Raw genomic sequence first — 72,089 nt, 5'->3', positions numbered from 1 at the left:
ACACAACATAGATGAGCTAATTTTCTATCTCCAAGTCCCAGACCCCATCATCCCATGAAAACCCATCAATGATTTCTTGCAAATTCGCAATCATCTTCAACATTCAGACAAACAGATTCAAAAATCAAACAAGACGGAAATAAAGAATGAAATATGTAAGAGGCCGGAATTTTCATTGACCCAAAGCTAAGGGTCGTCGGAGACGGAGTTCGTACTGCTATAGCTACTAGCTCGATCGACACCAGTGGAGTCGTCATGTGTGAGCAACCTCAAGAAGTGAGTATGGTGGATCTGACCCTGTGGAGAGCGAATGTGAACGGAGCTCCAACGCCTTAAAACCAATTTCCAATTCACCAGATTTATTTTTCTAAAGCCGGCACCGTGTCGTCTAACATAGTTGTGAATAGGGACGGGGAAGAGAGAGCCAGTGGCAGCGTGTTATTTTATAATTATTCAGAGCCCACAACGAACATTTCGCAGTTAAATGGGTGAGTGAGAAGCTTAATCTGTTGGTGGGGTGAGTGAGAGTGTTTTTTATGAAAATTGAGCTATGGGTCAAGGCCCCTATATTAAATGTGTGATATGTCATAATTTGATAAAAATCTGTTTTAAATATTTCATAGTGAGAGCTAAATTTAAACCTTTTGTTTTTTTTAAAGCAAACTGACAAGTCTTTATTAAATAAAAAAAATACAACCAATAGATGTAGAAACTACATCAAATTGAGAAATACTACAAGCAGTACGAAAAGCAATAAAAAGTGATGCAATTAAGCATTTGATAAGGCTACTAATACTGACGATATGGCTCACCATCCCTCCACGCAGAGATATGCGTCGAGTAGCGGGTTACCTTCAGTCACCAACCTTATTCAAGAAGCTAAAAAAGGTACCAACGATAGGGTGCACCATACCTCCACACACCGAAATGCATTGGGTAACCTTCTGTCACTAACCTTACCTAAAGAATAAAAAAAAAAAAAACTGAAAGCAAAAGGAGCCCAAAATGACCACAGACCCAACTAACCATCTAGGCTAAAGTCCAGCCCAACAACCATATCCTAATCCAAGCCCAAACCAGGATCTGACCCAGATCCCAGATCCAAATCCTAAGCCAGATTGGACCCGGATCCCAGATTCAGATCCCTACCAAAGGAGCCCTCACCACTCCGACTCACAGAGTTGCAGACGCAAACTGATTTCCACTTATCGCCGTCATCCCGCCAAACGTCCAACCCTGCAAGCCCACCGGCGCCGGGCCCAACGACCTCAGCCCAACCCGAATAGAATGATCTAGCAGCCAAAGCAAGGACGTTGACGTCTGACCAAGCTAGACAATGAGCCACCACCCAAGCCGGATGCACTCACAAAATCCCATGGTAGAAAAGGTTGGAAAACCTCAGCCGCGGATCTCCCTTGGACGGGCACCAGACCCCAGTGCACGACCTCCATCCACGAAAGCACGCCCTCAGTAGATCCACACCCCCTCATGACGCCAAGAGAAGCCTACACCGCCACCAATCACATCACATTGATCAATAGAGAAAAAACAATCCCTCCGACTAGAATTGCTAGAGCGCCGCCAAAAAACCCTAGCGAGGCTCTCCACCTCTCTCTCTCGAGTTTTTCATATTCTATTATTCAATTTAAACCATATAAACGGATTCATCACTTATCGCATTAAAGAAATAACTGAAGAAAAAAAATGCTTGCATTTTGAGATAATAGTAAATAACTTTCACTTGACTCATAAGACGGTTAATTAATCCTAATTATACATCATAAAGTTTAACTTTTAGAACTTTGTTGTTCATAGGGTGATCTATGTGCCTAAATCATAAGAGCAACCCCAAATGTTAGAGAAAAAAACAGAAAAAAGTTTAGTGCGCCTAGGGTTTGTAAGGGTCCTCGTTTGATGATGTCCATGTGCCTACATGGGCCTCCGGCCTTGGTGCGATAGGCTGCCAAAAACAGGTATAGCCGTATAGGCTGATCCCCAGCGAGATTCGATGGCTTGAGGGAAGGAGATGGTGATATGTTTTTTTCTCCTTTCTAAATGATAATGATGGTAAACTCGTCTGGGACGCAATCCATGATAGTGTTCATCCAGGTCAGGGTTCTTTACAACGGTTTTGTAGACAGTTTATGGTACCCTCTAGGCAGGGAATGATGAGTGTTTGGTGGCGGTTTGCGTATAGGTGGGTTAGTACAGAGGTGGTTTAGGGTTAACCTGGTATGGTGGCTAAAGCCTCGAGGGTAGCGATGGCTCTTGGGTGGTTGTTACAGCTGAGACTGGTGGGTGTGTGGCCAGTTAATGATATGAATCAAAACTGGAGAAGGGGAGGCTGTAGGTGCTTCTATAAGTCTAGCACCAGAACCTTTGAGTGTCCTTTGGTGGCTCCACAGGGAAGAAGGAAGGCGGAACATGATGGTGAATTTTTCTTATAGTGGTCCAATGGTTTTTGAACATCGTGTATAGAGGGTGGAGCGGTTCGTCTTGATGTTGGTGGTAAAGTTATGTCGTGAAACTTGAGATTGGTTATTTTTCATTGTACCCCTCGATTATGGTGTAAAACTTGGTAAGGGGTTGGATTCTCATGGATGTCACTCAAAATGACGAACCTGTAGCTAGTGATCATGGTAGGAATATGTGTCGTGGTATTGAAACCACAACTGGTTATTCAATGCATTGAAGAAATATTAAACTCTATGCAATACACAACCCAACCTCACATTTTTAATCAACGACTTTCATGATTCTATATTTGTTCGATAGTTGTTGACATTGCAAATGACTTGTTTATTAAATGAGTGTTGACGGATTAACATGCAAATGACCTACTTCTTAATCCTGTTGGTTTAATTGACTTTATTTTGTGCAGATTTTGAGTCGTGTCATATTATCCTGTCAAAATTAACAACCCTAAACTAGTATAAGCTTCTCTTTTTGTTTTTAAACAGAAGCGTTGCAGCCTCCTAATACCGCTCAATTCTATGTAAAAATTTATGTAATTCTTTTCTTTTTTTTAATTCATGCTCTTTTTTGTTTTTCTTGATCACGGCCTTATAGTATTAGTACGGCAATTCATTGTCTAATTTTTTTTTCTTTTACAAATTATGAGTAACAGAAGATAAGAAAAATAAGGGGTCTTGATCCAATGCACAAAATTAAATCTTTTGTAACTTTGAATTTAGCGTGTCACATATTCACAGATTTAGTTTAACGTCCTCTAAAACTTCCTTTCAAAAAGTGAACCAAAAAAAAAATCTCAACTTTTTAGTTTATTTGCCCCCCAATAAAATGTTTTGAATTTATGTAATCTCCTCATTTTTTTTCTTCAATCAAAGTTTTATTTGTCTAATTTTAGGGATATTTGTCTTCATTCCTCCAAATAAATTTTTATTGCCCCAGTAAGAACATATAAACTTTTATTACCCCAATAAAAACCTGTAAACTTTTATTGCCTCCAAATAAAAGATTTTGAATTGATGTAATCTCCTCATCTTCTTCCTCAATCAAAGTGTTATTTTTCTAATTTTGTGGAGATAAGTCCCTCTTCTCTCTAAAATTTTTTTTATTGCCCCAATAAAACCGTATAAATTTTTATTGCCTCCCAATATAAGATTTCGAATTGATGTAATCTCCTCATCTTCTTCCTTAATTAAAGTTTTATTTGCCTAATTTTAAGGAGGTTAGTCCTCCTTACCCCAGATAAATTTTTATTGCCTTCTAATAACTTTTTATTGAGGGACAATAATAGTCTCCGACGACCTCTTCAGTGACCTATGAGATCTCCGACGACTTCTTTGGTGGTTTCTGGCAAAATTCGGTGAAATCTCCGATGACTTTTCTCTCTCTCTATGTGACAAATGAAGAGAGAGAGTAAAATGGTCCCAAAAAAAAAAATTAGTTATTAGGGAATAAAATCACTTATCTTACGAGTAATTGAGAAATTCATAAGTTGGGTTGGGTAAGTGGAAACTTTTCAATATTAAAGTATTTGGACATTTTCCCAAAAAATAAAACAAATTAGCTTATCTCATGCATAAAAATCGTTTTCTAATTTATTTAGAAAGTGAAAATCACTACCGTAGAAAATTTGATTGAAAACTATAATGATCCAAAAATCCAGGTAGATTTTAAGTGAAATCTACACACATAATACAAAAAATCTGAGTAGATGTAGACCCATCAGAAAGTTTCACATGGTCGAGTTTGGAAGCAAATTGTGTGTCATGACTTGGGTCCCGTATATTATACAACACTAATAATTTATCAATTTTCATCTCGTGTATGCAGTCAAAATGACCACCTTCACGTATGCATGTGAAGTATAACGCGAGAACTGACGACGCCACTTCTAAATTCTAAGGACCTGCTTTAGGACCAACCAATTTGGTTCTTTTTGTTGTGGGGTTTAAACTCATTATGCATTTTTGCTTCTCAACTTGTGTGCCATATGTATCATGAACAGGTTTTCCTCATATGAGAAATGTTCGTATATTTTTAAATGCATAAGAACAACTTGTATGTACAGTGAAATTGTTTATTCCATTATTTTTTATTTCTCTAAATTATCATCGAACTTTATTTAAATCAATCAAATGAATCGAAATTGAAAAACGTTAGGTCACCGTTTACTAGAATTTTTAAATATCTAACTTTTAAAAATTGAGGGACGCCTTCTTTAAATGAATTTGGTTCATTGGAAGGAAAACCAATTGATTGGCACTTCTTATGAGCATGAGGATTAAAATTTCCATGAAAATATATATTTTTGTATCTAATAATTTTGGGAAAATATTTTAAAAATTGTAAGTGGCAAGGAAAATTAGAGAAAATGAATCTTGGGTTTGGAAGAATTCATCACTTTCTCCTTTTTTTTTTGAGAAGAAAATTCCTTTATTTAGATAAATAAATCAAACTACAAACTCCGGGAATGACCGGTGGTGGACAAGAACTCCCCACTCTCTTCCCTACGAACCGAACTAGTTATGGGTCCGTCATTATCAATGACATCCATGAGCCAACTGGGCCCAACCCCTAACCAACTATACCGCCCATTACCTCGAGCTACAAAACCCGCCACTTCATGAGCAGCCATATTAGCCACCCGTACCACATGATGGATCCCTTGAATCTCCAATGCACCCAGCAGCATACGGATCCTTTCCACTATCAATCCCTCATCAGCAAGACATTCTTCACAGCCATTAACCAATCTGACGGCCTCCAGACAATCCGTTTCCACCCGTAGGTCGCTCCACCCACGCATTACTGCCCATTCCAAACCTTTCAAAACACACAAGAGCTCCGCAGCTCTTGGTTTTAATCTCCCCAATATCCTCTCACCCATAGCTTCCACAAGCCTTCCCTCACTATTTCTACAAATCCAACCAATACCAACTTGGCCCCCATTTGCCATCACAGAAGCATCACAATTAAGCTTCAGAGAGCCATGCATGGGTGGAACCCATCTTCCTCTATCTTCTACGTCATTTGCATGCATGCCTAGCTGACCATAATTATGGTTAGACTCTTGTATAATGCCACCCCATATAGAAGCTCCAATGTCATATATAACCTGTGCAGGTCGTGCCACCTCACCAAATTGAACAGCATTTCTCTCTTTCCAATTACACCATAATAACACGACAAGAAGCTTGATCTCATCCACAGTTAATTGCCTCATTGCATCCTCCAGGAAGCTAGAAAAATTATCCCACGTACCTTGGCTCAACTTTGTGTAGAAGCTCGCCTTTTCCAACACCGCAACGCTCACTGGACAGAGCCCGGTTGCGTGTAAAGGCGTTTCAGAAGATTGTTGACACCGCGAGCACGTAGGATCAGTTATAATTCTCCTCAAGAACAAAGCACTCTTACAAGGCATGTAGCCCGTAGAACATCGCCACAGAAAATGTGACATCTTTGGAGGTATTTTGAGTTTCCAAAGATGCCGCCAGTAATCCGTAGGAGCTGGGATGGCACCTTGAACACCTCTTCTCTCCCTTCGCTCCTTCAACGCTAACCAATAACCACTTTTAACTGAATATGTTCCATGTTTGTTCTGGTTCCAAATCAACTTATCACACCCACCATTGTGAACAATTGGTAGACCAAGTATGGCTTCTACCTCTTGCACACTTCCCACTTGTTCAAGTCGGTTCATATTCCATTCCCCATTTGCCGTAATTAGCTCAGAAACCAACATAGACATATTCATACCATCCTTATAGGACACACGGAACCCCTCTACATCAGGAACCCACGGGTCAATAAAAACTCTAATATCACTTCCATTACCAACCCTCCACCTTAGCCCTTGCTTCAATAGCTCCATACCCCAAACAAAGGATCTCCAAATTGACGAAGGGTTTCGTCCCTCATCAGCCTCCAGTAACGTGCGCCTTGGAAAATAACGTGCTTTCAACATTTTGCTCACTAGAGAGTTAGGATTTCGGAGTAACCGCCAACCTTGTTTTGCCACAAGCGCCTTATTAAACATTTGAAGCTCTCTAAAACCCAGACCCCCTTCATTTTTAGGCCAACACATACGGTCCCAACTTCGCCAATGAATTCCCTTTCCACCAGATTTTCCCCACCAGAATCGAGCAATATGTTTATTAATCTCCTCACACGTCCCTACCGGCAACTGAAAGACACTCATGGTGTAGGTAGGGATCGATTGAGCAACCGCTTTTATAAGAACCTCCTTCCCTCCTTTAGATAGAATCCTCCCTTCCCACCCTTTCACTCTATTCCAAACTCTGTCTGCCAAACCACGAAAAGTTCTCTTCTTATCCCTTCCAGTAAAAGTAGGAAGACCCAAATAGCGCTCGTGGCAGGGGACAACTTTCATATCCAGGACCTCACAACACTCCTCCTTTACCGCTCTGCTTGATCGAGGACTAAAGCACACTGCAGATTTATCATTATTAATTTTCTGCCCAGATGCCACTTCATAAACACCAAAAATCTCTTTCAACTTGGCACAATCCGGCACTGTAGCATCACAAAACAGTAAACTATCATCTGCAAAAAACAAGTGAGAAATTGAAGGTGCACCACGTGCAATAGCCACCCCATGTAACTGCCCCTCCAACTCAGCTTTCCTTATAAGAGAAGAAAAGCCTTCCGCCACTATAATAAATAAATATGGGGAAATGGGATCCCCTTGTCTAAGTCCTCGTGATGGCTTCACCTTCCCAAAGGGTCGACCCTGGAGCAAGACTGAATATGTAACTGTCTGAACACACTCCATAATAAGCTTCACAAAACGTTCCGGAAACCCCATTACACTCATCATCCTCCTTAAAAACTGCCACTCAACCCGGTCATAAGCCTTTGCCATGTCCAACTTCACTGCCGCTTTCTGCCTGCTTTTCTTTCCTCTGCTCTTTAGATTATGAATTACTTCAAAAGCAGCAATCACATTATCATGAATAGATCTATTAGGAACAAAAGCACTCTGGTAACTAGAGATCACCTCCGGTAAAACCTTTTTCAGCCTATTAGCCAGAACCTTTGACACCAGCTTATATAACACATTACAGAGACTGATTGGCCTGTACTCCGTCACCTTTTTTGGACTATCCACCTTTGGGATCAAAGCAATTAAAGTATGGTTGATTCCACCTATAGTTCCCTGACCATTCAGAAAATCCAAACATAATTTCACAACATCAGTGCCCACCACAGACCAATATTGCTGATAAAACAAAGCCGGCATCCCATCAGGGCCCGGGGCCTTTGTCGCACCCATCTCCTTCAAAGCCTTCTCAATCTCCGCTCGAGTGAACGTCCTCGATAAAAAATCTGAGTGGGACTGCGTAATTCTAGAGTCTACTGCCTCAAAGATATTGACCTCAATATTTCCCCCATTGGACGAGAAAAGCTGACGAAAATAGCTAACAAACTCACAACCAATATCAGCCATACCTGTTCTCCATCTATTATCTTCACCCAAGATCCCAGTAATTCTATTCCTGCGCTCTCGCTGCTTAGCATAGTTATGGAAAAACTTCGAATTGCGATCACCATACCGCAGCCAATTAACCCTAGATCGCTGGCACCACATAATTTCTTCTCTCTCCAGCACCTTGTCAAGCTTCACTTCCATGTCTCTTCGTTGTTGGATAATCTCACTTGAAGGATACTGTCTCTGTATGTCATCGAGCCCTTTCCTCAACTCAACAATATCACGTCGTACCTGGCCAAACTTTTCCCGCTCCCATACTTTTAAACGTTCAGCCACATTTTTAATTTTACCCACCACCCCTCTATTCCTCCCTTCAGTCCACACCGAATCCACCACTTGTCCACACTCTTCTTCCTTTGTCCACATTTCCTCAAAAAGGAATCTTCGTCTCCTCCTTTGAGAAAAATTAGTATCACATGTAGGGGGCTCACATTCAATTAGTAATGGACAATGATCAGAGGCCATGGTCACAAGATGATGGGATAAAAAACCTCCCCATTTTTGAATTAGAGACAAGTTACCGAAACCGCGATCAATTCTTTCCTTTACATTTGCATCTCCTTCGCGTCGATTATCCCACGTAAATTCATAACCCGTAAAGGCAAAATCATACAAACCACACTCCTCCACCGCCTGCCGAAACTCGTCAATCTGCCTCTGGGATCTAAGAGCAGCTCCCGTCTTCTCTTCGATATTTAAGATCTCGTTAAAATCACCAAACACTATCCACGGTCCATCCCAACCCTGAGCCAACCTGCGTAATAGATTCCATGACTGCATTCTCTGATGAGCCTGGGATTCCCCATAAAAGCCCGTCACTCTACACACGGAACCATCCTCCCAAGTAACCATTGTATCTATATAATAAAAATTCGACGAAAGAAAAGAAACTGAAATATTATTCTTCCAAAGTAAACAAAGACCCCCTGAATATCCACCATTTGACTCATCCCTTGGCACACAAAGAACTTCATCACTTGATCGGGTAAATTCATCACTTTCTCCTACTTTTTACTTTTCTCAAGAAAACTTGATCGTGTTCTTGTAACAAATTTTCTTTTTCAAATCTTCGAATCGGCTAATGAAAAAAGGCCTAAATTTTTAGCCCTTAATCCTTTTGCACCAATGTAACGATCTCCTTGTATTCTTGTACAACAAGCAAATAAGATCTGTAATCTAAATCAAACCAACCAGATATAGAAAGATCTCGTTCTAATTAGGTTATTAAGTAGGGCCACCCCAGGACCAAAAATAAACAAACATAAAAGCACAATCCCAGGAACCTGTGTTTTGAGTCTAACTAAGAACCTAATTAAATAAGTGATGAATTCTTGTATAAACTAATAAGATCGATCATATGATATGATCAACTACAGAGGAATGTTCCATCATTCATACGTCAAAACTATGTTTTTTTTTTTTTAAAGAAAAATTAGGTTTAATAAAGCACTATTTGGTTAAACAAATCACGGACTCACGAATATGAACTTGATTATAGTGTAGTGGTTAAGAAAAGATAAAAACTAAACTATATGTTAATCAAAATAATTGGCAGTTAATTAATCAAAAGCAGTGGATGGACGCGTTATTAGGATTCGGAATATGTGCCCTCGTGTTCGTACTTATATATTTGTCATTAAAAATGATCATGCTCACTGCTTTTACGCGTTATAAGGAGCAAGATAATCCCAAGACCTTTACATTAGTCAAAAAAAAAGATTAGAAAATTGTGCTATCATTTCATGGCTAATCAAAGTCCAAATCATATATAATTAGAGGGTGAGTTGTAAGCATAAATGTGATTAGCTAATTAATTAATAAACTAGTCACATATGTATCAAATTAGTTAAGTTTGAGGCCCACATGGGACTATGCAACTAAAACATTTTTGGATTGGGAGGACCTACTGTTCTCAGTCCTGCTAATTTGTTTTAGATGATAATTGTATTTTGAAATTTTAGATCGTACTGTTCTTCCCTTTTTGTTGTTGATTAGATTTTTTTAATACGTCTTTAACTTTCTAGCAGCGGTTATGTTTGGTGTACTCACTTGACGTTTTCAATCTGCGATGTACACCCCTAACTTTTCAAATTAGAGGGTTTTATTTTTTAGCAAACTACATATATAACACAAAAAACTCCACAATATTTGGTTTTGAATATTTAAGGACAAGAGTTTATATAAGCCTTAAGGACAATATGCTCTCCACTTGCCACATGTCATGAGTTAATTTACTTTTTTGCCCTTAACTACTTATTTTAACTTGTAATCCCTTTATAAATATTAAATCTTACAAATAAGGACAATCTGCTCTCGACTTGCCACATGTCATGAGTTAATTTATTTTTTTACCTTTAACTACTCATTTTGACTTCTAATCCCTTTATATTACTCTTTTTTTTTCCCGAGAATAATCCATTTATGTTACTTTTTTTTTCCCTGAGAATAATCCGTTTATGTTACTTTTTTTTCCCCCTTAACTACTCATTTTGACTTCTAATCCCTTTATATTACTTTTTTTTTCTTTTTCTGAGAATAATCCCTTTATGGTTAATTTTTTTTTTCTGAGAATAATCTGTTTATATTACTTTTTTTTGTCATCGCTTAATCCTACTGCTACACTCGTCCAATCCTACTACTGCACTCATACTCGTCCAGTTCTGTTGCTGCACTTTTTCCTATGTGTCGGAGCTTTTCTTCTCACTAGTTTTGTTCGATTATTTCTTGTGTCATCACCCTTTTGCACCTCCACACAGTAGCCAATTTGAACCATAAACAATGAATATCATATCATTAACATAAACCATAAACTATAAAATAGCAGATCAATTCAATTTGAACATTAGCAGATCATATCATTGACAGTAGACGATCATATCAAAGTAAACCACAGAACCTTAGTGATACTAAATTCATGAATATTCTCCTCATGTATATCAAAGTAAACTACAGAACCTTTGTTACGCCCCAAATCAAATTTTTCATGTTTAGTTGTTATTAAACGAGGAATGACGATTTTCTATACAATTTATTTAAGTTTTGATATTTTAGGGGGCTCTAAAAGTTGATTTTTTGACCGGCTTAAAATTTGAAAAGTTTTTCTTCATCAAAGTCATAGGGAACGTTAAACTGAGCGCGTGAATATTTGGTTCATAAAAATCAGACTTCGAATGCAAAAGTTATAAACGAAATACGAAAGCTACTGTTTATGGTAATTAGGAAAGTTGCTGTGGGTAGGTCATAAACCTACCTAGCCACTTTTCTCTCTCTTCTTCCCCGATCTCTCTCTCTTCCTATCTCTCCCCCGCGTCGGCCCTCTCCCATTTTTCCTTGATTTCTCTGGCATCCGGCAACCAAACTATGCGCCACCACCCATAAAAGAACCATCTATTTCTCCTCTACACGTTGGTACCCGTTGGTCATGGCGATTTGGCCAGAAAACCATCAATTTTGGCCAAAACCGTCACTGTAGTAGTTGTGTTCTCCGGTGAAATTCTCCATTTTCTAGGCACTTACGGAAGTGAAACCGGTCCTATTAGGAGCGCCTCGACTCACTGATCATCTTCACTCAAAGCTTCTAGCTGAAATTCTCACTGTGGAAGGAAAATTTGAAGGATTTCCAAATCGGTGAGTTTGGAAATTGATGAAATTTGGTTTAGGTTTGGGTATTGGACAGTGGCAGTGCCGTAAATTATGATGAAACTCGAGTATTTTAGTCATTTGCCATTAAAATTGGGAATCAGGCTTTATTCATTTGGCTTTTGGGCCTGAGCTCATGTCCTTATTTGTATAAATCTTTTTGCAAGTAGGTTTTCTGTGTTTACATCTTTGGTCATGTGTTACTATGTAATTTTCTATTTTTTTTTTTTTTTTGGATTTAGATCTGAATTTAGAATCTAGATAAGATCCAAATTAGAATTGGGGATGCAAGTCTAATTAATTAATGAGATTTTGTCCATTTACCCTAATTCTAGAATCATTTATTCCACATACTTTTTTTTTTTTTTAATTCTCCTTTACCTATAAAGACTCTAATAAGATCTTCCTTAATACCCAATTGCGTTTTTTTTTTTTAGACTATTTTATCATCACCCCTTTGTTACATAGAGAGAGAGAGAGAGAGTGGAAGATAGAGAAACCATAGGAGACTTCGCCGAAGTCCCGTCACCGACCGCCGAATTCCGGTCACCAGTCGCTGGAATCCGGTCATTGGCCGCCACCTACCGGATTTCTCTAAAAACCTCACCGGAGGTCCCCAAAAAGTTAGTCGGAGATCTCATAGGTCGCCAAAAAGGTTTATTGTTGCCCCCAAATAGACATTTATTGCCCCTCAATAAACCTCTATTGCCCCCCAATAAACTTCTCTAAAATTAGACAAATAAAACTTTAATTAAAGAAGAAAAAAAAAGAGGAGATTACATCAATTGAAAAATTCTATTGGGGGATGTCTATTAACCCCAATAGACCTTTAAGAGATCTGTATTGTCCCCCAATAAAACTTTTTTTTTTCTTTTTTCTTTCCTTAAGGTACTAGTCAAGAGAAGAAAAAATTGTAGGAGCATATACATGAAGTGTATGAGACTTGCAAGCCAGCCGGATGTGTATTAGATTGGGAGGAGGGTGTGACGGTCTTTGGAAAAAGATTAGACTGCGATGCCAAAGATTGCATCAAGCTCTTAACAAAGCGGTACTTCTTCACAAAAGTGGTCATAACGCCACTGACGAGGTAATCATCCTTATTCTTGAAGTTTAATTATTATTTTTAAAATTAATTTTGTTGTTGTTTTAACATGTTATTTATATTGACTTTCATATAAATATCTATATAGTAAATTTTAATATCCTTATTTATAGGAAGGACAAGCTAAGTCAATTTATCATCAATTATCTAAATGAGATGAGTTTGCGTTTGCACATTGTTAGCAAATATTAAAGGATACAAAAAAATTTAGCAATCCTCCGTTCATGAATGTTGGTATTGCACGTTGTCCTACCACTATTAACTTGGATGACGACAGCACACCTACGGATGACTCCCCAAACCCTTCAAATGTGCATGCTTGCCCCTAGGTCAAAATGCTTAGAAGGCTTCTAAGAAAAAAGCCAGGCAAGAAGAAATAGGTCAACTCTTATTGCAAATGCACAGAACTGCAGACCAAGGAGACCGCGATCTCGAATATAGGTTACGCCTCAGTGAGGAGGCTAGAATAGCTGAGCAGCATGGGGATGATGCTTACACAATAACGATGGATCCATCAATGTCCACACACACAAATAAGGGTTATTGGAAGAGAAAGTAAGCACAGATTATTGAGAAGGAGAACAAGGCTCTTATGATGAGGCATACCCTCAACCCTCTTCTTCGCCTCAATCACCTACACCACATAGTAAAGATGACTCTAACATGGACCTCTACGTGCAGGTTCATAAGACTTAGTGAATGGGTAGAAATTAGAAATGTTGTTGTATTGGTTGTACTTTTTCACTTCTATTTTCAATTATGAAATAAATTTGTTGCTTTCTTTTAACGGCGAAAATAAAAACAAAAACATGTTTAATCTCACTTTTATTCATGACAATAAATCACACTACATTACAAAATTATAAACACACAAACAATAAAATAAAACCACACAACATTACAAAGCATAAACACACAAACAATCAAAACCACACCATGGCCATATTGCCAATTATTAAAAGCATGAAAATACAATATCTTCATCTGCGGTTCCGCTTTGCTTGCAGCTTCATTCCAGAGGTGATTAACCAAATCGCCTTGGAGGCTTCTATGCACAACTGGGCATTTAACCTCCTAGTAACGACGCATGAATTCCTCAAGTTCAGAAGGGTTGCGCTCAATCTCATGATCATCGTCATACGTCTCATATATTTTTGCTTTGCTTAGTTTTGTGGGGATATGATTGGGGTCAAAAGGCGACTCTTCGTCTTCTTGACGCTCATCATCGACAAGCTGTTATGCAAAATAATGCAAGTCATCATGATGTATTGGAGATCTTCTCTATCCAATCCACGAGCGGCTCCTCTTACAATTGCAAAACGAGCTTAGAGAATTCCAAATGCCTTCTCCACGTCTTTTTAGTATGCTTCCTGCATCTTTGTAAAATGAGCTTGCTCTGGCTTATTAGATTTCTAATTGCTTCCATAAAAGTTCTCTATTTAGGGTAGAACCCATTTTCTAGGTAGTAGCATTTGTCTATCACTGTTATGCCCCGTATTGAAACTTAATTGTTATGCTCTCTCTCTCTCTAAGTAAAAGTAAATTAAAAAAAATGAAGGGTATAATAGACATTTTGGACCTATTAGGTGAAAAATTGAGAGAACAAAGAGTATTATGTGTATTATGTTTGATTTAGAATGTGAGAGACTGAATTGTTTTAGGGAGCAAAGTAATGTGAGAGACTGAACTAGTATTTGGTCTTTTTTTTTTTAAATTTCAAGTTTACTTAATTCACTTTGCAGTATCTAAAATACCATTTTCCAATGTATGGTTTAACTCCAATTCTTTTTCTATTTGGCTTCCTATGTGTCTCTCTAAGTTCTTTTTAAGGCATAAAATTGTTAGCATAACATGAAAACGATTGAAGATGAAGAATGCTAAGAAAGAAAGTGTTAGGGTTTAACGATGAATGAAGTGATTAAGAAGAAAGTTTAAGTACATGTTCTATAGGGTGTAATAAGAAAAACAATTGTAATTTTTAATAAGATATTATCCTTTATTGTAATTTTATATTAAGGTATTTTAATCTTTCAATAAATCAAAAACTTATAGGGTGACAAAAATAGTTAGTAAGGTGGCAATAACCGCACCCTATTTGTAATTTCATAATTAGTTGGTTTAGTCACAGAAGCAATGTAATCAATGCTAAATCAGTGTAATTAATTTTGAACACAACAAAGGAACACTTGCCAGTTTATTTTCCTCACAAAAGAAATCATTTTCTCGAATGAAGTTTAGTTTCGATTGGTGTAATCTTCGATTTTTAGTTCAAGTGCACGATTCAAACTTTAAATGTTTTCATTCTTCATATGTACTAAGTTAAGACATTTATTTCTTTAGGTGCTTGATGGAGTGTGTTTTGTACTTATCTCGTTCTGTGTATGAAGACGCAGCGGGGATATTGAGGTGAGGAAATCTCACGATGTTGTTTATGTGAAAAGAGTTACTTTATTGTTTTTGTAATTAATTGTTAAACTGTGAATTTAGTTATCAAAATAAATATTTATTTTGGAGAAGAGCGGCGCTAGGGCTCTTGCTGAAAGTTTCTCGATTCCATCCGACAACGCGTTCATTGACGCTGTCATCGGACGGGCGTTCATTGATTGTTGATGGGTGAGAGTGGTTCTCTAGATAGGGGCAGATTCGCTCTAGATCGAGGGGAGGTGGCAAGCGTGATTACATTCGTTGGGAGGATTCGAGACAGTTCGTGCAAGCGGCATTTGCGGGACGGAAGGGCGATAGGCTGGAGGTCTAAAGGCGTTGGTTTGGGGACGAAGAGGGTGGAGGAAGCGGGCATCAGGGCGACGGTTTGAAATCTGGTTGGCCGGAGATGGGAGGTGCTGGCTATTCGTTTATGGGTTGGAGGTTTGCACCATTCCAGATCCAATCTGTTGGCTGGTTGTAGTTTGTCTTGGGCCAACCATGTTGATGGAGCGCTGGCGGTGGCCCGATGCTGGTGGTGGTGCGACAGGAAGAGGGGAATGTCAATGGTTGCTTTGCTTGAACTGGGCTGGGCTTTATACATGGGCTGTGATCCAATTACTACTGGACTGTTGCTTGGGTTTGGGCTATGTCTTGGTTGTTTGTTTCTTTAATGTTTTTATTCATTTCTATTTAGTTGTTTTGCGCTTTTTACGAGCAATAAGTCCCTACATGTGTTGTGTAGGGCTAGTCGGGCTTTTTGCCCGTGTGTGCACTCAAAGTGCTTTGTCTGCTCTAGGTAGGTGGCGAGTTCCTTACTTCGTCAAATTATCGCTTCCGCCTAGTGGTAGGGTGAAGCTAAGTGTCGTCGGATTTATTCTCCGGCGGCAACATAGTGAGAAAGTTGTGTTTTTGGTAACTATGTTATGCTGTAATCGAGTTGCAGATCGAGTTATCTTTCCTCTATGTCAAAGCAAATAGAGTAGCCAGTAGAGCACTCTTTCAAAGCAAATAGAATAGCCAGTTGAGCACTCTTTGCTAGTTGGTGCCTGGTTGAATACATTTTTTTAGTAGAGACTTCTGATATTATTTTAGGATATTCTCTAGATGCTTATTGTAATAAGGGGTTTAGGCTCAATGTCCCCCTTTGTATTCGACGGTTTCATTAATCAAGACTTGAGGGCAGCCGCACCAACCCTTTATTCAAAAAAAAAATATATATATATATATATATATAAATATATATATATTAAAATATATGAAATTGATCAAACACAGTTCATAGGTAAGTGCAAATTGGGTTTTGACTTAAAATGCTTTTCAGTTTATATAAATTATGAACTATAGTTGGTATTAGTGGCATTTATGAGAGAATGACTACGTGTGTGTGTGTGTTTACGTGAAATATATATATATATATATATATATATATCTTTGTGGAATTGTATTGTGGTAAAACCGATTTTTGTGATATGAATCATATTATTGTTTTGAGACTTGACTTTTTGAGGAAAACAATATATTGTGAGAAAGATGATTTATATTGTTTTGAAAGTGTTTTAAGGTGTGGAAACAAAAGTTATGAAGAATATAATTGTGATATCGTTTTAAAGAGTTTTGCGAAATATTTTTGGGTCTAGTGTGGCCTCCTTAAATGTTTTGGTCTAATGTGACCTTGGCGAGTAAATTGGGAACCAAGCCCCTGGGTAAAAAGCCTGATCTAGTTAGAACTCTAGTCTGTTTGACAATGTATTCATGGGGGTAACTGTGCGGTTATTATGACTCATGAATACTGTTTTTAAAAGAAGTCTCAAGAGTCTCAAGCATATTCTTTCTTTTATGGACAATTCTTAGGTTCACCCATCGTCGATTTATATACTTTTACTTAATATATTTATAATACAATAGTTCATATCTTAAATTAGCCTTTAAAGATGATCTCTGTAAAAAAATCAATCGAATCGAAAATCGTTTAATTATTTAATTGAATCAATCAAATGGATGGTTCTAACAACACTTACTACTATTATGATGAACCGTCCATGTATTTCATCTTACTACTATTATGATGAACCGTCCATGTATTTCATAGAAATGAAAAATTAAAAGGTCTTTAATTTGATTGATTTTTTACAGAGCTAATCTTTGTATTACCTTATACAACATGAATGGTTGGATAAGAAAATTATAAAGTTATTATGCGTTAATCGCAAGAAATGGTGAATATGCTTATTCACCCAAGGGGTGAACCTAAGAATTTTCCTTCTTTTATTGTCCAAGAAGGACATTGTTTTCCGATTTAAATTGTTGAGTTAACAAATGATTTGAAATGTCACTATGGTGACTAGTGCTTTCCTTAAAAGAAAATGATATCGTGTTTTGAAAATTATCATTGTGTTGATTTGTTTCTCTTAAGTTGAAATAGTTTACTCATACAGGCATAGAAAGCTTACCAAGTTTGTTGTTGCAACCCTATGCACTATTGGATGGTGTAAGGGTTAATACTGCAGGTCAGGGCAACCAGGATTGAGGCTGAGGGTTTGTTGCTGTAGCAGTCCTAAGTTTAGAAAATTATTTTGTTGTTCAGTGCTTGTTAGACTTTAGTTATATATTATGCTCTTTGTAAGCGTTTACTTATTATTTTAAAATTTCAATTTAATGTGTAAACTCTTATGTGAATCTAAAGAAAGAGTTGGTATTGACATTAGTGAGCTCGGTGTATTGTGATTGCTTAGATTAAAAGAAAAAAAATTTCATAGTGTTTTGGGCGAGTTGTTTGAGCCTCCACGTTATGAATTCTTTTTATTAATAATTTGTTGGTTATTTTATAATCAAAATTCAGGGCGCGACATAATTAGACTTCTACTCATGTGTATTGATTTTATTTTAGGTGATTGGGGCGGGTTTCCTCCCCAAGTTGTTGTTCAAGTTCAAACTTTTTGACAAATCTACGATTCTTAATTGTCTACTCATTTTGCTTTTGCTCCAAAGAAAGAAGATGTGGATGTGTCTTCTTTAAAGTAAAACTACTTTTAGGTTCTTGGTTACTGATTTTTTTATTATTATTTTTTTTTTAGAGATAAACGACGAATAGATATTTTATGGTATCATAATTTTATTTTGATTTAATTTTCTTATTAGAGTGGAGCTGAATTTATTTAGATGATAAATCTTGTATTTTCTAAACAAATGTGATAAATATTTTACTTTAATACACCATCATCTTCCTCTTAAAGAAAAAAAATCAAGCAATTATGCAAAGCAGCAAGTGTCTTGCAAGTTTCAACCCAACATTTATTTGCTTGACTTTCTTAATGGGAAGGGTTGCAATCCAGAGAAGGTTTCTCACTTTGAAACTACAGTGGAGAAGTTATTGCGTTGGATGAAAACGGGAATGTAAACCGTCCGATCCATAGACTCTTGGAATCCAACGATCGAGATCCTGAATTATTGTGCATCATATTCGCAAACATTGGTCCTTGTCGCAAAACAAAGAGTGAAGAGAGAGGTTTGTTGAATCTCGCAACTACAGAGTGGCAAATTACGTAAATAAAACCACAATGCCGATGTCAGTCTAGGTGTCAATTTTTGTACTACTTGGCTTTCTCACTCTCTGACCTCATTGAAGCCAAAGACAGCTCTATCCTTCACGCGCCCATTTGCAAACCGTGCAAGTCACGTCGACCCGCGTAACACGTTTTCCATACCAAGACAAGTAGACTTTTTAATGGGAGAGGATCCTCTCCTTAGCTAAGTTCTCTGCTAAGCTACCTGAGCTTCAAAGGAGATGATGACATGTGTATATTATTAGATTCAATGGTCTACAACAAGCCTGGCTTTACTTTTTCTATTTTTTTTCTCTCCCTCTCTCTCTCTCCACTATTCCTCTTCTTTCGCTCTTGGTCTACTCTCTATTTTTTTTTTATCGTCTCCGACTTAGATGAAGACGTTTCTAGCCTCCTCGCCTCGCCCTCAGCTACATCCTCTGCTCACCCAAACCCATCAGGACCTGCGTCATCCTCTGGGAAAATTGAGTTTGGTGAAAATTGAAGAGAACAGGCTGATGGCAAAATGAAATTCAGATATTAGTCTAGAACCCATCAATGGAACACCTAGCCCCAAATTGAACCTGTCAATTGAATCCCAACCTCAAGTTCAACCAACCAACAGAATTCAATCCCAAATTGCATACTAAATATCGTTGAAACTTCAAATTTCAGACCATTGAGACAAAATTAAAATGTGGCAATGGGCTGGGTGGAGTGGGTGATGATGAACAGATGAATCTCTAGTCTTTAGAGAGAAGATGGAGAGAAGAGGGAGGGAGTGAGAGAGTCCTCCGTTTTTGAGTTTTGATGAAAAAAAGATACATCAAAATTAAGTTCAAGCAATAGGGGCCATTAGATGTGGTTTTATACACGTGTCATCTTGTGATGAAAATCTTAGGAAGCTCAGCTCCAAAAAGTGCTCAAGAGAGGATCTGCTCCCCTTTTTAATACATTTTCTTCAGTAACAACGAAATGAAATGATAAAGATAACAAAGCATTAATCCACGTCTAATGATAGTAGAATAGTAGAACAGTAGATATCTCAAGTTCGAATTTTATTTCTGTGTGCCCAACCTATTAATCATTCTCATCTTAGAATTTGGTTTTACTGTCTACCTCTTTCTGTGTGTCCAACGTTCCATTTGGATAAGCTAAGAATGAGTGTTAGTGATGATTTTTCTTTCTCGTTGTAACTTTTTCTGTCATAAAAAAAAAATTTATTTTGAAAAAGAAAATTGAAAAGTCAGAGTAAAGCGAGAGCATTCAAGAAACCTTGAACTATGGTTACCTATGCTATCATCGATCAATACGAAATTTTGGGACATGTTTTGTGTAGTTGAGGAGTGGAGATCCCTTTCAAATCTCCATCATCTATGGGTACTGGATTCAAAACCCGAGGTTACTTTCTATCGAGATGTTGGAAGCTTTCAGTAGGGTAGCACCCCAACCCAACGATATCCGATGGCGGCGACCTCGATGGAAGATGGTTATCACTTATCAATCTAATCCGCTTGTTGGTGTGTTTATTAAGCTTCCCAGTTCGTACCCAAATGTTAGCTAGCTTTATCCTGGTATAATTAGGAGTGATTATGGGTCATGTATTTATTCTTAATACAACTTACTTTCTTCGATTTAAAAAATAAAATTATTAATCGCGTATTGACAAGTTGAGCCGCAAATGATCTGTTTATAAAAGTAAGAACACCTGAATTGGACTTAGTGACGACCAAATGTTTAAAAAATAAAAAATAAAAAATAAAAATTACAAATTGCATGTTAAAAGGTTTAAGTCTGTTACCCATATACCTTTATCCACCTGGCACACATGCATGTTGATCTAGATGTTGAAACTCGTAGTCGGCTAACTAGTTGGAGCTTGTCAGACTAGTTGGTTGTTACTCAAATATGTTGATTAGTAGGGTAGGAAGTCTGTTTAGTGATTATCAAGCAAAATCCGGCAGAATTGTAAAATGTTGGTTGACTGATGGAATAATTAAGAATATTATGTGAGCATAAAATTGAAGCTGTCCGTGATTTGGACTTTCAACTGGATCAGTACTATTCACTGGGTACTATAGTTTCAACTTTCAACAAGAAACTACCCAAAAAAAAAAAAAAAAACTTTCAACAAGAAACTGAATTGATATTTTAGGCACCGTCTTATTGGCATTTTAAGGGTTTCAAACTCTCAATACTAAATCATCGAAAGCAATCTCTCAATATGAAATTTGATATTTCTCGGGATTATATGAATATCTAGTTCTGCATTTGATGGACGGCATCAAAATTTATATTTATAAAATTAAGTTTATTTTGACGAATAATAAAAATATTTGGGTGGCCCAAATCTTGCAGCCGAGAAAGGTGAGAATTAGAACGAACAAGCGGGAAATAAAGAAATAAAAAAGAGACCTGTAGGTGGGCTGGTAGGGTTAGTTGATTATGGTCCATATGGATTAAGAATTAAGAAGGTTTGGTAGGGTTATTTCCTTGGATTTATTAGCTATAGTGCTAGATTTTTTGTTTTTAGAATAGATGGCTCCTTTATTCGAAGAAAATCAAATTACAAAATATGGAAATGACCGGTGATGATCAATAATTCTCCACTCTCCTCCCTACTAACAGAATTAGTTATGGGTTCGTCACTAACAATGACATCCATGAGCCAAGAATGCCCAACTACTAACCAAACATATCGCCTATTATCACGAGTTATGATTCGAAACCTTGACATCCATGACGCCCGTTATCATTCTCTGACATCTATAAGATCTAAGGTTTCGTTGGTGAAACCTTAAACTGTGTGGCCAATCTCACAGGATCCTAAAGATATAGCTCCACCCAAACTCGTACCTGACCATCACGCGGTCCTTCACAATCCACATCAAGCTTCCTTCTTATTGTCTCTCCAATTAGAGTGATAGTGAGAAGAGTGATATATGCACGAGGCAGCCCATGCGGCAAATCAATATCGGTAACATTCTTTTAATTTACAAGAAACCCTCATAGTCATTTAACAAATCATGCGTGCGATTAAAGCTACATGACCCTCCACATTACTATATATATATTTTTAAATACAAACAAATATTTTATCTTTTTTATTTTTTAGATAAAATACTATCATTGATTAATGAAAATTTATTACTATGAAATGGGTTTGTTTTGACCAAAATTATGAATTTCATTGAGTTCGGAAGAACAAGATGGATAAACAAATATCATTCCTGATAAAAGAAAAAATGCAGTGGCAATTTAAACCTTTCCGCAATGATTCGAAATTTCGAATGACAATTTTGGGCATTAAAGTGCATTGAATTTATGAGGACCTACTGTATCATCTGCATGAGACTGCCACCAAACCCAATTGTCATTGAACTTTAAAGTTGGTAGCTAAAATGAGCTATGTACTGCGAGGCAGCCTTCGTTACCGTTAGTCCCCAGTTTCCTTAATTTAGTAACGGTACGGAAGACGAAGTCGGACGGAAAATTGCAAAATGGGGAAAATTTTATGTCGTCGATTGGGGCAGTTGAATTAATGGTCGTTGTTCAAGTTTAAAATTGAAGGGTAAAAATTGCGGAAGCTTTTTACTGTGTTATTCATCATGGTAGGAGTCGAGGGATAAAAGAAAGTCTTGGTCTTGGTCGTTTTTCAAGTTTAAGGCAGGTTGCGGAGTGAAAAATGCAGATATTTTCTATTATATTGTAGAATATCATTTACAAATGTGAAATTAGGAAATACTAATTCAAATGAAACGGCTCAAATGCGTTCGGCACTATTTATGAAAAAAAATAAAAAAACATTTAAAAAAAATATTCTTACCCTACCATGTCCTTACATATATTAGTGAGAATCGAATTCATGACATTTATAATGTTGGAATTATAATTTACCAACAAGTTAAAAAAGGTCACCAACAAATAGTAAAAAAATATTTACTATTAGCATTATCGTGCGTTGGTGATCATTTTAACTCTAAAATTAGAGACGTATCTAGTAATTTCTGGTAATGAGCAACTAATTGCACAAAGTTTCAGTAGACATTTTCTAACCAGTATTACTATGTGATGATCATTTTAACCCCAGAATTTAGAGACGTATTTGATATAATAGCAAGCATCCAACATAATAAAATTTCGATAAATGTAACATAAATATTTGCCATCCAACCTTATCAGACGACCAACTCGTTTTATTTGAGAGTTTAAGAACGAGTCTAATACTAAAATGAATAATTAAAGAAAATTATCCGATATCCATATATGCTTAGATACATAGGATGCGTGGACGCTTGATTGAACTCCTATGATTTTGGATTTTGATTCTAGGATAAAAAGAGAATAATGGAAAGTTTTTCACCGGTGTCGTGGCGCGTGTTTCACACAGTGAATGAGAAGTGTGAAGAGTAAGAGTGGGGTGTATGAAACGCGGGCCCCACCTCCCATGTGCCCCTCCTCTGTCTCCACCAGCTCCTGTCTGGACCTCAATGATTAGAGAGAGCTGTGTTTCCCTCAGACCCCTCACTCCTCCTCCTCCTCCTCCTCAGACCCCCACTTCCCTCTCTCTCTCTCTCTCTCTCTCTCCCCCACAACCCCCAAAACCCCTCCCCTTTCTTTCTTCAATTTCGGAGTAGTGAACTCCCACGCTCGCCGCACGAACGCACAGCGCAGTTTCAATGTCTAATTCCGAGGCCCCGAATAACGAGCTCTCCAATGGAGCAGCAGCTATGATGATGGAAAGACAGCAGCAGCAGCAACCGACCCAGCAACAGACGGCGGCATCTAACGGCGTCTTGGCCGTCAAGAAGCCGCCGTCAAAGGACCGACACAGCAAGGTCGACGGCCGGGGCCGACGCATCCGCATGCCCATCATCTGCGCCGCACGTGTCTTCCAGCTCACACGTGAGCTCGGCCACAAGTCCGATGGCCAGACCATCGAGTGGCTCCTCCGCCAGGCCGAGCCCTCCATCATCGCCGCCACCGGCACCGGCACCACTCCCGCTAGCTTCTCCACCGTCTCCGTCTCCCTCCGCGGCGGAGCCTCCTCCGGCGCCGCCTCCCTCTCCAACTCCTCCACTACTTCCTCCAACGACCACAAGCCCCTCCTCGGCGGCCCCACCCCCTTCATCCTCGGCAAGCGCATGCGCGCCGACGACGACGCCAAGGACGCCGACGCCCACCACGGCGCCACCGACGGAGCAGGACCAGGAGCAGTCTCGGTCGTCGGTCACCACTCCATGAGCTCCATGCTGGGCTCCGCCGCCCAGGGAGGGTTCTGGGCGCCTCACTACGGACAAGTCTGGAGCTTCGCCACCACGCCTCCGCCGGAAATGATGACTCAGCAGCAGTCGGTCTCCCAACAGCATTCTTTGTTCTTGCCGCAGCAGCCGATGGGGGAAGCCTCGGCGGCAAGAGTGGGAAATTACCTTCCGGGACATCTCAATTTGTTGGCTTCTTTGTCGGGCGGGCACGGCAATTCGGGTCGGAGAGAAGACGACCAGCGTTAATTTGACCCGATTGCTACCGCTGGTGGTGCTTTGCTGGTATATATAAATATGTGTTCGTTTTGTTCCTGCTCTTGTTTTTGTGTGTTTTAGGGAGAAGTGAGTGAGTAATTTTTTTTTTTTTTTTCTTCTCTTTGTTTTAGTGGATTTTTAAGGGTTAGGATTTAACTAAGCTTTGGCTGGAAGAAGAATAATGGATGGTTTGTGCAGTGCAAATTTGTGAATTTTAAGCATGGATTCAAATTAGAGGAGTCTTTTAGAGTTCATATTGCTTTAGGATTTGGGGGGTTTTGTTGGAGGTGGCAGAAAAAATCAAGAAGAATTAGGGTTTTAGAAGATGGGGCTTTTGCTGCTGTAATTGTAAGGGCTTTCCAGACTTTTAATTTTATCAAACTATTTATTTCAATGTACCTTCTGAGTTGCTCAGTTATGGTATCTCACTACAGCACACTTGGAATCAGTCATCACCTCAACCTTCCGTGTTAGGTGATTGGTCTCTATATAATCAACAACTTCTGCATTACGTTTTTGAAAGTCATTCCATCTATGTCAGCTATTTCTAGTCCTGAACAGGGATTCAACTTATCTGTCCCCTCATAACAGTTGAACTCTGGAGAGCAGCACAGTCCGTACGTGATGCTTACTGTAATGCCGTTCTCCACTGATTCCAAAATTGTGAATTACATGCATGTAGCTGTTAGAATGAAGTAGATGATTTATTGAATAATTGGGTTTTGGGAAATCTAGAAACACTAATGCTGTGTTATAGCAGGGCAGAACTAGTTGATATTTACTATTTGCTTGTTTTCAGTTTTCTGATGTTAGGTTGTAGCTTAGGAATGGATAATGCTATGATGCATCCTTTCTGGGTGGCAGTCTTGAATTGGGATGTTCAAAATTCACAACTCAACTTTCAATGATAATTGAATTTGCTCAAGTATTTTGTTGAATTGAGTTTGTACCGACTACCGAGAAATCCACGGTGAATTAGGTTTTCTGTGGTGAATCAACAACGTAAATCTCAAATTCAGGTGAGATTCAGTGTATATTATATGAGTTAGAAGTTACGTTTAAGGGCAAAGACGTCTCTTCCAATCAATCATCGAATAAAAGCATACCAAATTCAAGAAGGTGATCAATTCTTGCTGCAGATATCAATCCAGTCATTTTCTTTAAGAAGAAAAGGTGAACCGGAGGATAAGTTACCTCAGCCTCATTAATTGTTTCACAGGAACGGTCAAATTAACACGAACTACACATTGAAAGCCACTGACAGACTATTATAGCCTATATATGTGTTGTCCAAGCTCAAGTCCTGTTACCGGTCCCCAATTGTGAGATGAACATGGGACTGAGGCTTCTATTTGGCTTGCATTTCAAAAGGCTTTCAAAATATGAAACCTTCATTCCCTTTTCCCTTGCAATGTTGGCGTGAACCCAACGTGAATGTATGTCCGGGTTTACCAGTAACTATAACAGTAGTTCTTTCGTCCACAAAATTAGTCAGGATCACCATTGTTTCCGGCTCAGTAGCGGATGAAGCATCCACCAGAAAAATATGGCTAAAGTGTCCACAAGTAATGCCTTGATCATGTAGCCGATAGCTACTCATGAAAGTTGATGAAATCACCCTGAATTTCCGGAGCAAGGACAAGAGAAATAGGGGTCTTTGTGAAGGCATGATGGCACGGTGTGCTGGCATGACGGCAGAATTATGTCCTCAAGTACCTCTTCTATCTCACGGAATGCAGCGTTGGCTCAGAACATATCCGACCCTGGAATCACTTCCATCAAGCTTCTCAGAAGCACATCACAACACCTGTTATTAGGCGAACATATAAGGATATACGATTTTCTAGTGACATTTGATATACCTGGAGTATTGCTTCACAAATAGCCAGTCCAGTCCTCGATGGTTCGGAAAGGTTTTTCAATTCAACACAGAGTTCGCCGGCTACTAGGTAAGGTGGTGAGCCCTGACTGTGAAAAATTTGATGAATTGCAGATAGTTACACCTTCATCAAGTTTATGAAAGGTAGAGACCAGTGCTGGTGCAGTGGGAATGCTTGGACGGGAGACACAATCAGAAAAGCGGAAGTTCCGAAAAAAAAAGCTTCTGATGCAGCTTTAACTGCTTGGTGAGCTCTTTTTAATCAGACTCTATTGAATGAGAAGCTGACATCATATTTTTGTGTTGAAGAATGATACTCATAGGAGTCATCTTCAAGTTCAACAAATAGAAGACTGCTCCTAGCAATGCGATAAATCAAACCCTCTATAACAAATTAACAGGCTAGGGAAGGTCATTATAATGTGGAATTGTGGATAGCTTGAAAAAATATACACTACCTTATCAGCCGGTCTCTCAAGCTGCTTAAGGGACATCCACATAGTTATCCCTGTCTTCATCTGGAAGCAAAACTAAGTGACAGAAAACAGCAAATGTTAATAGTTGTTCAGAGTTTACCTGGAAGTGCTCAGTATCCCTATCTGATGGTCGTACATACACCAAGTCCCTCGATAAGAGGAAAGGTCGTCTCTCAGGAACAGAATCAATCACAAATGCAACAAAAGTTTTTCTTTCCTTTTCTTGAGTTTTATATTATAAATTTCTTCTTCTCGTAACTCCAATACCATGTTCTCCAAATGGTAATCACTCCATTTCTGATTCAAATAAAATCAAAGGTTTTCTATCATGCAATGCAAGAAACACACAAGATTGAGAATGACAATGTTCTGCTTATTGCAACATATACAGTCGATCACACTTACCTCCACCCACAAGGCAAAAAGCTCATAAGTAATGGAAAAGCATAATGCTGAGCACATAGAACATTATCATACCCCAGTATCCGGAAATTTAGATTCTAAAATACTTCCACAATTAACTCATTTTGTCTTTAATATTGATTTTGCATGATTACTTGGACCTATTCCACAATCCTGAAATCAGAGGCCTATCAAATTATAACTCATGGAATTTATGTAGAGAAAAGTGCTTAGTTACACAATTTAAAGGATTTGATTGAAATAAGGTATATGTTTTGTTAACCATATAGTATGATATTTCAAACAAGCTGATTAAATTAATTTTGGCATCAAGCAAGCTAAATCTTGGACAACATAAATCCTGGATATATTTCACCTGTTTCACATAAATGCTTTGCTACGTGTCCGGTAAGTTTCACAAACTAGTTAAAATAAAGGCCGATCAATATGGCCATTGGTATCCATGCATATCTCCAAGTAGAACTCTTCAGCATATAACGGAGCAGCAAAGTAATCCCTATATGTCAGGGGGAGACAAAGGCTGGTGTAGAACCTTGGGCACAATGTCGTTCTTGATCAAATCTTTGACATCCTCAGGAATTGTGAATATAGGTAATGAATCTTTCTCAACCCATACATAATTCTTCTTCCCCAAGGTGGAGGATAGAATCGGCTTAAAGACTGGAGGGGGTTTAAAGGAAGATGGAGATGGCTTTGATTTAGATTTTGGAGGTTTTTGGGATGATCCATGTGATTTAGATGAAGCCTGAGGTGGCTTAGAGGAGGATGTAGATACTTTAGGCTGGTTCAGAGCCTTACACACAATGTACTTCTTAATCAAATCTTTGATATCCTCGGTTATAGGTGGTGAATCTTTTTCTGCCCATTCATATTTTGTCTTTCTCGTTTGATTTATTCCATTTTTGGCAGCAGTGGGCAGTATTGGCTTCAAGATTGGAGGGAAGTTAGGAGAAGGTGAAGGAAATGAGTTCTTTTGAACCCATATAGCACCCTTCTTCCCAGTTCGGTTTACTACATTTGAGGAGTTTGAGGATGTAGATGAAGGGATCAGGGGCCAAGGGGATGGACTAGAAGAAGATTGGGTTGGGTTGGATGGAGATGTTGGGGGTTTAAGGGATGGTGAAGAAGTGGAATGGATTAGCTTAGTTGAAGATGTTGGAGGTTTACCAGATGTTGAAGATGGATTAACAAATGTAGATTGGAGTGGCTTAGAGAAGATGAATGGTGATCAACATAAGAAGATTGTTGTAGTTTAGATAAAGATGTTGGAATTTTAAGGGTGGGAATTGGATTAGAAGGAAATGGTTTAGGTTGAGTTGATGAGGATTTCATCAGTAAAATATATGCATGGTGTTGAAGGATGTCGACATAGTGTGCCTCTACAAACTAGGGTTTAGGATTGTAATAGGAAAGTGTTATAGGTATTCAATTGTATTCGGATTCTCTTACCTTTTATATACCTTGTAACTTCCTATATAAGGGCTCCTATTATCAATAATAAACACACAATTCCATTCTCCTACAACACGTTATCAGCACGAGTTCTAACCCTAGCTTCAGAAAAAGAAAAAAAAAAACCTTTTTCTTCTCTGCCGCCAACCCAAAACAAAAAAAAATATATATCTCCATTCTGGCCTCAGCCTCACCTTACCTCACCTCACCTCACCGGCCGGACCTCTCCAGCAGTACCTGCAAACCCAGCAGCCCAGTCAGGCCGGCCTCCTCCCCAGCGCCACGTCGCCCAGACGCCGCCACCCACTGCTGCCTTTGCACACCCGCACACCAACCTGCAAGCCTGCAGCCCCCCTGCTGCCAGCACTGTTTCCTGCCGGCCTACCGCAAGCTTGCAGCCCTCCTGCCGCTCCCTGCGTCCTGCCGCCAGCAGCCCAGGCCGCGATCAGCAGCAGCAGCAGCCCAGGCCTCCGATCTGCCTCCCTCCGCATAGCCCGCGCACCAGCCCCCTCTGCACACCGCAGCACCTCCGATCAGCCTCCCTCCGCATAGCCCGCGCACCAGCCCTCTCTGCACACCGCAACACCGTCGAACTGCAGGGAGAAGAACCAGAGGAAGAAAGAAGTCGCGAAAAAAAAAGAAAAAAAAAAAGGAGGAAGACCGAAAAAAAAAAACAGAAAAAAAGAAGGGACCCGGCCCAAGAAAAAAAAAGGAAGAAAAGGAAAGGGACCCGGCCGGCCCAAAAGAAAAAAAGGGAGAGAGAAAAAAAAAAAAAAAGGAGGAAGAAAAAAAAAAGGGAACGGAGAAGGGCAGCCCACCAACTGCCAATTTCCGACCAGATTCCAGCAACCCTAATTTAGCTACACACCTGCATCAACACGCGCGTGGCTTCAAGCCAAGAACAATCACGTAAGTTTTTATAATTAAGGTTGCTGCTTTCTTGTATTTAAATTCCTTTTATTTCCTGCAAATATTGGAATATATGTTGCCAAATGATTTTGATATTTAACAAAGCGGAATTGTGGGGATTCACGCTTAACGAACTAAGAGTGTTCGTATGAACTAAGAGTGTTCATAATTAAACGAACTAAGAGTATTCGTGTGAACTAAGAGCGTTCACAATGATTGGACTAAGAGCGTCCGTAAGCATCAAATTGTGACCATATTAAAACATCATTGTTTGGTCTAATCCAAAAGAGATTCTTGGAAAATGATTTCTTGGTAGCATAGCTCGGAAATCTCATTATTTTAGTTTTCGTGGAAGTTTAACTCCGAAACTAATATATTTTCTCTTCTTATTTTCAGGATGTCGAATGAACCTAGACTCGACTTTCCCATGCTTGACTCAACAGGCTCGGATTACCACAGTTGGGTAACCGATGTTGAGAATCATCTCACTTCCAAGGAAATATTACCCATAATCCAAGCACCTAACCCGGATCTTGTGTTCAACCGAACATCTACAAAGCATGCTCAAGCAGTTATCTTGATGCGACTCTATATGGACAAGACACTCAGATTGGAGTATATGTCGATGAAGGATGCAAGAGAGCTATGGGTAGCGCTAGAAGAGCGCTTTGGCAATGTCCAAGATTCCCTCCTCCCTGACTTGAATGTTCAATGGAACAATCTGCGCTTTGCTGACTTCAAGTCTGTTGCTGAATATAATTCAGAGGCTCTTCGCTTACAATCCATGTTGAGATTCTGTGGACAACCTGTCACAAAGCAAGAGCTAATTGAGAAGACTCTCTCCACCTTCCCCGTTTCAGCCATTGTGGTATCAAAGCGATACCGTACTGAAGTCAATGCTGGACGGATCACGAGGTTTCATCAGTTTATCAATATCATATCTGTAGCTGAGAAACATGATAACATACTCGTGAGGAATTATAATTCAAGGCCCATTGGAACTACGAGAGTTCATGAGGCGAATTATAATGCACCCAAAAGAGGGCGCAAGGAGCAGAACCCTAGGAATAAGGGACATGAGGGACGTATGGACCCTAATCAGGAAGGAAACCGCAAGTTTGGAGCGGACACACGTGGTGGCAATGCCACACGTGGGAGAGGGGGTCGTGGCAACCCTATACGTGGTAATTGAGCCATAGCTCGTGGTGGTGGCGCCATGGGTCGTGGTGGAGGCGCAAATCCTCCTAGGGAACGCCCACAACGTGCACAACGTGCACCTCAATTGAAGGGAGGCAACCACAATGATATGTGTCATCGATGTGGATCTAGTGAGCATTGGTTCAAGCAATGCAAGGCAAGCGAGCAACTAGCTTCAAGATACAGGGCATACAGGGACCTGAGGGAGCAAGAAGTGTACCTTGCAGAAGAAGAAGAAGATGGTGGAGATGTCAATCTCACCATAGAGGACTTCAAAGCTGAAGATGAAGTGCACAAGGATGCAGCAGACTTTGATTAGATTAGTCCTTTTATTTTTCCAAGAACTTTTGTAATGGCAATTTGCCTTAATCAATAAATGACAATTGTATTAACTCTTTCTTATGTGGCGGAACCAATAAAATGTGATGTCTAGGAAAGTCATTGAGATTATTGGTACTTAAGAGAGCCTTGCTCCACCAACATCTCTCTCTACTTTCCTGGTCATATTTGATTGGAGTTACCAAATGGATAGAGTGAGTACAATGTGTCTTACTTTGATTTTATTTTGGATTAGATTTTGGAAACTTTGATGTAATCATTGGCTATTAATAAAGTGTCAATTCTTTTACTTAATGTCTTGGACATACCTTAATTCGAACTTTATTATATAAGAGCCATTGGTTTTCATGTGGAAACACATTATGAGAATGGACAGAGTTCCTTTGCATCACCTCTAATGACTACGGACATAAACGAGTATTAGAGAAACTTATGTGTCGCTCTAGTGGTTTGTATGCAACCACTATTTGAGTTATTGAATCGAACCATGTCATGAGAGACGACTTATGGGATTCTGACACATATAGGCTTTGACATGATGATCCGTGTATCAAAGACTTTACACGGACATCCATTTTCAGAACGAAGAAAAGTAAGAACCAAGAATTGGTTCGAGGAGCTGCACATGCACCTCATGGCGCCATGATTGTGCAAAGACAGGCCATACATGGCCGCCGCCGCCTACCCCCTGCGGCAAATACATGGTATTGACGCCATAAACTCCTCTCTCTACTTCTCAAGTCTATTATGACATTATGGCTTAACCAAAACCTTCATTGGTTGATTATAAAGCCCATGTTTCGTTCTGTAAAGCCTGTTATTTAGGATTGAGATCATCCTATGCAAGGAGATTGAGGAAATAATTCCATTCTCACAAAGAATCTAAGGGAATTCTGTGGATTTGATCAACCAACTTGCGGACCGTATAGATGTTTTATGGTGCTGGTTGATACGCAAACACGCTGGTCACGTGTTGTGCCATTATCCACTCGTAATGCTGCTTATACTACACTCCTAGCACATAACATATGGCTACGGGCTCACTACCCAGATCATCCCATTCAGTCAATTTGACTTGATAATGCTAGAGAGTTTACATCGACAATTTTCGATGACTATTGCATATCATTGGGTATTGATATCAAGTATCATATTCCCATGTACACACCCAATTGGTCTCTCGGAAAAGCCACCATTAAACGACTACGATGGTAGCCCGGACATTGGTAATGCGCACCAATATTTCCGCTTGGGTTATGCAATATCGCATGCAGCTATGCTAATTCGTCTACGACTCATAGCAGGCACTCAACTTTTATTTGCGTTACATCTAGTGACTGGGTTCGAGTCTAATATCTCGTATTTATGCATTTTTGAGTGTGCGGTTCATGTGCCAATTGCGCCGCCACAGCGCATCAACATGAGCCATTGCAACGAATGCATATATATATTTGTTGGACATGAGTCTCCAACTATAAGTCCGCTATATAGAACCCTTGACAGGCGATCTCTATTTCGCTGGATTTGCGAATTGTCACTTTGATGAGACAGTCTTCCCGTCGTTAGGGGGAGATTAGAACGTCAATGTTCAACAGCAATGACAGGAATTGTCGTGGTCTGTCCCCACTATGTCTCATCTTGATCCCCTAAAAGTGACGAGATCACATATACCTACTGCAAACATGCCTGCAAGGATTGATGTCCCCACAAGAGGACATGGTACCACCCAGAGAAGATGGGTACTGCACCACTACCATGGACGGTAGTATGGTGACGCCACAAAGGTGGCATAATGGCGTCATAGGCCATGGGTTCCGCTAGAGAGAGTAGGAGACCCATAGGTTCGATGGATTCTCACCCTAAGAAGAGAGCAAGTTTGGCACAACTTGATCCATTGATCATTGATACTCAAAATCCGTCTCATGAGAATATTTTAGATTGTGGTTATGTCCAAGAGACATCGTTGGGGGACGCCTCAATGTTAGAACCAATTCCTGAGAATATAGGGATCTCTACGAACTACACTAGTGTACATGAGGACGTGGAATTATTGAGACCAATGACATCGAACCTTACTCCGTTGAAGAATGCCAACGTAGAGAAACTTGACCTAAATGGAAAGATGCGATCCAGGTTGAATTGGATTCACTAACGAAGAGAAATGATTTCGGGCCTGAGATGCCAACACCTCCTAACATAAAACCTATTGACATTAGTAGGTCTCGTTAGATAGCGTGATGAGAAAAAGAGATGGCAATCTCGCCTTATGGCGCAAGGTTTCTCACAACGCCCTGGAATTGACTACGAGAAGACATATTCTCTCGTAATGGATGTCATTGCACTCCACTACCTTTTCAGTTTGGTAGTTTCCAAATAACTGAACATGCAGCTTACGAATGTGGTCACTACGTATCTCTATGGGGATCTAGATACGGAATATAATGAAGGTTCTTGTGGACTTTATTTACCTAAGTCAAGTGGCTCTAGACCACGGAGCGCATTCGCAACGAGGTTGAAATGCTCACTAAAATGACTACTTGATTGGGAAGGGATATGATGAACTATGCCCACGCGTTTCCATGACAAGTTCCGGATTTGCAATTGTCGCGGTTTATAATTAGAACCCTTGAGAGTTAAGGGAAACCGCTGAACACCTGAAATCCGAGTTTGAGAGGAAGGACCTTGGAAGAACACGGTTTTGTCTAGATTCAGAACTTGTATACCGTGTCAATAGACATTTTTGATAAAGTCAAAGATGCACCATGGTCGTCCGTAGTCTTGGCCCTAAAAGGGATCCGTTTCGTCCCAGGGATGATGACGAAGACGTGTTAATAGCAGAAGTGCTTACTTATGTACAATAGGCGCATTATTGTACTTAGCTCAATACAAGACCGAACACTTCAATTATTATGAACTTGTTGGCTAGATAGAGCCCTGCGCCAACACAACACCATTAGATTGGTATAAAGACAATCTTTCGATATTTGAGAGGTACGATTGATATGGGCTTGTTCTATCCCTACAGAGAAAAGAGATGATGGAAGTGTGGGATCGGACCCCACAAGGCAAAATGCCACCTTCCGTGCTCCTCCTCCCCTCCATCAAAATGACAACAAGCATTTCTAAATATTGAAGTGAACCAAATCCGATCAGAGGATAATGTAGTGGACTTATTCACAAAGTCGTTACCAAAATCCAACTTCGAAAAACATGTGAAGAGCATCGGATTGAGAAAGTTATCCGAACTCCTATGATTGTAGCAATCAGGGGGAGATATTGACATCAGGGGGAGCTAGGCATGATGTCTACATGTTCAATCTCGAAGAGTGAAGGACGTGTTGTGCTCTTTTTGTCCTTCGACCAGGGTTATTTTTGTCCCACAGGGTTTTTGTTACCTGACAAGGTTTTTAATGAGGCAACGATCAAAGCGTCATCACCAAGTTTGAGCGGCACAAGAGGGAGTGTTGAAGGATGTCGACATAGTGTGCCTCTACAAACTAGAGTTTAGGATTGTAATAGGAAAGTGTTATAGGTATTCAATTGTATTCAGATTCTCTTACCTTTTGTATACCTTGTAACTCCCTATATAAGGGCTCCTATTATCAATAATAAACACACAATTCTATTCTCCTACAACACATGAGAAGTTTTATCATCCAAATCATGCTCATGGAAAATGGGTTCTGAAGGAAGTTGATTGCAAGAATGAGATTCCATCTCCGGGTGGTCGTGAGAGCTTCCATGAGTCCATCTCCGAGTTTCGTACCTGTCAATCATGAACAGAGATCAGAGGGAAGATCGGGCTAGCTGGCTTTCAACTCTCCAATGTCTAAGTCAGATACATGTAAGAATGTAGACTAGGTAGAAATAAATGGAGAATAGTGGCTAACCTTGAATGACAGGAGAGACATGTATTTATAGTGTAGATTAGGGCTTGTCACCCTTTTGTTTTCAATGTGGGTCTAGATGCAGCCTACCCGATACTGCAAGTGTATGGTATCGGCATCGTGTCTGGGCGTTATTGGCTTTGTTCTGAGTGGCTAGTGAGCCTTGTGTTTCTGATATTTGTGCTTGGGAGGTATCTATACCAACATGTAGATTGGAGTGGCTTAGACGAAGATGAATGGTGATCAACATAAGAAGATTGTTGTAGTTTAGATAAAGATTTGGACTATTAAGGGTGGGAATTAGATTAGAAGGAAATGGTTTAGGTTGAGTTGATGAGGGTTTTATTAGGGAAATGTCTGCATGGGAAGTTTCATCATCCAAATCATGCTCATGGAAAATGGGTTCTGAAGGAAGTTGATTGCAAGAATGAGATTCTGGAAAGCGGTTTCTATGAGAAGTTGATAATCATAATCACGCTCATCTTTACTGCAAAGAAAACACCTCAAGATCGAGCTGATCGACGAAAAATCGAAATGTGGTCCCCCCCAATCTGATCAAAATAAAGAAACAGAACCTTCATTTGAGAATTTAAGACCAATGACCATAAATAGAAAGATAATTTGGAATGTGAAAATTCAAGCAGATGACTAGACATGATCAACAAATAACAGATGGAAATTAAGATGATCATGTAGAAAACTACAAATTACAGTGTTGAACATGCAAAGTTCTATTTTTGGTCAATTTTGAAAATGCAAATGGTTCAAAAAAAAAAGAAGTTAACGAGTGAGTATGACTACACAAATCTATGATACAAGAACAGAACTGAAGAACACAAGAAGGAAAGAAAAGAAAAGGAGGAAAATCAAACCAAAGAGCACTCATTTCAGTGGCTTGTTGACGAGCCAAGCCTACCCTGGCCTAGCAATACAGACTCAATCCATATAAAGTGGTGGTATTGACGTGGCAATAATTTAGTCCATCTTGAATTTTGGGATGCTTGGTGAAAAGGTTCAAAGATTTCCTAAGCAAACAGAGAATTAAGACCAACAAGAAGACACATATTTCTAAGATTAAGATAAAAAAGAAGACACAGGATTCTAAGATTTACCATTTTCCCCGAGAAAATTTTCCCCTAGAGGAAACATTAAACAGGGTCAAGGCGTAAAGGTTTTGATCTTTCCAGGACTAAACACAGACTTAAATCCTGCTTTACATTATCTTTGGGAGAACGATCCCTATATAACCCACCACTCGTAATGTGGATGGTGGGTTATGTAGCACCGTTACTTCAAATTAGTGTTGTGTCAGGTGTCCAGTAATCTCTCTAGTTGTTTAATTGTTAGTTCATGCCGATTAGAGAATTTTCAAGCCTTTAGTCAAAAACCAAAGTCATTTCATGAATTTAATACCCCTAGTGTCATTATTCATTCAGATTTTGCATCTTCAACCTCTCTTTAGTCAAAATCCATAGCCATTTCAGAATTATCTTAGTGGATAATGGGGTCCACCTCCTCACCCACCAAAACTATTAGCTTTCGTTCTACAAAACTTAGCCATTTTGACTAAGCAAATGAGTCGGGGTTATTTTGACTACAGTTTCTACTTTCTACTGAGTTGGAGATGCTGTCTTTAGATTGGGGAAGCCAAAATGGCTTTTGACACTAGGGTTGGAGTTGCCCTTATCTACAAGGTTTATAAATAAATTTTTAGCACAATTTTTATTTTCCAAACACTCTGACTATGAGATAAGCCAATATTACATTTTAAAGTGTGCTAGCTTGACCTCAATAACATGGGACCTTGTTCGAATGATTTCTTTGGAACTTAGTCATGGTAAATAGTGTACATACAAGGCATTATCAGACATAATCAACACTGACTGAGAGTTGTCTTTTGCTGTCAGAATGGTCCAATAGGTGTGACCTACGGAGTCACCGCAGGCCAAGCCTTCGCCTGAGCCAAGCCTCAGGCCAAAACACTGTTGGAATATGATCATGTGATTAATGGCTTCACAATGAGTATGCTATGTATAAGGAGATGTACCATAATATTGGTGCATCAAGACGCACTTGAATAAGGAAATTCACGTATCTTGAAATGGTATAATTATATGGAAATGAAGGGGTACATGTGTGCTGATAATTATAGTGAAAAAGTATGCTGTGTTCTAGGGAAACTATATTTTAGAGAGAATTGCTGTGTGTTCTCATTGATAATAGGGGTCTCTTTATATAGAGGATTACAATGCATAGAATCTGAATTATACAAGGAAAGGTTATCATACAATGAATGGATATCTCTAAGATATTCTCCGAGATTCTCTCTAATTAAAACCCTATTACCACTAGGTCAAGTAACCTAGAGTTTGGGTCAGACACACAAATAGGGATTTACTTGAACACTCCCTCTTGTGTCGCCCAAACTTGGTGCTCATCTCGTTGCCTCATTAAAAACCTTGCCGAATAACAAAAACCCAGTGGGACAAAAATAACCTTGGTCGAAGGGGAAAAAGAGCACAACACACCCTTCACGTTTCGAGACCATACATGTAGACACCTCCCCCTGATATTTGCATCTCCCTCTGACGACTACGGTCATTGGAGTTTGGATAACTTTCGCAAACGATGCTACCAACATATTTTTCGAAAGTGGAATTTAGGCAATGACTTAGTGATCAAGTCTGCCATACTGTCCTCAGATCAAAACTAGTTCACTTTGATCATGAGGAGAGTTTTTTATTGCTGATTATACTTGGTGTTGTCGCCTTTGATGTAGCCTTTGCTTTATTTGTTCAAAGCAAACAACATTATCCTAAATGCTTGTAGGCTTATCTGTGGTAGACTTCAAACCACTATTGTTCGAACATGCGTAATTATGGATCCAATCCATATACATTCACAAACCACTTCGTGAAGAGCAAGAATCTCTGCATTGTTATAAGATATAACGATTAGGGTCTATTCTGTAGACCTCCAAGATATCACGGTCTTTACCCATGGTGAACACTTAACCAGTTTGAGAATGACCTTTGTATGGGTCAGAGAAATACCCAACATCAGCAAAACCTTCCAAAACACATGTCGTTTTGGGATGGGGATAGTGGACACAGGCCAGTGTTGGCTGGCGGAGTTCCTGGTGTGTGATGGGTCTGAATCCATCATCTCTCTGTAGGGATAGAACGAGCGCATATCAATCATACATCTCAAGTATCGAAAGATATCATTTACACCAATCCAATGGTGTCGCATTGACGCAGAGTTATATCTAGCTAACAAGTTCATGGAAAATGAGATGTCCAGTCTTGTGCATTGAGCTAAGTACAATAATGCGCCTATTGTACTCAAGTAAGACACTTTTGCCTCTAGCACATCTTTGTTATCATCCTTCAGACAAAGAGGATCATTTTCAGGATCAAGACTAAGGACGATCATGGGGGTGCTTGAAGGTTTGACCTTGTCAAAATGCCTAAGCATCTATCAACACGATGCTCAAGTTCCAAACCGAGGCATAATCGTGTTCTCCCAAAATCCTTCATCTCAAACTCGAATTTGAAGTGTTCAGCGGTTTCGCTTAACTCTTTAAGGGCTTCTAATGAAGATCATGTCCAACATGAACCGCGATGGAATCTGAAACTTGTTATGAAAACGCGTGGGCATATCCCTTCCCAATCAAGTAGTCATTTTAGCGAGCGTTTCAACCTCTTTGTAAATGCCCTCCTTAGTCTAGAGCCAGTTGACTTGGGTAAATGAAGTTCACCATGAACCTTCATGTATATTCCATATCTAGATCCCTATAGAGCTACGTAGTGACCACATTTGTAAGCTGCATGTTCAGTTATTTGGAAACTACCAAACTGACAGGGTAGTTGAGTGCAATGACATCCATTACGAGAGAATATGTCTCATCGTAGTCGATTCCAGAGAGTTTTATGAGAAGCCTTGCGCCATAAGGTGAGATTACCATTTCTTTTTCTCACTACGCTTTCTAATGAAGACCCATTAGTCAACAGGTTTTATGTTAGGAGGTGTTGGCATCACTAGCTCGAAAACGTTCCTCTTCGTTAGAGAATCCATCTTAACTTGGATCTCATCTTTCCATTTAGGCCAAATCTCTCTACGTTGACATTCATTCATCAACGAAGCATGGTTCGATATCATCGGACTCAACAAACTCATGCGCAACGAAATGCGCAACTACATCAACAATTATGATGGAGTTTCTATCCCACGTCTCATGTACACTAGTGTAATTTTCATAGAGCTCTATATTCTCAGGAATAAGTTCTAACGTTGAGGCGTCCCCCAATGATAACCCTAACCCGGAAGATTCTCATGAGACAGATTTTGAGTCTTGATGGTCAAAGGATTGGAATGTGCCAAAGTGTCCTTCGAACCCACGGGCCTTCCACACATCCTACTTGGGGCCATGGCCTGTAACGCTAGAGTGTCACTCTCTTTGGCGATGGCGCCATGCCTATCTCCATGTAGGGTGGCGCTACGTCCTCTCGTAGGGACGTCATTCCTTACAGGCTTGTTTGCAGCATATTTGTGTGATCTCGTCACTTTAATAAGGATTGAGATGAGACATAGTGGGAACAGGCCACGACAATTCCTGTCATTCTTGCTGAACATCCGTGTTCTTATCTCCCCCTAACGACGGGAAGACTGTCCTATCAAAGTGACAACCCGCAAATCTAGCGGTAATGAGATCGCCTTGCAAGGGCATTAAGTGGCGGACGATTGTTGGAGTCTTAAGTCCAACGTAGTTGCCCATTCGTCTGTAAGGACCCATTATAGAGCATTGTGGCGGCGCAATGGGCACATAAAGGGCTCACTCAAATGTGCGTAAGTGCAAAATACTTGTACCCAGTCATTAGCTGTAACGCAGATATACAATGAGTGGCGATAGGTCGTAGACTAATTAGCATAGTTGCATGCGATATTGCATCACCCCAAGCGGATATACAGAGATTGGTGTGCATTACCAATGTCCGGGCTACCATCGTAGTCATTTCCACAAAACCATTTGGATGTGTTCATGGGAATATGATGTCCAACATCAGTCCCAATGCAATGACCATCGAAAGTCTTCGATGTAAACTCTCTAGCAATGTCAAATCCAATTGACTAAATAGGATGATCCGGGGAGTGAGCCCGTTGTCATATGGTATGTGCTAGGAGTGTAGCATAAGCAGCATTACAAGTGGACAATGGCACAACACGTGACCAGCGTGTCAACCAACATCATGAGATATTTAAACGTCCGCAAGTTGGTTGAATCAGTCCACAGAATCCCCACGGATTCTATGTAAGAGAAAAATGAGTATTTTCATATCATTTGCATAGGACGGTTTCAGTCCTAATTTTCCTAAGGAACTGCTTTTGTAAAATGAGCGAGAGGCTTTAGAAGCAACCAGTGAGAATTTTGGTTAGGCCTGAGCGTCTGAAACGCTATTTGAAGCAAGTTGGTGATTGCAGCATCACTTGGGGCGCCATCACCATGATGGACACTATCCATGGTGTCATGGATAGGGACTGTGCCAGCCCTAGGCTGGTGGTGGACCGAGGCGGTGCCCTAGGCAGCAGCGTCGGTCACACTTAGTCCAGAGATCAACTTTTGATTCATGCTTCATTTCGCTCGATAGAAAAGATGTCTATGTGAAGTCTTTAGTAGACGGATCATCATATCATGACCAGGATGACCTATCCTGTCGTGACAAAGCTAATATGTGTCTAAATCTAAGAGATCTTCTCTCATAACTTTATTGGATTTAATAGCTAGAATAGTGACATAAAGTCCACTACAGAGACACATAAACTTCTCTAAGATGCGCCTTTGTTCGCAATCATTAGAGGTATTGCAAAGGAACTCATATTCGTTCTCTACATGCGTTTTCGCATGGAATCGGTTGGCAATTCATAGGTGCGATTTGCCCTAGTAGCGTAGAGAGTTTTTGCATCAGTAATCAAGGTGTCATTTGGCCGGGGGAACTTGAGCTATTCCATGTCCTTGAATTAATATTGATGACCCAACCATCGTAGTCACAAAAGTAATATGCTCAGAATCAAAATTGAGTCATCATGTGAAGAATTCGAAATTTTATTCATAAGCCAACGGAGTTACATAATTGTCTCTTTGACCAAAGAAAATCTAATCCAAAATGCTAGCTAATGCAAAACAATGGTAGTCATCTAACTTCTTTCGGTAATTCCAAAATAAATGTGACCACGTGAGTAGAGAGATGTCGGTGGAGCAAGGCTCGCTTAAGTACCACTAATCTCAGAACTTTCCTAGACATCACACTTACTTTGGGTGAGCCTACTTTGAAGAAAAACTAAACCATTGGCATTTAGTACAAAAAATATAAGGCAATTGCCTATTACATCTCTTGGAAAAATAAAGACTTAAACAGAATTGGTGATCTATTAATCCTAGCCAGATTTGTAGTCTTCAAATCTTCACTCTAGATCATCTTCTTGATCTTCTTGTTCCACATAGTGAGCTTCTCTTGCTTCACAATATGCTTTGTAGGCGGTGACAATTTCTTCACGAGCTCTACAAATATGTGCCCAATGATCAGACACTCCACATCGAGAACATACATCTCTTTGCTCAAACTCCATTGATTGAGGTGCTTTGAAAGCGTCATTTAGATGGCTCTTAGTGTTGGTGGCGCCACTAACATGGCCAGAGGTGTTGCCTCCCTCTCTCTTTCCACGTTGACCTCTTCGGTTCCGTGTTCTCCTATTTTGGTGGTTACCTTCCCAAGTAGAGCGATTATATGGACTAGAATGTCCAAATGTATCCCTAAGATTAGAGTTTCGCTCTTGGCGCCCTCTCTTTGGGGCGCGACTATAATTGTATTCCTGAATATGCTATGTTCCTACAGATCTCGAATTATAGTTCTGCACAAGGATGTTGTCATGCTTTTCAGCGACATTCATAGCTCCAATGAGCTCATGAAACCTTGTGATCTGTCTTGCAGTAACATCGATTCGATAGTTCTTAGCAACCATCAATGCAGAGACGGGGAAGGTGGAGAGAGTTTTCTCAATCAACATCGCATTTGTGATTTCTTTACTACAGAATTCCTTTAAGGATTTAATGCGAAGTGTTTCCGAGTTGTAGTCAAGAACTGACTTGAAATCACAGAAGCGGAGGTTATGCCATCTCACTTCTAGGTCAGGAAGCATGGAGTCATGGACGTTGCCAAATCTTTCTTCGTGTGAGACCCACAGTCTTCTGGGGTCTTCTTCATTCATACACTCATACTGGAGCGAATTACCCATATGACGAGTCATTAGGATGATGACTTTTGCCTTATTTGCCTCTAAGGCTGCTCTATTTGCTTCCAAAGCTTGAGCTTACTCAACAGTTAGCACGTCCTGGCTAGGCTCGAGAATCTTATCTAGGATTCCATCAGCCTTGAGATGCTGGCAGATATCACGAACCCCCCTGTGATATCTAGAGCCAGTTGTTCTTAATGGAGCGAAGTCCAATTTGTTCAGGTTACTCATCCTGAAAGAGAACAAGAAATCAGGGTTAGTTTGGGAGCGTAAAAAGCTACCACGAAAACATATTAAATTTTTTAGTGTAGTCGCTTCCAAGAAATTAGGGATTTTCTGAGCGTAGTCGCTTCCAAGAAAATCTGATTCTAAGAGGGGTTTTGGATTAGATCGAAACAATGACGTATGTGGTCGATCGTTTTTCTTCTCAACAAACTCTAAGTTTAGAGGACTCTACAAGCTCTAAGTTTGGAGTGAGCACGAACCCCCACAGTTCGGCTATTTGGTCTCCCCTATAAAGAAGAAAAGGGGGGGGGGGGTAGAAGAAGGGAGGTTGCAAGTCCCCGAGAAGAAGAAGAGAAAAGAATAAAAACTTCAAAAAAGGGGAACTTTTAGAAAAGTTTACCTCTTAGGATTGCAGAATGTATTTGGTCCTTGTCGTAGGATTTGGAGACGAGCTTCAGTCCTAGGGCAAGCGAGCAGACTTGTAGGATTGCAGCGTGGTCGCGGAGTCATGGGGTCGCGAGGCAGCAAGTTCGCGGAGTCTCGAGGGTGCGGGTTTACGGAGTTGAGGTCGTGAGGTCGCAGGTTCGCGAGGTCTCAAGGTCGCGAGGAGTCGCAAGGGTGCGAGGATGCTGCAGAGATGTCACGAGGCTGCGAGGATGCTGCGGGGATGTCGCGAGGTCTCGAGCATGAGAGTAGGCGAGCATTCGCGGGCGTTGCAGGGGTAGCGAGGCTAACCAGTTAGGGTTAGCGATGAGTTGCGACCCGGGGGCCGCTGCGGGGATGCTGCGAGGTTTTGAAGGCTACGATTTTTAGGGTTTCAGGGTTCGTGCTTCGTGCTGATAACGTGTTCTAGGGAAACTATATTTTAGAGAGAATTGCTGTGTGTTCTCATTGATAATAGGAGTCTCTTTATATAGAGGATTACAATGCATAGAATCTGAATTGTACAAGGAAAGGTAATCATACAATGAATGGATATCTCTAAGATATTCTCCGAGATTCTCTCTAATTAAAACCTTATCACCACTAGGTCAAGTAACCTAGAATTTAGGCCAGACACACAAATAGAGATTTACTTAAACATGCTGATAATTATAATTATAGTGAAGAGGTATAACTAACAGTGAAGGGGTATAACTAATCAATAGTTACATCGGTTCACTCAAGAGGCACAATGTTTGAGTCAAGATCTATAAAAAGAACCTCAATCTCTTCCATTGTCATTCATTCAGATATTTGTATTTCCCTTGTTGTGTCTAGATCAAAGACACCATACTATTGTGATCAATAGTCTAACGACACTAATCATAATGATCATTTTCTATAATTTCAATCAAACACACCTTGATGCATTGCCATGCGCCGCAAGAGGATGACCTCTCAAGAAGGTTCGAAAACACCAAAATGAAGCTAATCAGTCCCACATCAAAAACAAAGTAGAGGTCGGTCCTCACTTCACCTATAAAATATTAATTTCCCTCTCTTAAATCATTACGCATTTATTATCCACTTACCGCTACTCTATCAACATAAATACATTGACAGATTTTAGCATCGGAGGAGCAGAGACCGCCAACCACGGTCTTGATGCTGGTGTATTTCATTTGATAGATTCCGACACCGCTTACCTCACCAAATCGTCCAAGACTCCGGACCCCATAATCTGCGTTAACGGGATCTGACAACTCCCAGAATCCTGAGCATTAACAAATAGTGTTAAGATCTTGAGTTCTTTTCATAATTAATCCTCTTATTTAGACAAATTTTATCACAAACATGAGCGATGAAGTTTTTATTTATTTATCTTTTTTTTTTTAAAAGATATGAGCAATGAGGTTGCTTAAATAGTTTGTGATTCTCTAAAAAAAAAAAAAAAAAAGGTTTGTGATTGATATTTTCTAGACATAGTTTTATATATTCTTTAAGAAGTTAAGAACACGGTTTCAAACAGACATGATACACTTAATTAAATGAAAAGTATGATATTCCATACGTGGCGGCACCAGCTAAACTCAAACGCGCCGTGTTAAATACATTCGTACACTTTCTCCTTTGACGACGATAACCCCAAAACTTGAATTTATAGCAAACCAAAGAATACAAATCAGCACAAACCTCAGCTAACCCAGAAACCCCAATTCCGAAACCCTAAAATCCTCCACCCCCAAATACCTCAGATCTCAGCCATGGCGTATGTAGATCACGCATTCTCCATCACCGACGAAGACATAATGATGGAGACCTCCTACACCGTCAACAACAAGCCTCCGATCAAAGAGATCGCTCTCGCCGTCGCCCTTCTCATCACCGGCACCCTCGGCATTGTCATCGGCTCCCTCATGGCCTATAACCGCGTCGGCGGCGACAAAGCTCACGGTACCCCCCCCCTACCTAACCTCACCCTTCTCACCACCCATTTTATTATTATTATTATTATTATTATTATGATTTTTTCTGATTTCCAGGGTTTTGAATTTCAGGAATGTTCTTTGCGATTCTTGGTGGGATCTTGTTCATTCCGGGCTCCTATTACACAAGAATTGCTTACTATGCTTACAAAGGTTACAAAGGCTTCTCTTTCTCCAACATACCACCTGTGTAGCAGCTGCTTCAACTTCACATGTACAGATCTCTCCTTCATTTTTTAGTTCTTTCTTTTTCTGTTTCATATTAATATTAGTGTTAATGTTGTAATGGGATATTGCGTTGGTTGTTTCGTTCCGAATAGAGGCAAGTGTGGTTTGGTTTGTTGTTGATTTGTACTGATCATGGACCAGAAACTGAATTTTTACTTATATAATTACATCATAGATGTAGGCAGAATACGCAACATACATTATGAGTAAATAAAAAGAGTAATCTTATTTTTCGTCTCCTGTAATTTGAGCTTGCACTATAATTTTTTTTCCCCCATTTATAATGCGAAATTTGTTCGCTTAAATTATTAGAACTGTGCTGCTGTAAAACCTTTGCTAACAATGAACTTGTTGAGTGCACTTGCTGCTGTAAACCTTTGCTATTCATTGTGTAAGTTTTTTGTTGCTCAGAAAGTAAACTCTCTTAGCATTGTAAAGACATACTACATACTGTCAGGTAGTTCATGTGGATAGGGAGCAGGGGCTCCTTGGCCTCGTCTACTGGTCTAGGCTGAAAACCTGTTGTTCAAATAGTAAAGATTAGATAAAAATAAAAGGGCTAAATACTGATTACTACCTTGTAGTTTGGGTCCAAAATCAATTCAGTCCCTGAACTTCTAATTTCATCAAAAACACCCTTGCACTTTCAATTTTGATATAATAGGTCCAATTTGTTAGTTTTCCAATAATTGAAGTTATTTAACTTGTTAACGTGGCTCATATATGGCGTATGTTTTATGATGTGATGTCGAGGTAGCCTGCATAGTCAATTTAGGAGTGAGTCCTACTATAAAATAAATAGTTTTTTTAACAAATAATCCAACTATAACTTGAACTCATAACAGAATATTAACGAATTGGACCTATTAGATCAAAATTGAAAATGCAGGGGTGTTTTTGATGAAATTAGAAGTCCAGGGACTGAATTGATTTTGGACCTAAACCATAGGGTAGAAACTAGTAATTAGCCCAAAATAAAAATAGCTGAGGCTGAACAGCCTCAGAGATTGTGGGTGTCTGATTTGTGTGCAGACTCATGTGGACTCGGTGTAATATTTTGCATATTGTCTTTGGTCTTGTCTGCGGTCTGCTTTTTGGGCGCTATCGTTTTTCTGTTATACAGTTGCATTCAAAGCTGCAGTTACTTAGACCTCTCAGATTTTGGTGGCTTTGTATTATCCATTTGTGTTGGAGCTTGTATTGATTGTGTGATGTGTTTTACTTGTTGATGTCTTGTCCGCCTTGTATGTATTTTGTTGGGGCTTTCATAAAACTGTGTTCTTTATGAATGAATCGCACTTTTTATCGATCAATAAATGACCAAGGGATTATGATCGCATACCCTTGGATCTAATATCACAGGTTGAGATAAAGACACTAAAATTATATTCATTGCAGCTCAGTCATTGACCTTATATCTAAGAGTAGGGGACCATAATTCTAGGTCACCACTAGTAGAACATTTCTCATAAGAATAGTCGGTATGGATTTGATTTCTACATTTTCGAAAATATCGGAGTTAGTGAAGTCAGCACTGGAGTTCTCATCATGAATAGTGTTATCTATTAGAGTCTTGTTGCTTAGAGTAGAGAATTAGTTTACCAGAGGGCTGCTTTTAAAAAAAAAAAAAAAACCATGTGTACAAAAACTAGCAGGACAATTTTGAAAGTGATATTCCTATGTTTACTTCAACACAGTTTACGGGACAACTATTTGTTCTGGCCACAACCTTACACATGATGTGAGGACTAATCATTCATGTAGAATTGTCTGATGGAAATAGAGGTGATTCACGGATAAAGTAAACCAAAATGGCATCTAAATGTATTTTCTCAGCATTTGTTTTGTCCTTGGATCTTCTTCCTCTCTCTATGAGGGTTCTCCTTTGGGATGGATGGTGGGATATAAGGAACAAAAGTTCTGATTATAATATTTGAGCAAATTATAGTCTGAAAGCTGGAATTTGCTTGACTTCTAACTTTCTAATCCAACCCAATGTGGCCTTTTGCTTGACTTCTAACTTTCTAATCCAACCCAATGTGGCCTTTTCAGTTACTAAATTATGGACAATATATCAGCATTTTTCATGAGCTATTAGAAAGTGGGATTATTTTCTTGCAATTATTTGAATCAGCTATTCTCTCATTCCTTAAGGTGTTTGGTGGGGGTTTTATATGTTATTAGTCCTATAGTTATAGACAATTACGGGGGTTTTGACCTGTATTTTTACAAGGTGTGAAGTTCTTGGGGAGTACATGCACAAATGTTTACGACTAAAGCTCAGAGAGCTGGCCAATATCGCTCTTCTACTAGAATTATTACCTAGTTGGTCTAGTTGGAGATGAACCAACTACAACTTTCTTGAATAGTTTCTATGCGAGTTGAGGTTTGAAGTGCTTAACCAAACCCATTTAAAAGTTGATCCCCAAAATATCTATTGTACTATAGTTGCAAGTGCATACCTATTAGTGTTTGCTATGTATTATGCAAGCTACCAAGACTTTGGCAAACCAGCTGAATGTAGGTTGCCAAACATCATCCATGGAGTGCCTTTTTGTCAAGGAGACTCAGTGTTGATTATATATTAGCGAGGAGAATTGTTGTTGATTATATATTGCCTTCGAGTTCATACAAGTTGCCAAGAGAAGATTTTATGGACATTGAATCATACAGACCGAATGATTCTTATTCTTCACTTTAGATACAGTTGCTAGGTTGATCTCAAACTTTCATCCTTTGTTAGGGAACTTCCTTCACTCATTTACATTTCTGCCTTCACTCATGTTCTTCTCGACAATGCTGGACCAGCTGCTACTTGATGTTTTGATTTTCCTTTTCTCCCTAAGTTTTGTTCGTCTTTGGGTCTTTTAGGCTTTCTGCATGTTTTTCTATTGGGTCCTTGCCCAAAAGCACCAAAATGAGCCAAATTTGTCCCATTTACTTTAGCAACAGATTTTTGTTCCCACATAAATAATTTCACACTAAATGACAATTTTGCCCTCAACCCAATTAAACAATTACTTCAACTATCACTCACACACACACACACACACACACTCTCTCTCTCTCTCTCTCTCTCTCTCTCTCTCTCTCTCTAGAAGCCAGCGACAACTCAAACCCGACACCTCCGAGCCCGGGTTGCTCCACAATGGAGGCTCCAATGCCAGAGGGTACCAGAATAGTCGAAAAATTACTGAATAACTTGGAGGCGATTCTCGAGTTGCTCCGGGCCTCGTCGACGACGCTCTCGGCCTCTGCTTCAATCTTTTTGCATAACCACCAGCCGCTCTGATCGTTTTGCAGAACCACCAATCGTCGTTGCTGCTCCGATCGGCCTCGTTGATGATGCAGAACCACCATCCGCCATCGTTTTGCAGAACTTGATCCGGCGGAGTACCTAAGCTCAGGCCTCGTATCTTTTTTCAACACACCTCGATATCTCTCCTCTCTCTCTGTCACCGCCGTCATCGCCGGCATTCAAGTTTGGTTTTCCGACAGCAAGATGTTCACCGAGCACTAGGCTGTAGAATCAGCGGCACAGACATCACCCACAACCCCAGCCTCACCGGAAGTAGTCGGGTTTGTAACCGGAAAGAAGGGAGAAGATGACTTGGGTGCCCAAATCAGATTTTTTTTTTTTTTTTTTGTTTAAAGTAATGGGGCAGAAGGAAAGGAAAAAAAAAATTGAATGTCTATTGGGAGGCAATAGATGTCTATTGGAGGCGTTTTAAATTGATATAATCTCTTCATTTTTTCTTTAATCAAAGTTTTATTTGTCTAATTTTAGAATGATTAGTTCTCATTGCGGCGACCGAAAGTTCTATTGGAGGGCAAAAGATGTCTATTAGGGGGTAATACATGGCTGATAGTCGTCTATTGGGAGGCAATAGATGTCTATTTAGGTTCTGGTGAGATTTTCAGAAAAATCCGGTGGGCGGCAACCGGCGACCGGTGATAGGAATCCAGTGAAAGTTTACAGGATTCTGGCGGCCAGTGACGGGGCTTCGGTGAAGTCTCCTATGGTTTTTTTCTCTCTCTCTCTCTCTCTAAGTAATAAAGGGGTGAGGGTAAAATGGTATTAAAAAAAAAACAAAACAAAAAAAATCTTCATGGGGTATTAAGAAATAACCTCTTTAAAGTGTTTTGGGTAAGAGAGAATTAAAAAAACTTAATGAGGTAAGTGGAAAAAATATCTTTAGAAATGGGGTAAATGGATAAAAATCCTTTTCTATTTTCTGTGTTGTTCTGCTCTTCTTGCCTTATTGACAGGACCCGCCCCAGATTTCACCTTGAAATCCAAAGTGGCCCTGCGGGGCCCACCTTAGAAGAAATTCTACCAAAAATTTGGCGGAACTCCCTCTAAAAGTGGACTACCCAAAAACCTGTAGAAAGACATTTACACTTCTAAATCATCTATCCTTATTCTCCTGGAGCCACCCTGCTCCCTATATCACAACATCTCCCATTTCACAAACAATTATGAAACTAAGAATATTAATCTCAAGAGTTATCAGAGCAATCTATTTCTTAGGCGTACAAGAAGGTAGAAAGCAAGATAAATGACCGATGCTTTATAATGCGGAAGCTAGGACAGCTATGCCTCAACCCCAAGTACGCTCGACCTCAAGCTAAACTGGCCTGCAAACTGGGCATTTAAAACCGAAGGGCCCAGGGGAAAACATTTAAAAACCGTTAGAGTGAGTGGACGAAAAATAAGTACTTTCAAATGTATAAGTAAAACTTAATGCTTTCCCAAGTTATTCTCTAAAATCTCGCATGCAGTAACAATCTTGAAAACACTCTTAATCATCCTCTTTACTGAAATCTCAATCACGTAACAAGGACATCTCGAAACCTCTTAAAATCTCATCCTCAATCCTTATACAAACATCCTTTTCATGAGACTCGTTTGATGACTAGAAAGGACTGCTGTCTAGTCATCTCATGCCATCTAGGAGGGGACTGCCACCCAGATGACGCATCGGAAGGGACTGCCAACCGGAATAGGAGGCGGTGGATAGATGGGACTGCCAACTAGCCACATGTAGTAGACGGGACTGCCGACTAACCACAGGTAGTAGACGGGACTGCCGACTAACTACCTCATGTCATCTGGAATGGACTGCCAACCAGGTGACTCATCGGATGGGACTGCCAACCGAGCTGTAGTCTGGAAGGGACTGCCAACCAGACTATTACCTAGAAGGGACTGCCAACTAGGTAAGATACGCATGCGCCAAAACTGGCCTCCTTAATAAACTGAATAGCCTCCTCAAGAAACTGAAAATAACCTCTTTCAATCACTTGCTTTCGGAAAGAAACTCGATATTACCTCAATAAATCAATAATAATTCACCGAAAGCATAACTCAGTAATAACTCGCTAACTCAAACCTCAATATCTCAATAAATCCTCGAAAGCATAATCACATACTCTATAATTCAATAATTGCTTTCGGAAAGAAGGCTCCATCTAACCCAAGTCTGATAAGTGCGGAATTCAAAACCCAATAAATCTCGATAAATCAATCATGCTCAAATATTTGCTAAATCCCTCGCACTCGTATATCTTCATAAAAACTAATATTCGAAAACAATAATTCTCATAATATTTTTCCGAATCAGTTACTTCCCGAAAATCATTTCCCAACTCAATAACTCATGAATGACTATCTCAAAAATCTACTAAAAGCCCTCGGGAAGGAATTTCAATACTAATCTCGTAATCCATAAATAAATCTCGATAAATCAACGCTCAAATATTCAAAACATAATTAAATCTCAATTGGAAGAAAATAATAATACTGCATGCAGAATTAATTTAAAAACAAATGTCCACTCACAGTACTATTTAGGCGACCACACAAATGGTTTCCTTCGTCGAGCAGTAGCTCGGTACGTCGCCCTGTACACAATTATATTCCGTGAATAACTATTCAACAATTAAATACGATTCTCAAAATTAAATCCTCATAAATCATCTCGCCACTTCTTCTCTGATTCAACCCAAATTATACCACTAATACCATTTCGTTAATTTAAAGGTTCCAAGGCAGAACCGAGAGATATCCGACGGTCGGATTCTCGTAATTCGATAATCGAAACCCTAAACTTCAAAAATTCATAATTAATTCCAAGCTTCTCCAAAATTCACCAAATTCACATATTCAACCTCTACAAAAATTATAGGATTTAACTAGCTAAAAAAAAACAGAATATAAATCACTGTTCATACACCGCACTATTCCGGTGACACTGTTCATGCGGCGGCCAACTCCTCCTCCGGCCACCAAATTTCATCCACAGCATCATCTCAACATTTCCAATAACTTTCTCAACTGTTACAAAGTCAGAAAATACCTTGAAGTAGCCGAACAATTAAGCACTCCGAAGTATAGTGAAATTTTCCAATTATGCTTTCTTCCTCCATGCTTCGATCTGGGTTATGAAACTTGGTGAGCATGAAGAGTGGCTCAAGGCGCTTCTAATGGACCTGACTTTATGACCGGAGGTGGCCGGAAATCGGCGTTGACCAATTCGCTACAGTAAAAATGTTGGTTTCGATCTCCACATTTCCGGCCAAATCGTTGTAAACAACTTCCACATGCGTGATAAGGAGGAGGAGACGAGTCTATTGATGCTTGCAGCTCGCCATTTGGTGGCCTAGAGGTGGTGAAAGAGGAGGTTGCAGAAGAGAGAAAGAGAGAGTTGCAGAAGAGAAACTGAGAGAGCACGGGGGAAGAAGAGAGAAAAGAAAGAAAAGTTACCTAGCTACAGTAACTTTTCAAATTTATACTAATCTACCATAAACAGTAACTTTCATATTTCGCTTATAACTTTCGCATACGAACTCCGATTTTTACGTACCACATATGCACGCGCTCGGTTTAACGTCCTCTACAACTTTCATGAAGGAAATTTTCTCAAATTTTGACCCAAACAAAAAGTCAACTTTTAGGGCCCCCTAAAATGTCGAAACGGAGCCAAAAAGTAAATGTAAATGTCGTTTACCCATCGAAAGACTTGTAAACTGGTAAATTCGGGTTCGGGATGTCACACTTATTGTTTAATAAAAATTCTTTTGACCAAAAAAATATGGGTGCGGCTAATGCCACCCTACATTTTAATTTTAATTTTAATCATTAAATTTACTTATTTAACCCATTTCTCTTTCCAAGAATATCCTTATATGACATATCCGATTAAAAAATAAATATTTTTAGCGAAAATCTCTCATTTAATTTATACTCATAAAAAAATTAAAATTTATTAAAGTTTCCTAATAAAATCATAATATGATTTACTCCCATTTTTTTAATTTTTTCTTTCAATTTCAGTGTTATCTATTTCAATCTATGTAAAAAGATTAGTAAATTTACAACTATGATCAATGAAGAAGAGATTGATTTTTTTTTCTTCATGTTTTAAATTTTTACTTTCGGTGTTCACAGAGAATATTGCAAATATTTTGATAAAGTTAAAGGTAATGGTTTTGTGAATTGAATAACGAATTAACGATGAGGATGCAACAAAAAGACAAAAAAAATAGTAATAAATTCAAATTTGGGTGGAGAAGATAAATGAGAAATTAATGTTATCCAATGAGAAATTAAGTAGTTTTGTATTTAATTAATATTTATATATTTATTTTTTCTTACATATTTGGATTTTAGAAAATTAATGTACTTATTAGTTATTTTGCACTTGGGTAAAATAGTATTTCAATAATTCAAATGTTTGTAGGGTGAACTAAGAAAATAGTAGAGTGGCAATAACTGCATCAAAAAAAATATATATATATATATATATATATATGTTTATATCTTTTGCAATAGAGATGTTCATTCCCTTGATATGCGAACTTTTGCTTTCATATCACTTCTCATGAATATTCTACTTTATTTAGCTTGTTTGTGTTTGTTTCATTCCCAAATTTATTAATGAAGCAAAAACTTTACAACGGAAAATACTCGAGATCAAATAGAACTGCAGGAGCGGAACTATGTTGGGGTCTGGGGGGGGTCCGGACCCCTGCAAGTTTTTTTCAATATCTTCCTTATTTAGATATTTTATTCATAGAATTATTAATATATACCATACTTATCTCACCAAAATTAATATATTAACCAATCACAACCCATAATAATTAATATTCGGTATGACTTTAGATTAAACTTGTGTTTTCTTTTAGAAACTATTAAACCCTTATAAAATATTTAAGCTTCTTTCTTACTAAAATTTTTGTTCAAACATAAATTATGGTATAAAATTATTAATTACTTCTTGGCTAATTAGCTTTTGTGATTATTTTGAATATTTGGTACTTGCGTTTAAGAAAAATTGCATTTTGGACCCCCCCAAACTTTCGATCCTAGTTCCGCCCCTGAATAGAAGCAAGATCAAGCTTTAGGCCAAACAAATAGAATCAAGAACAAGCTAATGCAAATGCAGCAGCCGAATCCATGTAAAAGAAAGAACCTGAATCCGACCCACCAAAAAAAAAAAAAAAAATTCCTTCCCAATTATGTGAAACTCTTGAGAAAAAAAAAAAAAAAAACTTGGAAAATAAGGTAGTTTAATTTTGGCTCAAAATATCAATATCACGTTTTGATCAGTTAACCAAAATTTTTGAGATTTGATGAATTCTTTCCTAATTGACATCATAACGAAAATCATTGATCGATACATGTACTTGGGAGGGACTCTTTTGTATACCCTCTCTTCACCTGCTAGTGCCTAATCCACAGATAAGATCGTTTATTTGCTCCATTTTTGGAGATAGTCATCAAATAATACATCAAATAGTAGTGTGCACATGACGGACCGTGACAACAGTATATCTCACTGCTGAAATTATAACTATATAAAATTGTGCATTTATCCTTCACTATCATATCCACTTAGTTTTTTTTACGATACCTTAAAACTATCCCTCATATGACTACCGACACATCATATGACTACCGACACATCAAATAACACAACCACTATTATATATGAAACTTGCGTACAAAAGGTCAAGTCATATCATATCCTTACTGATAGCACGTACATATGAACTAGAGGTAGATCATTTTGACCTTTTCAGATAAGATTGTCCACATGCAGTGTTTGGTGTTCTACCCAAATGGATAACTAGGTAGGTTCCACCCTCCTACTCTGCCCTAGCTAACCCTAGCTGCCTTAGCCCAGAGGTATACAGACGTAGTCAAGAAGGTTCCAATTGACGGGCTCAGGTATCTTGAAAGTGATTTTTTATTAAAAAAAAAAAGAAGGTGTCAATCCATTAATAAGGATGGTGAGAAGCACCGTAACTCATTTGCAGTGGACCCATCAAAGTGGAGCTACTGCCTAGGGATCTAGAAACTTATCCACAAAGAAGTGTACAAGTAGACTGTGCTAGCCTATCTTGAAAGTGATTTCAGTAATAGTGTTTGACTTTCTTTTCTTTATTGATTGATATTTGATAAGCTCCAATGATTTCCCAGGGGATGAGATTTGGATGTTACATAAATAACCTGCAAAGAATTTAGTGGAAGATTTTAATTTTTTAATTTTTTTTTGAGTTATTATTACAAATAGTATCTGAATTTATCTTCTATCTTATCGATGGTACCTGAACTTCAATTTTGATCACAACCAGTACCTGAACTTTTCGATTTCATTTCAAGTGGTACCTATCACTAACTTCCGTTAATGTTCCATTAAAAACTAACATGTGCAAAACACATGGCCTATGTTCAAGAGTGGTTTGACTAAAATACCCATTAAAATAATTTTGTTTACTAGATATTTTGATCAATTAATATGTTCATAAAAATATAAGTTCAATTAAAAATAAAATTAAAAATGTTTCTCTACCCTCTTATGAAAATAAAATTTAAAAACAATATCTCAACAAAAATTAATTGTTTTATAGATACAGACAAAACATTTCAAATAAAACTATAAAATATTTAAAACCAAAAGCTTATCAAAACTTTCGTAATTTTTTTTTCCTGTCATTCATATATATATATTTAATTGAAGTTGAAAGTTTTTACTTTTGATAGTCTCATTTTTTATAGCCATATTGCCACAATATAAGTGAAAATAAGTGATATTACAAAAAAAAAAAGGGGTAATTTTACAAATTTATCCTTGAAAAATGAGTCACATGGCACATGTCAGTTTTTAACGGAACATTAACGAAAGTTAGTGATAGGTACCATTTGAAATAAAATCAAAAAGTTCGGGTACTGGTTGTGATCAAAATTGAAGTTCAGGTACCATCGATAAGATAGATGATAAGTTTAGGTACCATTTGTGATAATTATTAGAGAATCATAAATTTTCATTAATAATGCCAGAATGATAAATACATTAGATTTTCAGGCTCAATCTATGAACCCCAAAATTTTTTAAGGAAGTGAAGTGGAATTATTCAAGATTGAGTTTATAATTTGGGTGATCGTTAAGATGCTCGGGAATTTTTTTTTTTTTTTTTTTTTAATCTTCACAAGGTGAATTCTTCAATTTAACGATAATGAAGCATGCGACGTCACGAGTCTGTGGGTATTTTCGGACACCCAAGCTAATTTTATGAATTTTGGAAGTTTTAGAATTAAGGAAATTATTTAATGGAAAAGGAAAAAGGGTTTTTGTCCATTTACTCCATTTCTAGGGATTTTTTTCCTACTTACCCAATTAAGTTTTTTTAATTCCCTCATACTTAAAACACTCTAAGGAGATATTTCCTAATACCTAATTAAGAAAATTTTTTTTTTAAATTTTAATACCATTTTACCCTCACCCTTTGTTATTGAGAGAGAGAGAGAGAGAGAGAGAGAGAGAGAGAGAGAGAGAGTGGAAGAGAGAGAAACCATATGAGACTTCGCCGGAGCAAGTCACCGGTCGCCGAAATCTGGTCACCGACCGCTACCCACCAGAAATTTTTGAAAACATCTATTGCCCCAAATAGACGTCTATTGCCCTCCAATAGACGTTTCGATTACCAAAATGGGAACTAATTTTCTTAAATTTAAACAAATAAAACTTTGATTAAAGAAAAAAACGAAGAGATTATATCAATTCAAAACGTCTATTGCCCTCTAATAGACCTTTATTGCCCATTGATTTTTTTTTTTTTTTTTTTTTTTTCTTCTGAGCATATGCTGTCATTTTCTCTCTGTCAGTAGTCCAAAACGTCCAAAACAGTATTCAACCAAAAGCTGGGGTTTGTCATCGGAAAAAAAAAAAAAAAAGTTTTTTGTCCATTTACCCCATTTTTAGAGATTTTTTTCCCACTTACCCTATTAAGTTTTTTAATTCCCTCTTATCCAAAACACTCTAAGGAGGTCTTCCCTAATACCCCACTAAGATTTTTTTTTTGTTTTTAATATTTTTTTAATACTATTTTACCCTCACCCCTTTGAAACTTAGAGAGAGAGAGAGAGAGAGAGAGAGAGAATGGAGGAGAGAGAAACTATAGGAGACTTCGTCGGAGCCCCGTCACCGACCGCCGGAAACAGGCCAACTTTGGCTGGATTCCGGTCACCAGCCGCCGCTCACTGGATTTTGTTGAAAATCTCACCGGAAATGTTTTTTTTGCCCTCAATAGACATCTATTGCTCCCCAATAGACGTCTATTGGGGATTGCCCCCCAATAGAAGTCTATTGAGGGACAATAGAGGTTTATGAAACCTCGCCGGAAGTCTCCAAAGAGGTTGTTGTAGATCTCATATGGGGTCGGAGAGATTTATTGCCCTCTAAATAAACCTGTATTGCCCCCCAATAGATTTCTATTGCCCCCTAATACCCATTTATTTATTAAAATTAGACAAATAAAACTTTGATTAAAGAAAAAAAAACGAGGAGATTACATCAATTCAAAATGTCTACTGCCCCCCAATAGACGTCTATTGCCCCCCAATAATTTTTTTTTTCTTTTTTATTTCATTATAGGCCTTTTGCCTCCATTTACCACCAAAAGAAAAAAAAAGTTGAAGAGTTCTAAACTGCAGCCAAGCACAATCAACCTGAAATATACAGCAGACCCCAAAATTTCAGTTTCTTCAATCTTGACTAAAACTCGAATTCATGTATATAATCATGTGCAACTCGACAAATAGAGCGACTAACATACCCTGATTGAAACCACGTGGTGTGGTGTGTTGGTCGAGCTGCCTAGTCTGGAACCCCCAGGTCTAGAGTTCGAATCCCAGCTCCATCCCGTGGCCAGCATATTTGAGGGACCTGGGTTAGTTAAAACACCCAATGGTTCGTGCGTCTGCGGTGCAGTGATTAGTCTGGCTATACTGGGATACACTGCATGGGTGTGTGTGTTGGTTCTATTGACGTCTTCCACTCAAAAAAAAAAAAAATCATACCCTGATTGAAACTAAACGTAGTCGGAAATTATCCAGAAGCTGCCGGAAAACCATTGCAGCCTTCGAGCTTCATTCCTTCGTTATCGGTCGTTGTTTCAACAAAAGAATAACACAGGGAGGTCCACGACGTCGAGAGGAAGCTTCGGCTACCGGTGAAACGCCGAGAAATGGCAGGAATCAGAAAACCTGATCGGAAAAGTCATCACCTTCTCTCCTTCGATTCTCCATCACTGTAGCTTTTCATGGAAAATCAATACCACAAAGACGTCGACGATGTCAAGCCGGTTCCAACGCCGATGGTCCGCCGACGCTCCATGGCCAGATATGGGAGTACCGATCGGGTCTTTCGTTGCTCCAAAACCGGTCTCAGCCCGCGCCATGAGAAAGGAACAGACGCTTGCCTCGTCAACTCCGGCTTCGCGAGGTCTCTAGCTTTGCAAGGACGACGGCAACAGTCGGGGAAGTGGAGTGGAGGCACCGAGAAGTAAATCGGGGGGAGAGAGAGAGAGAGGAGAGATCGATCTGACGGAGGTATGAGAGAGAGGTATAATGTAATTTCTTAATTAACTTAGGGGAAAAATAGTCATTTTATTTTAAATTGTGTAGGTGGGAACAAAAATCAGTTGCTGGGGCAAGTGAGATAATTTTAGCTTGCTTTGGTGCTTTGGGTCAAGATCCCAAAAAAAAAAAAAAAGCTAAGGTTTGCCTTTTATCTTTGTTTGCATCTAAGACTAATAATAATCAAAATTTCAAGTTTGTTAATTTTAGTTTTGATACCCATATTTCCCTTGGACTCGAAACTGTGCCACGCTGCCAAACCTTGTATCTTTAGGATTCTGGAAACACTAGCTAGCAAACGGTAATAATAATTGATATGTGAACGTACACAATTGAAGGAGAACTAGCTGGACATGCCATGGACTCTTATTAATTAAATAATACATCCATTTCAACTTGTCCTTTTGTCATATATACACCTGATGTATGATTGGAAAGATAGAAAGAAAAAGAAAGATGAGAAACGTGCAATCCAGCTATTCTCTTCTTTTTGATAAATAGTAATTGTTGGTAGTCAAACCTGCAATTTTGACTAGATCTGGGCATCAATGCAACCAAGGGCGTACCTAGCTTAGGGCGAGAAGGGTCAATTGACCCTTCTCAATTTTTAGAAAATCCTTAATTAGTGTTAATGATCTATGAATCTTAATGGAATGAAATAAAATTGACCCTTTTCAATTTTTGAAAAATCTTTAATTAGTCTCAATTTTTAAAATTCAATACAAATTTATCTTAATTAGTTTTAATTATCCTTGAACTTTAATGGATGAAATAATATTTTAAACTATTAATACACTACATATATCTAATTAATACGAATCTTTTCAAGGTTTTCTTACCCTATTGATCGATATATGCCCATATGTGCATATTTACGATTCTTTATTAATATGCTAAATTGAAGTAACACATAAGTTTTTCTATATTTATCATTCATCTTAAATCCCAAAATTTATTCAACATGATTTAAGGATCTTTCAATTTCAGCATTAGTACAAGACATATTACACCTAAATTTTCTTAATTATACTAATATATATATATATATATTTTTTTTTTTTTGGGCAAAAGATTGTGTTATTTTTAGAGGACGACTAGAAATGAATATAATTTGTTAGTTAATAAAGTTTGACCCTCCTAAGAGAGATTTTTGGCTACGCCACTGAATGCAACGCCAATTTCCGGTGGCATATGCATAGCTATCAACGCCGGCGGTTTGCACCGACCATAGACGTACGACTGGTAGCTTGGAATTTCTGAATTGTCAACGATTCCTGGGTCAGACACGGCCTTGTACACCACTGGAGCCTCCGACAAATACCCTAGAGAGAGAGAGAGAGAGAGGAGAGAGAGAGAGAGAGAGAAGATGATGAGAGAGTATTTTTAATTTTTTGGAGCCCAAAATCGTCATTTGGTTGTTAAATTGGGTTAGTGGGAATAAAAATATCTTGGTGGTGTAAGTGGACTAACTTTATCCTATTTTGGTGCTATGGGTCAAGGACCCAAAGGAAAAATAGTACAATGCGATTTAGGCCGTGTGAATTCTCCACCGATTCATTTCAGCCATCCAATATTAATTGAGTAGAGGCTATAAATGGGCCTTTGATAAGATCGAACACTCTAGATCAACCCAGAGTGTCTCAAAACTCTCAAGACTCGTTTGGCGACCCGACCGGCACTCCATCGTCAGGCCACCTCCAGCCAACGCACTAGTGCTGATCTCTTAGTGTCGTCTTCGCCGACGTCATCATGGTATTGGTTTGTTCAATAATCTCTGATCAAGGAAGAAGTATCGAAGCCAGAAAGCTTCGAGTTCTTCGGTGGTTCTTCGGGTTATCCGGCAATGGATTGAGCTACATGTTATATGGAATATGATCCTTTCGTTGTGCTCTATGTCGTGCTATGATTAGTTTTTCAATTCAATTGAGTTTAATGAATTGTGTTTCGGGATTGGCGTCTGAAGCCACTACGATTGTCGTCGTTGACGACTATTCTGGTTTCTTTTGGTTTGAAATCTGTTTAGCCAACATCTTAGATGAGCATCGACGTCGATTGGAACTAAAATCCAGAAATTGCTGGGTTGGTGGCGTCGGATCATTAGTTCATCATCAATAGAGTTTGGACAGCTATTATGAGCTAGATAAGGAGTTTGAGGTTCAGCTTGCAAACTATACTTAACGAAGTTAAATTCGAAATTCGATGTTGGGATTATTACTTGTTACTCTGCGATTAGGGACTGATTAAATTAGTATTAGTATTGGATTGGTCGTGTTAAGCCGTGGAATTTCCTTTAGAAAGCAATGGTCAAGTTTTGGAGTTAATGCCATGACTTTGCTTTTGATTAAGGTAAACTCCAAGTCTCTCTTTGAAGTTTTTGAACTTTGGTTGTTGTTGTTGCATTTCTGAATGACGGCATGGTTTTGAAATGGTTATGTTGGTTAAATGGAACTGAAAATTCAAATAGTGCTAGGTAAGGAAAGAAAATTGGAATGCTTAGTAGTTTTGGCACACCTAATGTGAAAGAAATTAACCCGACGGTTGGTAATTAGTCGAAAATGGGTGCACGATCGATGAATCATGTCCAAAGAAATTGTTGGTACTTGAAGCATCTTAAGTTGTAATGTAAAAGTTTAGTCGTGATTGGTCAAATCTTGGTCAAAGCAAAAAAAGTTGGTTGGACAATTAGTTAATCATCGAGACTTTAAATATTTGTTTGAAGAATTATTAATGATCATTATGTCTTAAATAAGGACTCCAGTTACACGAGAACTGAAGGTTCATGAATTTTGAACGACGTGACAAAGTTAGCATTAGAATCTAGGTAAGGAATTCAGGGCCTTCTTGGTTAGTTGTTTTTCTTACTTTATATAAAGCGATGCATATTAAGTTGCATGGTTTGGTTATATTTAAATGCAATGCATACTAACCATTCCATGAGAGATATCATTGATGGCTTAAGAGTAAAGGGTGGCTTTGACTTCTTTTGGTTCGATCCCTTTAACCTTCGAAGGGTTAGCTACACCGGTCAGACTGTGCTCGATCGCAATGATGACCCAGGTCCGTGTGTGTAGCGAGGTAGCAGATGCTCTAGCTATTATGAATTGAATTACGGTAAGGTCGTGAAGTGGGTCTACTGGGACCAACCAAGTATTATTTGGCGATATATTTATTTGAACGTCATGCATCGGTTTTCAAGTTGGAAAATATTTCAAAGCTTGTCATTTTTTCAATGACATAGTTTAAGTACATTTCAAAGTTGGAAAATGAAATAGTTTAAGTCCTAATGTCAAAGTCCCTATTTAAATGAAATACTCGTGAAGTGAATCCTAAATTATTGTTTTATGCATCGGTTTACAAACCTAGCAAGGGTAAAGCCCCTATTGAGCAACAATGATGAATGCTCACCCCTACAATAGTGTAGATGCAGAAAGTATGCACTGGTAACGGGACTGTTTCTATGTAGTCCCGCCGGTTGTAGAGACTTTAAGAATGATCGATACCTCCCCCTGGTACCTGCCCAAAGAGAAGAAGTAGGTCAGAAAGGAGGCCAGATATGCCGATCTCTAACCCTTTGATGCCAAAGTTAACATCGATGCAATATATGGACAAAGTAACGGTACGAATAGCAGAGTTTTGGACTTACCTTATTTAGAAGTATATGGTATCTTTTGTAGTGAGAAATGGCAGTTCAGTTCCCTTAATGCTCGATGTGGGACAAGTTCTTTATTTGCAAGGAAATAATTGTGCTCATACCATGCCGGCCACTGTTGGTGATTCCGATTGGTATGGCCACCGGGCTCTGTCCTCCACAACGACTCTGGTAATCTGTGTGGAGACCCTCGACTGGCAGGCAAATTGTATTTCTCCGGTGGCGGTGCTCATGATATGTTAGGTATAAACAAGGACAGTAGCAGACAAAGCTGGGTGTGCGAAAATTGATAAGCAAATTATCATACTGAATTCAGTTTCCAAGTCTAATCTTGACCTTTGTTTCTTGAATTTCGTTATTCCGAAACTTGTTGGAAGATTTGTCTTGTATCAAAACTTTGCTAAGTTTCTTGGAGTCCATGATTTCTGGAGCATGCCATCATATCAAATTTTGGATGAACAAAGTAATTTAACTTTTTAATAGTTTTTCACCTCAAAAGTATTTAAAAGTTTCTGTTGTGCGCTTTATGAAAACTTATTAAACAAATGCCTTGCGAGACCTAAACTCCCAACTTGCACCGCCGTACTCATCTCCATCGTCGCATATGCAAAAACAATGCATGATGACCATCTCCGTAAATCCCACAAATCGGAGTGCAGAGCTTCGTACATGCTACCACCCATTGGAGCGATAAGGCTTCCACTGCTTTGATTAGGGTCCAAAGATTGAGCCTCTACATCGATCATCCTGCTTTGCAGCCCGCAACATTCAAACTGGGCCGGTCATCACATGCCTCCCATGTCACCATCATTCTTTAGCCTCCCTCTGCATGGTCGAACCCGACCCAAATTATCAGAGACATGTTGACCTGGGAGGCCCGCCTCCAAACATCAGAGGCCATTTACTTCCCATGTCAGGGAAGCATGGGAACACCGCCACTTGATATGTGGGAGAACTCCGGTTGTGAACAAACAAAGTTGACTATGGATTGCCGTAAGAAGACAGAAAAGAGGCTGAGAGGGGAGGTCTGGTTGGTGCAGGTGCTGATTGCCATTGATGGAGTCCCCAGTCATGGTGGCTAGGGTTTTGGAGAAATAGGAGGAGGTTCATTGGCATCCGATACTAGCATTCAAAATAATTTTTAAATGGGGAATTCTTTTTTGTCAAAGTACAACTTATCTCAATTTTATTTTAGTTATACGACTAAGCAATTTTCATTTTATAATACTATGATTATAAAAGGAGAGTGAAATTTGCAATTCCCTTTTTACATTCCACACCCCCTCCTTAGTTTTTATCTCTAAACGTTATGGTCACAACCTCCTAATGGCATGATGAAACTCAGTGTCGTCGGGTTTTGTAACGTCCCGTATCTCAATTACCCGTTTACTAGTCAATTGGACGGTAAACGACCTTTATTTTCACTTTTACTATCGTTTCAGTACGTTTAGTGGCCCTAAAAGTTGACTTTTTGTTCGGGTCAAAATTTGAGAAAATTTCCTTCATGAAAGTTGTAGAGGACGTTAAACCGAGCGCATGCATATGTGGTCTGTAGAAATCGGAGTTCGTATGCGAATGTTATGAGCGAAATAAGGAAGTTACTGTTCATGGTAAGTAGTATATATTTGAAAAAGTTACTGTGGCCGGTAAGTTTTTTTCTTTCTCTTTCTCTCTCCTTTCTCCCGCGTTTTCTCCCTCTCCTCGGCGCTCTCTGCAACTCCGGCCATCTCCCTCTTCCGGCCACCTAGGAGCGAACAATCGGCACCGGTCGACTCTTCTACTCCTACCCAACCTCCCCACGACGGTAACTCACGGCGGCTTGGCTGGAAAATGACGCATCGGGTCCTTGAAGTTTCACTGTAGCAGTTTGGAATTTCCGTAGATTTCCGGCTATTCCGGCCGTCTCCGGCCACCAAACCGGCGTCGAAGGTTTGGTTTTTGCCGGTGATCATTTCCCCTAAGGTCATTCACTTCAATTTGCAACGTGGAGGTCGAATCGAGGAAATTCCCAAACCTAGGGTTTGGAATTTCTGGGTTTTCTTCACCGGTTGATTTCGACTGTTTCAAGGTAAAATTAGATTGTGTTGTAGTTGAGAAAAAGATTGGGCGTGTTGAGTAGTTGTTGCTGCCAAAATTTGGTGGCCATCGAAGGTGGTGGCCCACGCGCCGTCACTGTAGGTCGTGCGTGGAGGCGCGTAGGGCTGCTTTTTAATTTCAATTTATAGCCTATTAAATTCTATAATTGTTGTAGAGGTTGAATATGTGATTTTGGTTAATTTTGGGAGAAGTTTGACATGGATTATGAATTTCCGAAGTTTGGGAGTTTCGGTTGTTAATTTATGGGAATCCGACCTTCGGATTTCCCTTGTTCCGATATGGAATACATTAATCGACGGATGGATATTAATGGTGAAGTTTGGTAAGGATTGGTGGAGTTTTTGAATCGATTATAAATTTCTAAAGATTTGGATTTTGGTTAATGTTAATCGTGAATCCGATTGTTGGATTTCCTCCATAATTGTTATATAGTTGAAATCGACGAGTGGGCAGTGTTGGTGAAGTTTGATTGGATGTGGAAGAGGATTGGAGAAGTTGAGGTTATGGGTTTTGAGATTAATTATTGATTATCGTAAATATTTATTGAATTGTTGTTTGCGGAATATAATTGTGTACAGGACGAGATACCGACCTATCGCTCGACGAGGATCCTTACGCTTGGATACCACGTTAGCCATATACTGTGAGTGGATTTTTGATTTTAAGTGATGCATGCAATATTGTTTCGTAGTTAATTATTACATTTATTTATTTGAGAATATAAATTGATTTATCTCGGTTATAATTTGAGAATGATTTTGGCTCTAAGTTTTAAAAGGATATTGCGAATTTTGAAATAATGTATGATTTGCTATCGATGGTGATTTTAGTTTCGGATTGTAAAGTGATTTCAGATTTGATTATGTTTTGAGATTTATGAAATATTATAAAGTGATTTCGGGAATGATTTGTTTTCGGATTTTAAATGGAATTTTCGTCGAGGAGATGATTGATTTAATTATTTTTTTAGCGTGTGGGACACGCTGTTGATTTTTGTGACTCACTACGAGAATTTCCGGGTACGGTTGGGAATCGTACTCGTGTTTTCTTTATTCGCGGGACTTATGGGGAAGCCTTATAGATTTACTGGTTTTTGAATGGTTTTTACCCGCCATACCTGGGTCGCTATATTTTATTGCTAGCTAGCCTATTAGTACTCCTCCCTGCTTACTATGTGTTCGTGGGTGAGTAAGAGCAGAGCATGGGATGCTCCAGAGTGTGGGACACTCCGACCCGAGCCTGGGAGGCTCCCTTCTTTCGTATGGTGAAATTTCTTCCCCATATTTTATCGTTGCTTGACTAGCGGGGCTAGTCTGATTTTCACTGTAGACAGCGGGGCTGGTCTTATCTTCTTGAGAAACGGTATTTTGATTTTACAATATATTTGTTTTTCGAATCTTGTGACTAGCGGGGCTAGTCGGTTTACCGTTTGAAATCCTTGGATTTAAAGTTAAATGTGTTTTACCATTTGTGCATGCATCGAGTTTTTAAAGGAATAAATGTGGGAAAGTAGGAAATCATTTTTCTTTGAAATTATTTATTTTTGTCCACTCACGCTAACGTTTTTATGTACTTTCCCCTGGGCCCTTTGGTTTCCAATGCCCAGATTGCAGAGTAGTTGATTCGGCATACTAGGATTCGAGGCATAGCATCTGCAGCAGTCATTTTCATATTGTAGGTTAATCGTTGAACCTACGTGTATTATGAATTCCTTCTCTCTTTTAGATTGCTCTGATAACCTGTGGGACAATTATTGTAAAATTTGGGTTATGTTGTATTGTTCGGAATTTAGTTGTAAATTGTAAATTGTGGAGTTGTTGGATTTTGAGGAGCAGGGTGGCTCCAGGAGATTATGGATGATTTGTTAGAAGTGTGATTGAAATTCTACAGGTTTTGGGTAGTCCATTTTTAGGGGTAACTCTGTTGAATTTTCGGTAGAGTTATTCCTAAGGTGGGCCCCACAGGGCCACCTCGGATTTCAGGGTGAAATTCGGGGCGGGTCCTGTCAGGTTTCATCTCCGGTGATAACATAATAGGAAATCTGTAATTTTGGTAATTATGCTTCGTTGTAATAGAGTTATCTTGCTGATATGTCATCGCTATGTAAAAGCAAATGGAGAAGCTGGCCATGCACTATTTGCTAATTGGTGTTTGTTTGAATATATGTATTTGGTAGAGACTCCTGATATCATTTCGAGAGAACCCTAAATACTTATTGTCATCGGGGGTTTACGCTCAATGTCCCCCCTTGTATTCGACAGTTTCATTAATCAAGGTTTGAGGGCAGTTGCATCAGACATTTACACAAAGAAAAAAAGAATATTTAAAAACTCAAATGAGAGTGTAGATTGTAATATAGAGAGTTAATTTCAATGTCTTTATAAAAGTACATGTAGGATTAGCATAAAAACAAATGAAAAGAGGAGAAGATTGCAAACAATTATAGGCAGTATAAATTAGTTCAATGAAGCTAGCTAGTACAAATCTTAGGAAATTCAATCCAATCATTTGGGTTGAAATGCATTGTTAAAAGAATTGAAAAAATGAATTTGTGTTTGTTTGTTGGGGGAGAATTCAGTACACCGACATAAATGGATGGTTAGATTATATTAAATACACTCTTAGGTTATTAATAAAAATATTAATTATAAATATTATGGGTTGAGATCATCTTATAAATGTTTGGTCATTTGCACCGTCGCGTCGATACATAGAATAATTTTCTTTGTTTGGAAAACGAACCACCATCCCTATCCCGAAAGCAACATTTGATGAGAATCGATGTTTATGATTAGTTATTTACAGATTACGACAACTGAACATACTGTTTTTTCAACTTTCCATGAATTTGAAATTTGTTGGAAAAATGATTGGCTCCTTTGCGTGGTGCTTCAATGTTTATCTCAATGATGTCAATTCGAGTATTATTAATATGCATTCTATCTTATATCGTTTTGAACTAACCTGGTCTAGATATCTATGCTCATCTAATGATATATTATTGATCTGTATAGACAGATATGAATTGTGATGAACGGGTGAAATTTATGAACGTAACTGGGTAGTTTTTGTAGTTTTAGTGGGAGTGAGTAATTGTGTATTTTAAATAGTAGGAAATCGATCGATAATACCAAACACTAAAGTAGGTGTATCATATGCATAAAAAACAGATTAATTAACATTGTATAGTTAATTTAACAAAGTGGCTTGGAAATGGTTAATTAGTGGACCAGAGAAATAAAGGATGGACAAAATTGGAAAAAATAATAACAATTAAAAAAGAAAAGAAAGAACAAAATAGAGTATGATCAATTATCATTTTCCATTATAATTAGTCATGTGAGAAGGAAATTTGAACTCAAATGGGTGTAGAGTCTAAACGAAATGGTATTGGATCCAAACTATTTGAAAGATATTGATGCGAACCAAAAAGTACCGACTCCAATTCTATCATTGAGTCCCTGCAAAGATAACAACTCATTTGTCACCAAAGATATTAGCACTGTTGAAAATTTGGTATAGAAGTGCGCCGTTGGCATAGAGTTTGACAACTACACCGGAATGCACCTTCTATAAGTCTCTAACTACAGTGGGGTAGCGTTTGAACTTTGAAGCTGACATGGGAAAAGGATACACGGTGAGGGTAAAATTATTAGAGAGGAAATATCACACTTTAAAAAACGACAAATAAATATATAACTTATAAGTAGCTGACTCACACTTAATTGTACCGATGTTTTTTGTGATTAAAATCTAATAGTTAATGAGTAATTAAGTTGAGATAATATCAGTACAATATTGAGCAACGGGCCACATTTGTCACTATTTAATAAAAATTACCAAAGATTAAGTAGGATAAGCAGTAGGAGTCAAATGTGGCACGATATGTAAAGTCAGAGAGGACTTGTAAGCAACTTCGACATGGAGTTATGCATGCTGTGGTGATGGAGGGCTAGCTTCTTGAAACCCTTGCTGCATCCGCGGCACTGTAGCCGCTTTCGAGAGCCAAGACTCGTCGAATCAGGCATAGTTGGTTCATTTCCACGGTGTTTGAGAGACCAAATTTGCGTGATCAATAATCAGCAACAAGTTAATTTAGTGATGTTCGTATGTCGTCATACTTTGAATTTTGTTTTTCTATTTTTCAATACAATTTAAGAAAAATAGAACGTTTTTGGGTGTTTGAGGTGATATGCAGGAACACGTAGTCGGAAAAACAAAGCCTTGCACGAAAGCAACGTAAGACTAGAAGACATTGGTTTGGCGAAGATCGACACTGACACTACCTACCACTACCATACCATATCCTTTGCTGTATTACACTAACTATAGAGCATGCATGTCACGTCTTACACCTTCCTGCATACTATACACATTTATAAACAATGCCCGCCAACAATTATTGAAGGAAACCCTTTGCTAGCTACTACTAACTAACAATTTCATTAATCATCTTCAATAATTTAACTAATCCAAAAGAAGAATCTTAACACTAATGGTTGACACCTAGCAACCCTAATAAATTGGACACTAGTTTAATTCGCTGGTTTTGGGACAATTATAATATTGGAGTTTGGGGGAAAAAAAAATAACCAAAGTCGGAGACTCGGAGTTATGCATTGAATCAAAAAAAAAAAAAAATAGTCGGAGTTATGCATCTAATATCCGAGGCCGTAGCCCAGGTAGCCAGCTCTAGCTAAGTACTTATTTTGGGTAAACGTAGGTAGCTAGGTAACAGCCATTGGATCAAACTCTAACTACCAGCCTCGATTCATTTTAGCTAGTTCATTATTTAGCTCTATAAATTTTTACGGAAAATATTTAGCTACACCGTTCCCATTTATATTTTTAATTTATTTTTTCTACTCTATCTCTGCAAGGTGGCACTCTTTGAATAGAAATGATGTGATTGCTTTATATGGGCGTCAATCAATTTTTATTTTTGTTCAGAAACTTGTGTGCTAGGGGATTCCAAAAAGCATTAACATTGCTTTATTATGAAGGCAAGTGGTGTGTAAGAGTGATCCAAGACTTAATTGGTCTTTAGAGGTCAATTAACAGCAAAACAACAAGAATTCTACAGCTGTGATATGGTGTAGTGGGAATGGAACCTCTTTAAGCTCTAGCTACGTAGCTTCTCATATATACCCGAATGGCCATGCAATTTGCAATTCGATAAAATCTGGACGTCATCAATTATCATCCTTATTAGCTGTCTTTGGTCCCAGACTCCCTCATATACACCCAAGCCAAGTCAACCCAAATCTCGTCCTGCGAACGCATGCATATTTCCCATTTTCCCAACCACTTCAAAGCCACCAGTACCACTGTACTGCTACAGCTGCCTGGTTCCTTCTCCTTTCCACCACTATATATACCCTCGCCACTTCCATGCATATAATCGAACACTTCCCTCTTCTGCCTTCCCATTTCAGTATCTGACCGAAACACCATGGTTAAGATATATGCTGTAGTTTTGGTTATGTTCTTCAACATCTTGGTGGCCTCATCGGCTGGTAACTTCAACCAAGATTTTGATATAACATGGGGCGATGGGCGCGCCAAAATACTCAATAATGCGCAGCTACTCACGCTGTCCCTTGACAAGACTTCCGGGTCGGGGTTCAAGTCCAGGAATCAGTACCTGTTTGGAAAAATTGATATGCAGATTAAGCTCGTGCCTGGTAACTCTGCCGGTACCGTTACAGCTTACTATGTGAGTATACTCATTGAAGGACCTCTCTCTTTCTGTCCAGTTAAATATTTGAACTACAGTACAATATAATATGTCTTTAGTACTCTTTACGTATATATCAAGAACCTGTTTTACTACGGGCATGTCTTTATGTTTCTGTGCATTATTTCAGCTATCTTCGTTGGGGTCGGCTCATGATGAAATAGACTTTGAGTTTCTTGGCAACCTAAGCGGAGATCCTTATATTCTACACACAAATGTTTTCACACAAGGCAAGGGAAATAGAGAGCAGCAATTTTATCTTTGGTTCGATCCCACCAAAGACTTCCACACCTACTCCGTCTTGTGGAACCCTCAAAGCATCATGTAAATGTTATAACTCCATCTCTCTACTTCGCAGGTGGCTAATGTTTTATATTGTGACAGTGTCGGTAAATAAATTATTCTGTGGCTGTAATCCTAAATTTTGAAATTAATTAGTTGCATGTTAAGCAATAATTTGTGAAATAAATTATTAGACTGAACGTGTTACATTTTTTTCGTATGGATATGAACAATGTGCTATGTATTTCTAATATGCATCTATTAAATATTTTTCATTAACCAGATTCTCTGTCGATGGCACACCTATTCGAGAGTTCAAGAATTTAGGATCGAGGGGAATCCCATTCCCCAAGAACCAAGCAATGTGGATCTACTCAAGCCTTTGGAACGCAGATGACTGGGCGACACGCGGTGGACTTGTGAAGACAGACTGGAGTAAAGCTCCATTCACAGCCTCGTACAGAAACTTCAACGCCCAAGCATGCATTTGGTCTTCTGGTTCTTCCTCTTGTTCTTCTTCTCGTTCTAGTTCTTCAAAAGAGGCGTGGTTCACCCAATCATTGGATGCCACAGGGAAAGAAAGAATCAAATGGGTTCAAAAGAACTATATGATCTACAACTATTGCAAGGATACCAAGCGCTTCCCACAGGGACTTCCTCTTGAATGCACAGTAGCTAGTTGATTTTCCTGCATGTTGTAATATCACTATATGTAATTAATCTGCTGTAAAATTAAAAGGACTGGCTAGGATTTGTTTTTTTTAATTTTATTTTATTGTGTATCTTGATGTTGCAACATGATTAATATATTAATAAGAGAGAATATCACAAATGGTCACTCAATTTTTATCTATTTGACACTTTGGTCACTCAACTTTAACTCTGTTATTCACTTTAGTCACTTCGTTAATTTTTTTCATTAAATAAAATTATTTGCCACAATATTAATGATATTTTCGCCCAACCAATTGTGAAAAATTGATAAATATGTATTAGAATGATTGGGAGAAGTAATCAAAGTGAGATAAAATGCCCCTTGAGTGACTAAAGTGATTGACAGTGTAATAGTAAGTGTCGAATGAGTCATAATTGAGTGACAATTTCTAGAATTCTCTCAATTAATAAATATCAACTTTTGGTACACATACCGATAAAAGAGCTTCTCTATTCCTATGAAATTAATTAGAACACAATTGGTAGAAAACGGATAAAGTATTCAATATGATGGATGGCCATGCATGCAATTTAGAAAGCTTAGACATCATCATCTTCATTAGCTGTCTGTGGAATTTTGGATACCTCCAAATCAATGAGAAAACTAAGCCAAGTCATAAGTTAACAGATATCTTCTCATCCACTCGCATGCATAATCCCAACCACTTCAATACCACCGGTACTAACTAGTACATCGATAATGCATGGCAGCTGATATTACTGACTTGTAAGATAGTGGCCGGAGAACTTGTGAGTTTAATCAATATGATATAATCCTCCGGAGATCAAAATGAAACTTAGTTAATCTTCTCTCAAATCCGCATTTGACCATGATCGATACTCTAAATCACATAAAAGAAAATAAAACAGTTTAGCCATACAATGAGCGATATTCGAGGTAGAATACTTCTTTTAGCTTTTTCTAACAATTATTTGGGAGATTGATAATTATAGCTACGTTCCACCCTCAAACTCTGCCCTAGCAAACCCTAGCAGTAGCAGCCTTAGCTTACGTACGCCATTCTTGATTCATTGTATAAATTCATGATCTGAATTATTATTTGTTATTAATATATAACTTATATACAGTGATATCTTATTTCTAATATCTTTCTATTAAACATTTGCTATGCAAGATATTGAGTAAATTAAAACTCGTTCTATCATATATAAATTTGATTCACCTTGATTTTTCTTCAAAATTTATGTTTTAGAAATCATATAACTACATATAAGACTATAGTATTAAAAATGACAAATATCAATCCGTTTTTATGTTCATATTTTTCATTACATTTCATTTTAAATACTTAAGTATCGAATTTTATAATTTACCATTTTCATATTTTATGGCTAAATTTTTCAAAATATTTTTTACTAAAACTTACTGAATTATTTACGTATATATTCGTGACATTTAATTTCCGTCCCGATTTCCGAATATTACTAACTATGCACCAGCACCACGAAATCAACATTTGATAAGGAACGATGTTTATGTTTAGTGGTTTACTGATTACGACAACTGAACATAAAAAATTGTTGGGACACATGATTAGCTCCTTTGCATGGTCCTTCTTTATTTATCCCAATGTTGTCAATTCGAGTACTATCAATGAGACTCTATCTTATCGTTTTGGACTAACCTGCTCTAGATATATCTATGCTCATCCAATGACATATCATCGATCTGTACATACAAAATATGAATTATGTACCGGGGAGATTATGAAAGTCGCTGGTATTTTCTGTAGTATCAATTTGGAGT

General features: G+C 38.7%; 3 protein-coding genes across 3 annotated transcripts; all 3 read left to right on the top strand.

Annotated features, from left to right (window-relative positions):
- Positions 1–23,217: 23,217 nt before the first annotated feature.
- LOC112198288 (transcription factor TCP7) lies at positions 23,218–24,602 on the top strand. The gene has a single exon (XM_024339385.2). It carries the CDS (start codon positions 23,365–23,367, stop codon positions 24,193–24,195), a length of 831 nt encoding a protein of 276 aa, XP_024195153.1. The 5' UTR covers positions 23,218–23,364; the 3' UTR covers positions 24,196–24,602.
- Positions 24,603–44,347: 19,745 nt separating this feature from the next.
- Positions 44,348–45,162, top strand: LOC112200757 (transmembrane protein 230). Its single transcript, XM_024341768.2, has 2 exons — positions 44,348–44,657; positions 44,762–45,162. The coding sequence occupies exons 1-2, from the start codon at positions 44,468–44,470 to the stop codon at positions 44,881–44,883; spliced, it is 312 nt and encodes a 103-aa protein (XP_024197536.1). The 5' UTR covers positions 44,348–44,467; the 3' UTR covers positions 44,884–45,162.
- Positions 45,163–68,884: 23,722 nt separating this feature from the next.
- Positions 68,885–70,439, top strand: LOC112197670 (probable xyloglucan endotransglucosylase/hydrolase protein 23). The gene is made up of 3 exons (XM_024338435.2): positions 68,885–69,304; positions 69,456–69,649; positions 69,891–70,439. Exons 1-3 carry the CDS (start codon positions 69,041–69,043, stop codon positions 70,288–70,290), a joined length of 858 nt encoding a protein of 285 aa, XP_024194203.1. The 5' UTR covers positions 68,885–69,040; the 3' UTR covers positions 70,291–70,439.
- Positions 70,440–72,089: the final 1,650 nt, after the last annotated feature.

Source organism: Rosa chinensis, chromosome 4 (genome assembly GCF_002994745.2).
Source record: "Rosa chinensis cultivar Old Blush chromosome 4, RchiOBHm-V2, whole genome shotgun sequence".
NCBI lineage: Eukaryota > Viridiplantae > Streptophyta > Magnoliopsida > Rosales > Rosaceae > Rosa > Rosa chinensis.
The sequence above is the reverse complement of the archived record's forward strand: the minus strand, read 5'-3'. Positions and strand labels throughout refer to the sequence as shown.

Bases quoted from the DNA above. Each gene is read 5' to 3' on its own strand.
- LOC112198288 (XM_024339385.2), top strand. From the start codon at position 23,365: ATGTCTAATTCCGAGGCCCCGAATAACGAGCTCTCCAATGGAGCAGCA.
- LOC112200757 (XM_024341768.2), top strand. From the start codon at position 44,468: ATGGCGTATGTAGATCACGCATTCTCCATCACCGACGAAGACATAATG. The intron at 44,658-44,761 runs GTACCCCCCCCC...TTTGAATTTCAG, and splicing joins CGGCGGCGACAAAGCTCACG to GAATGTTCTTTGCGATTCTT.
- LOC112197670 (XM_024338435.2), top strand. From the start codon at position 69,041: ATGGTTAAGATATATGCTGTAGTTTTGGTTATGTTCTTCAACATCTTG. The intron at 69,305-69,455 runs GTGAGTATACTC...GCATTATTTCAG, and splicing joins GTACCGTTACAGCTTACTAT to CTATCTTCGTTGGGGTCGGC. The intron at 69,650-69,890 runs GTAAATGTTATA...TTCATTAACCAG, and splicing joins TGGAACCCTCAAAGCATCAT to ATTCTCTGTCGATGGCACAC.